This window comes from Capricornis sumatraensis, chromosome 23, assembly GCF_032405125.1.
Source record: "Capricornis sumatraensis isolate serow.1 chromosome 23, serow.2, whole genome shotgun sequence".
In the NCBI taxonomy this organism is placed as follows: domain Eukaryota; kingdom Metazoa; phylum Chordata; class Mammalia; order Artiodactyla; family Bovidae; genus Capricornis; species Capricornis sumatraensis.
The window spans coordinates 19,936,501-20,000,000 of record NC_091091.1 but is presented as its reverse complement, the minus strand read 5'-3'; the positions used below and the strand labels follow the sequence as shown (position 1 = coordinate 20,000,000).

At 51.6% G+C, this 63,500-nt stretch overlaps 2 protein-coding genes across 7 annotated transcripts; both read left to right on the top strand.

The window, feature by feature from the left end:
• Nucleotides 1-7,110: 7,110 nt before the first annotated feature.
• HPS1 (HPS1 biogenesis of lysosomal organelles complex 3 subunit 1) lies at nucleotides 7,111-34,340 on the top strand. 6 transcript variants are annotated; one of them, XM_068961234.1, is made up of 20 exons: nucleotides 7,111-7,233; nucleotides 8,751-8,857; nucleotides 12,598-12,714; nucleotides 16,063-16,200; nucleotides 16,410-16,552; nucleotides 19,706-19,814; nucleotides 20,844-21,004; nucleotides 21,480-21,582; nucleotides 22,261-22,356; nucleotides 22,497-22,566; nucleotides 24,016-24,071; nucleotides 25,360-25,527; nucleotides 25,621-25,800; nucleotides 26,877-26,938; nucleotides 27,422-27,556; nucleotides 27,638-27,703; nucleotides 28,752-28,896; nucleotides 31,127-31,240; nucleotides 32,475-32,557; nucleotides 33,022-34,340. In XM_068961234.1, the coding sequence occupies exons 3-20, from the start codon at nucleotides 12,598-12,600 to the stop codon at nucleotides 33,182-33,184; spliced, it is 2,109 nt and encodes a 702-aa protein (XP_068817335.1). In that variant the 5' UTR covers nucleotides 7,111-7,233; nucleotides 8,751-8,857; the 3' UTR covers nucleotides 33,185-34,340. The 6 variants fall into 6 exon arrangements, with proteins under 6 accessions (XP_068817335.1, XP_068817336.1, XP_068817339.1 ...); XM_068961235.1 differs by lacking the exons at nucleotides 7,111-7,233; nucleotides 31,127-31,240 and having other exon boundaries at nucleotides 8,731-8,857; XM_068961236.1 differs by lacking the exons at nucleotides 7,111-7,233; nucleotides 8,751-8,857; nucleotides 12,598-12,714; nucleotides 16,410-16,552 and having other exon boundaries at nucleotides 16,172-16,200.
• Nucleotides 34,341-35,643: 1,303 nt separating this feature from the next.
• PYROXD2 (pyridine nucleotide-disulphide oxidoreductase domain 2) lies at nucleotides 35,644-60,099 on the top strand. The gene is made up of 16 exons (XM_068961752.1): nucleotides 35,644-35,770; nucleotides 39,756-39,775; nucleotides 42,717-42,810; nucleotides 42,891-42,964; nucleotides 47,622-47,777; nucleotides 49,880-50,033; nucleotides 52,241-52,302; nucleotides 52,395-52,492; nucleotides 53,892-54,033; nucleotides 54,393-54,527; nucleotides 55,784-55,856; nucleotides 56,111-56,267; nucleotides 56,646-56,800; nucleotides 57,522-57,628; nucleotides 59,134-59,254; nucleotides 60,029-60,099. The coding sequence occupies exons 1-16, from the start codon at nucleotides 35,644-35,646 to the stop codon at nucleotides 60,097-60,099; spliced, it is 1,746 nt and encodes a 581-aa protein (XP_068817853.1).
• Nucleotides 60,100-63,500: the final 3,401 nt, after the last annotated feature.

Below are 63,500 nucleotides of genomic sequence, written 5' to 3'. Positions count from 1 at the left end.
CTCGTAGAACAAAACTCAACACTTCAGCGGAAGATAGAATTCAGAGTCTTTTCAATGCATCCCTTACAATGTCTAGCATACAATATAAAATTAACAGACAGAAAGAAGCAAGAATATGTGACTCACAGTCAGTAACAGTGTTGTGCTGAGCTATATTGGAGACTGAGGCTACAGGAAAACCCATACATAATGATCATGTTTATGTTTGAAATTTTAATATTTTATTCATCATGTATTTTATATTAATTTTGACTTTAAAAACATTAACTCATATAGTATGTATCTTGATTACCAATTATTTGACATCTCTTTAAATTTTGCATTCATGATGAGTATCATACTCTCACCTCAGTCCTAGTCCTGAAGCCAATAAAGCAGAAAATACAGAACCATGAAAATACCAATAGATTTCTTGAAAAAGGCATGAAAAGATGAAAGAAGAAACAAAGAACAGACAGGACAAGTAGAAAACAAATAACAAGATAACAGACTCATAGACTTAAACCATGTTAGTAATCACAGTAAATTGGCTTTACATACAATCTGACAATTTAGTCTGGCAGAGATTATCAGTCTGGATAAAAAATTAGATCTAACTATATGCTGGCTACCAAAATACACACTTTAGATATGAAAACAGAAGTATGTTAAATGTGAAGGGATGGAAAATTACATATATAGGAGAGGTAAAGGGGCTTCCCTGGTGGCTCAGCAGTAAAAAAAAATCTGCCTGCAAAGCAAGAGACCCAAGTTTGATCCCTGGGTGGGGAAGATCCCCTGGAGGAGGGCATGGCAGCTCACTCCAGTATTCTTGCCTGGACAATCCCACGGACAGAGCCTGATGGGCTACAGTCCACAGGGTCACACAGAGTCACAACTGACGCAGCTGAGCAGAGCACAGGGGAGGTGAAATGTCTCCTCAGCCCTCTGAAGATTTCTGGCTGGGCCTGACACAAGCAGCTTAACAGGAGAAAGGCATACCGCTTCTATTTAGCAATTTCTTCACATGCACATGGGCGCTCCCACAAGGAAAATGAAGACCCAGAGGAGCGGCAGGGTCGATGTGCTCATATACTAGGTTCAACAAAGGGTGGTAATTGTGGAAAAGGAACTAAGCTATTTGGGGGACTACAGAAAGCTAAGGATTTTTTTTTAACAAAGTCTGTTTTTACAGATTTCTCTCCACCTGGACTCCTCATTTCTGGAGACAAGGATGTTTCTTTTCTCCTGATATGAGGAGGGTATCTTTCACACAGGAATTTAGTTTCATGCCCTGCTTTCAGGAAGAAAAGCGAAGTGCATCTGCTGTTTTTTTCGAGTGACTTTAGTTCAAAATAATCAATATACCAAAGTGACATGTCCTGAACTTCTTCACGTGCCATGTTAATACTAATCAAAAGAAAGCTGTGACAGCTATACTATTCTCAGACAAAGTAGATTTAATGCAACAAATATTGCCAGAGATTAAAAGACAATTTCATAATAGTATAGGAGTTAGTACTAACTATAATAATGTACTAACATAATTATTATAATTATTATAACATAATTATAAAGTGAAAGTCGCTCAGTCGTGTCTGACTCTTTCTGACCCCATGGACTCCATGGAATTCTCTAGACCAAAATACTGGAGTGGGTAGCCTTTCCCTTGCAGGCAGATTCTTTACCAGCTGAGCCACAAGGGAAGCCCAAGAATACTGGAGTGGATAACCTATCCCTTCTCCAGTGGATCTTCCTGACCCAGGAATTGAACCAGGGTCTCCTGCATTGCAGGCAGATTGTTTACCAACCCTGGGATATCTTTGGAAGGAATGATGCTAAAGCTGAAGCTCCAGTACTTTGGCCACCTCATGCGAAGAGTTGACTCATTGGAAAAGACTCTGATGCTGGGAGGGATTGGGGGCAGGGGGAGAAGGGGACGACCGAGGATGAGATGGCTGGATGGCATCACGGACTCGATGGACGTGAATCTGAGTGAACTCCGGGAGATGGTGATGGACAGGGAGGCCCGGCGGGCTGCGATTCATGGGGTCACAAAGAGTTGGACACGACTGAGTGACTGAACTGAACTGAACTATCATAATGCTCTCATAAATATAATAATAATCATCATAAATGCTTATGCATCAAATAACAGAGCTTCAAAATAATATGAAACAAAAATGACATAACTACAGGGAGAAATAGACAAATCCACAATTATGACTAGAGTTCAAAACTCACTCAATATTTGATAGAGTAAGATCACATAACACCATTAAGGATATAGAATACTTGAATACTGCTATCAGTCAACTTAACCTGTTTAACATTTACAGATCCCTCATCCCAGCAAAACAAGAAACCATATTATTTTCAAGTATACATGGAACATTCGCCAAGACAGACCATACGCTAGACCATCAATAAACATCTTGATAAAAGTATTCAAATCACACAGAGCATATTATCTGACGAAAGGGAATTGAAATAGAAACCAATAACAGAAAGATACATGGAAAACCTCTCAATATTTGGAAATTAATAACACTTTTAAATAACTCATGGGTGAAAAAATCAAAACAAAAATTAGAAAGCATTTTGAACTAACGAGAAATGAAAAGAGAACATATCAAAAGTTGTGGATGCTGAGAAAGCAGTACATCCGGGGAAATTTATAGCAGTAAACTCTTTAGTTATAAAAATAAAACCTCTCAGATCAATGGGTCAGTTTCTACCTTAAGAAAATATTTTTTAAAATAGCAAATTAAATCCAAAGTAAACAGAAGAAAGAGTAAATATCAGCACAGAAATTGGTGAAATAAAAATCAGACAACCAACGAAAGCTGATGAAACCAATAGCTGTTTTCTTCGAGAAAAATCAGTCAAATCCTTAGTGTGACCTGAATCCTTCTAAATTTATTGAACAGAAGAGAGTCCAGATATATATCCACACATGTATGGTCATCTGATCTGAGACAAATGTGTCAAAGTTAATTCAGTGATGAAAAGATATTTTTCCAGCAAACGATGCTAGAAAAACTGCACATTTGCAGAAACAAAAAAACCCAAACCCTTCCTTTACACCACTTACAAAAATCAATTCAAAATGGATCACTGACCTAAATGCAAATCCTAAAACTAAAAAACTTCTGGAAGAAAACACAGGATAAAATCTCTGTGACCCTAACTTCAGTTCAGTCACTCAGTCATGTCCGACTCTTTGCGACCCCATGAACTGCAGCATGCCAGGCCTCCCTGTCCATCACCAGCTCCCAGAGTTTACTCAAAGTCACGTCCATTGAGTCAGTGGTGCCATTCAACCATCTCATCCTCTGTCATCCCCTTCTCCTTCTGCCTTCAATCTTTCCCAGCATCAGGGTCTTTTCAAATGAGTCACTTCTTCGTATTAGGTGGCCAAAATATTGGAGTTTCAGCTTCAATATCAGTCCTTCCAATGAATATTCAGACTTATTTCCTTTAGGATGGACTGGTTGGAGCTCCTTGCTATCAAAGGGACTTCTCCAATACCACAGTTCAAAAGCATCAATTCTTTGGCACTCAGCTTTCTTTATTGTCCAACTCTCACATCCATACATGACTACTGGAAAAACCATAGCTTTGACCAGATGGACCTTTGTTGGCAAAATAATGTCTCTGCTTTTTAAAAAGCTGTCTAGCTTGGTCATAACTTTTCTTCCAAGGATCTAGCGTCTTTTAATTTCATGGCTGAAGTTCACCACCTGCAGTGATTTTGGAGACCCCCAAAATAAAATCTGTCACTGTTTTCATTGTTTCCCCATCTATTTGCCATGAAGTGATGGAACCAGATGCCATGATCTTAGTTTTCTGAATGTTGAGTTTTAAACCAACTTTTTCCACTCTCCTCTTCCACTTTAATCAAGAGGCTCTTCAGTTCTTCTTCGCTTTCTGCTCTAAGGTTGGTGTCATCTGCATATCTGAGGTTATTGATATTTTTCCTGGCAATCTTGATTCCAGCTTGGGCTTCATCCAGTCCAGCATCTCTCATGATGTATTCTGCATATAAGCTGAATAAGTAGGGTGACAATATACAGCTTTGACGTACTCTTTTCCCAATTTGGAACCAGTCTGTTGTTCCATATCCAGTTCTAACTGTTGCTTCTTAACCTGAATACAGATTTCTCAGGAGGCAGGTCAGGTGGTCTGGTATGCCAATCTCTTTAAGAATTTTCCACAGTTTGTTGTGATCCACACAGTCAAAGGCTTTGGCAGAGTCAATAAAGCAGCAGATGCTTTACTGGACCCTAGCTTAGGTGAAGACTTTCTAAATAGGACTCAAAAAAGCACAAAGATTTCTGTTCTTCAAAAGTCACCATAAAGAGAACAAAAAGACAAAGTCACAGATTGGCTAAAACAAGTAAATAAATAATGATAATAATGCAAAACAGATACATGATAGTTTGTCTCTAAAAGAAATCATAACAAAAACAATCCAATTAAAAAATGAGAAAATGATTTGAATGCTTCACCAGAGAAGATATACAGATGGCATATAAGCACACAAAAAGGTCAATGTCATTAGTCCATTTTCCAGGAAAATGGAAATCAAAACTGTATACCTACTTGAATGACTAAGGTTAAAAAAGGGCAATATCAAGTGCTAAGGAGGCTACAGAGCAACTGAATTCTTAGTCTTGCTAGAGGGAATGCAAAATGGTACACGCACTTTTGGAAACAGTTCAGCAGGATGATATAAACATACACTTACTGTACAGCCTAGTCACCCCACTCCTAGGTATTTACCCATGTAAAATAGAAATTTATGTTGACACCAAAACCTGGACAAAACACAAATATTAGTAGATAAACTGAATTACAGCAAAATTGAAAATTTTTGTGCCACAAGTGATAACATTCAGTTCAGTTCAGTTCAGATCAGTTGCTCAGTCGTGTCCAACTCTTTGTGACCCCATGAATCGCAGCACGCCAGGCCTCCCTGTCCATCACCATCTCCCGGAGTTCACTCAGACTCACGTCCATCGAGTCCGTGATGCCATCCAGCCATCTCATCCTCTGTTGTCCCCTTCTCCTCCTGCCCCCAATCCCTCCCAGCATCAGAGTCTTTTCCAATGAGTCAGCTCTTCGCATGAGGTGGCCAAAGCACTGGAGTTACAGCTTTAGCATCATTTCTTCCAAAGAACACCCAGGACTGATCTCCTTTAGGATGGACTGGTTGGATCTCCTTGCAGTCCAAGGGACGCTCAAGAGTCTTCTCCAACACCACAATTCAAAAGCATCAATTCTTCAGCACTCAGTTTTCTTCACAGTCCAACTCTCACATCCATACATGACTACTGGAAAAACCATAGCCTTGACTAGATGGACCTTTGCTGACAAAGTAATGTCTCTGCTTTTTAATATGCTATCTAGGTTGGTCATAACTTTCCTTCCAAGGAGTAAGCATCTTTTAATTTCATGGCTGCAATCACCATCTGCAGTGATTTTGGACAATTAGGACTACATAATAAAAGAACAATATCAAAACAGGCAAAGAATTTGCATAAACATTTCCCCAAGAAAATAGCCAAAAATCACATGAAAATATACTAAACATCATTAGTCTCAGCATCAAATCTAAATCACAATGAGCTATCACTTCACACCCTACTGAAGAGTTAAAGTGAAAGTCATTCAGTCCTGTGTCTGACTCTTTGGGACCCCATGGACTGTAGCCTGCCAGGCTCCATGGAATTCTCCAGGGCAGAATACAGGGGCAGATAGCTGCTCCCTTCTCCAGGGGATCCAACCCAGGAATCAAACAGGGATCTCCTGCATTTCAGGCGGATTCTTTACCAGCTGAGCTACCAGGGATGGCTAAATTAAAATAGACAATAACAGGTGTTGGTGAAGATGTGGACAAACTAGGATGCTGATATGTGGCTGGCAGTAATGAAAACTAGTAGTAGCAGAAGTAACTAAACAGCAGCAAATTCATTTGATGGAATTTATTCAGCCATTGAAATTCACGCTCAGGAAACGTCTGACAGAGAAACATGAGAGGAAAAGAGCAGGATATAGAGGGCGCAGCCAGAATGACCCTGACTGTGGGCTGCAGAGAGAGTTGCCTGCAGCGGGGCTATGTGCTGTAAATGCAGAACTGGAAGGTCTGGGGCTTACATGGGCTGGGAGGGGCGGGCGCCGTGGAGTGGAGAGTGGTACTCCCTTTGCGTGCAGGTGCTTGAGGCATTCATCCTCGGCCCCGGCCTTGTCCCAAGCGGTGCTCAAGCTGCTATACCCCAGCCAGTCCTCACAACTCATTGCTTGCTGGGCTGTACTTAAAGCTCCCAGGGGGAACCGGGGCATTAACAGGTGATTTGGGTGGGAATTTCGACCCTGCAGTGATCTTCATCACTCTTCCCAACTTTCCACCATTAACAACATACACTATTGTAAGAGACTCTAGCAAACACACATTCAAAACAAAGACCCTAATGTGCACCCCATCCCCAAAATGAATTGAGAGCCCTTATAAAGAAAGTCTAGTGTTGGAACTCTGGGGATAACTGGGCTCTTCTGCAGATTGTGTCTCTTCCAAGGAACCCAGGCAAGCAGTCACAGAAGAGCAGCTCTCACCCTAGAACTGTGGTTCAGCAAAAAAAAAAAAAAAAAGTCAGAGGGTGAGGAAGAGGCCAGCGGGGAGCCAGGAGACCTGCGTTCTGATGCCAACTCTGCCCTCAACAAGTGATTTCTTCTCTCTGGGCCCCAGTTTTCGCTTCTGTAAAATAGGGACGTACCCAGAACCTAGGTGGTGAGTGGCTTGCGCTTAGGCAGGTGGCGGGGCCCAGCGCAGTGGCCGATGCCGGGGAAGCCTGCACATTGTGGGCCTCGGCGCCCTCCTCGTTGACCGGAGGGCCGTAGCCACTGTCCCGCAGGAAGTGAGGGTCGCCGCCAGGGCTCGACGGTCCCTGTTACCTAGCGGGAGCAAACTGCCCGGCTGCGGGCAGAAGCCTAAGCCAGCCAGAGGCGGAGCGAGCTTCCAACGCGTCCCCAGGCGGTCACGTGGGCGGTCACGTGCGCACACCCGGAAGCGCGGCGCGGACTCCTGGCAGGCTGGTAGGTGTTTGGCTACGACTCGGTGCGCACAGTCCGAGGGCCGCGGTAGGCGGCGGGGCCTCGCCGGGACCCCTGCACGGCCCTCCCGGAAGTAGAGGAGTCCCCACCGCCAGCCTCACCCACCCGGCGTGGGAACGTGGGCGCGTCGCTTCACTTCTGGTAGCCAGAGTTTCTGCAGCTACGAAGTGGGGCCGTGGCCACTCTGAAGTTCGGGGAATTGGGGGGTGAAACTGGTGCATAAACTGTAAAGTGCAGGGCAAACAAGAAGGCTGCCAGTGGGCAGGTCCTACTCCTGCGTCCTGCGGCCTTTCAAGGGCGGCGGTCATAGGGGCAGTTTACAGGGAGAAGGGTGAAGATGCCTGTTGGTGGGGGGGCGGCGGGGGAGGGAAGGGGCGGAGAGGTTCCCCAAGTTGCCCCGGCCCCATCTAAAGCTCCGCTGAGTCCTGTGTTCCCTCCTTACAGCAGAGAGCAGGGAAACCACGAAATAACACCAGTGAGGTTCTCTTTCCAACAGACTTTTTGAAATAAAAGTAGAACTTAATGTCCACTAAAGAGGATTTCCATGTTAATGAGAAGATGGCGTTAAGATCAGTCATGCCAGCGATGTGGTAGTTAAGTCTCATGTTGCACAAGATGCTGAGCCCTTAACAGCCCTTTCTTGCCTTTTGTTTGCTTACAATGCTTGGCTTCCTGATTAAGCTAAAGCTTTATATTGTTCCTGCTTTTTATCATCAAAATATGAGTGGTTCTGGAACTAGTTTAGTTCACCCTGTTTTTGAGGAGGGGAGCTGGGAAATAAGAATAGTGACACCCCCACCTCACCTCTGTGTAAGAAGAGCTTTCCAGGTGGCATAGTGGTAAAGACTCTGCCTGCCAGTACAGGAGACACAGGAGATGTGGATTCAATCCCTGGGTGAGAAAGATCCCTTGGAGAAGGAAATGGCAACCCATTCCCGTATTCCTGCATGGGAAATACCATGGACAGAGGAGCCTGATGGGCTACAATCTATAGGGTTGCAAAGAGTAGGACATGATTGAGCACACACCTCTGTAAGAAAGTAGTTTGCTAAGGATGTGACTGCCTGATTTCTCCCTGACTCGCTAGAACCCTGGAGGGAGATGGAGCCAGAGGTTGAGCCCAGAGAAATGTAAGTGCCTTGGCAAAGTGAGAACTAGAACCAGGTCTCCTCTGCCTGTTGTGTTGGTTTACTGCCATTCATTGCATATCCTTGGATATCTCCTGTCTTCCAGGACTGCATCTCTGTCTCCCTGGGATGTGCTGTGCTATTGCCCAATAGTCACTCATAGCAGGCTCCCTGGGGGTGCTCAGGGTAGGCTTGCTGACCACACCATGGTTCAGAGTGACCCACAGGGAAGTGAGAGTGCTCAGGGGGAAACAGTAGGTGAGAATTACTGTTTGTGGCCACCGGCTATGTCCAAAGGACTGTGCTTGCTGGGTCCATGTTCTCCATTGTGGGAAAGCAGGGGTGAGCAGTATGCGGAGCATTGGGACACCTCCTGGCAGTGGGGAGTGTGTTCTGAGCAGACTGCCCAAGAGCCAGAGAGAGACCTTTGACCACTCAGCCCTCCACCATCTTGTCCACTCCCCAGAATGGGCAGCAGTTGAAATGAGAGCCTCTGCTTACTCTTATACCCCCCCGCCCCGTTTTAACCAGGTCGTGGAATGCTGTGCTGCTCTCCATGAGCTGGTCACCGAGACTGTCTCCTGCAGCCCTTTCTGAGCCTTCGGCTGTTAGGAATCTCTGCTGCACTCCTTGCCACGGTAGGTGATCCTACCTGAGATGGAAGCAGGAGGCACCTGCCCTGGGGCTACTCGGACTATGGGAGGTGGGCAGGATGAGGCAGGCAGAGGACTGAGCTCTCTCAGGCTCTGCAGAGCTGTCTCAGCCCCATCCCTTGCCTGCCCTAGCCCTGCATCCTCATGTCACCTTTGCCTGTTCTGTTCTTCCTCCCTGGCATCTAGGTGATCATCACAGCCTGTTGTTGTTCAGTTGCCAAGTCATGTCCATCTCTTTTGCGACCTCATGAACTGTAGCCCACCAGGCTCCTCTGTCCATGGGATTTCCCAGGCAAGAATACTGGAGTGGGTTGCCTTTTCTATCTCCAGGGGATCTTCCTGACCCAGGGATCGAACCCACCTCTCCTCCATTGGCAGGTGGATTGTTTACCACTGAGCCACCTGGGAAACCCCATCACTGCCTACCAAACCTCTAAGCTACACCTCCTGAATCAGCCCCTTCCTCCTCTCAGTTCAGTTCAGTTCAGTCTCTCAGTCGTGTCCGACTCTTTGCAACCCCATGAAATGCAGCACGCCCGGCCTCCCTGTCCATCACCAACTCCCGGAGTTCACTCAGACTCATGTCCGTCAAGTCAGTGATGCCATCCAGCCGTCTCATCCTCTGTCGTCCCCTTCTCCTCCTGCCCCCAGTCCCTCCCAGCTTTCTCCTTTGGCCTTCAGCAAAGAGTGGACCCACATTACCTCACACTAGGACAACTGGCCTCCATAACCTTGACCCCACCCATCCACGACACATACCCTTACCAGCCTACAGGGACTCTCTGTTGTTCATGACTTCATCTACAGCCCACTGTTCTCCAATGCACGTACTCCCTTCCCATCAAGCCAGCCCCTCAAGTCCTGAACCTTGCCAGGCTCACCTGGGAGTCCCAGGGCAGCCTCTTCCAGGCCCACCTGCCCTCATGCAGCAATCTTCCCTTTCATGCTCCATTGCTCTCCTGGTCTCTGCTTTGTGTGTAGCGATTCCATGGGAGTAGGCTACATTTTCTTTTTTTCACTGTGCTAGAAACACAGTGAAGCTAGGTGCTCTGAATTAAAGTTGATAATCCAACTGGAGATTAGGGAGGTACCCAGTAAGAACCCGGAAAAGGCATTGGCAACCCACTCCAGTACTCTTGCCTGGAAAATCCCATGGGTGGAGGAGCCTGGTAGGCTGCAGTCCATGTGGTCACTAAGAGTCAGACACAACTGAGCGACTTCATCTTCACTTTTCACTTCCATGCATTGGAGAAGGAAATGGCAACCCACTCCAGTGTTCTTGCCTGGAGAATCCCAGGGACAGGGGAGCCTGGTGGACTGCCGTCTATGGGGTCGCACAGAGTCGGACACGACTGAAGCGACTTAGCAGCAGCAGTAAGTACCACCAAGCTGGTCACCTAGGGGATTGAAGAGTATAGCTGAGTCTGAGACCTCGAGATATAATGGTCCTTCTGAGGAAACTGGACGTCCAGCCATGGAAGAGTTAAGAGCAGGGCTTCCTCATCATCGTCATGCCGTACCACATGTGTAATGTGCTCGTGTCCGTGTGACATGCTGAGGTACAGGAGAAGGTCTGAAGCCCCTGCCTGGGGCAGGCAGCTGGCCTGAGAGCTCTAGCTTCCCCAGACGTGGTCAGGCTGCTCCAGGAGTTGAGAGTCAATGTCTTGCTGTACCTCAGGGGGCCAAGGCCCAAAGGAGGAAGCTGTGGATTAAAAGTCTACCATGGTGAATAAGAAAACACATTTTACATAATCGAGCATTGTGTGTTGCAGAGAGGGAACGTGTGTGGGTGATGGGGAAGGAGGTCTGAAAGGGCAGAGGATACTGGTGGAGGTGGCTGAGGAGGCAGCAGCTAAGCAGGGGTGAGAGGAACTGTGGCCAAGGTCACACAGTCTCTGTGTCCACCAGGGCAGGAGGAACTTGTGATTGAAACTCCCATAATGCTGAGCCCACTGCCTGTGGGCTTTGGAGCTGATACTCTGGAGCTGTTTTTGACTTGAGTAGAAGTACTGGACCGCCCAGGGGGAGGTGCACTAGCTGCCCAGTGTTCCAGACCAGGCCTTGACTGCCTGCCTCCCTTGTGCAGTCGACCCCATGTCCAGATCACGAGCTGGGTCCTTCTTTACACTTGATCCCAGGTAGGCTGGTAGTGTGTCTGATGCTGTGTTTAGAGAGCCTGGATAACACAGGAAGGAGCTCAGCCTTGGCATTCAGTTCAGTTCATTTCAGTCACTCACTCAGTTGTGTCCGACTCTTTGCGACCCCATGAACCTCAGCACGCCAGACCTCCCTGTCCATCACCAATTCCCGGAGTCTACCCAAACTCATGTCCATTGAGTCGGTGATGCCATCCAACCATCTCATCCTCTGTCGTCCCCTTCTCCTCCTGCCTTCAATCTTTACCAGCATCAGGGTCTTTTCAAATGAGTCAGCTCTTCACATCAGGTGGCCAAAATATTAGAGTTTCAGCTTCAACATAAGTCCTTCCAATGAACACCCAGGACTGATCTCCTTTAGGATGGACTGGTTGGATCTCCTTGCAGTCCAAGGGACTCTCAAGAATCTTCTCCAACACCACAGTTCAAAAGCATCAGTTCTTTGGTGCTCAGCTTTCTTTATAGTCCAATTCTCACATCCATACATGACCACTGGAAAAACCATAGCCTTGACTAGATGGACCTTTGCTGACAAAGTAATGTCTCTGGTTTTCAATATGCTATCTAGGTTGGTCATAACTTTCCTTCCAAGGAGTAAGTGTCTTAATTCATGGCTCCATTCACCATCTGCAGTGATTTTGGAGCCCCAAAAAATTAAGTCAGCCACTGTTTCCACTGTTTCCCTATCTATTTGCCATGAAGTGATGGGATCGGATGCCATAATCTTAAGTTTCTGAATGAATGTTGAGCTTTAAGCCCACCTTTTCACTCTCCTCTTCCACTTTCATCAAGAGGCTTTTTAGTTCCTCTTCACTTTCTGCCATAAGGGTGGTGTCATCTGCATATCTGAGGTTATTGATGTATTCTGCTTATAAGTTAAATAAGCAGGGTTACAATATACAGCCTTGACGTACTCCTTTTCCTATTTGGAACCAGTATGTTGTTCCATGTCCAGTTCTAACTGTTGCTTCCTGACCTGCATATAGCTTTCTCAAGAGGCAGATCAGGTGGTCTGGTATTCCCATCTCTTTCAGAATTTTCCACAGTTTATTGTGATCCACACAGTCAAAGGCTTTAGCATAGTCAATAAAGCAGAAATAGATGTTTTTCTGGAATTCTCTTGCTTTTTCAATGATCCAGCAGATGTTGGCAATTTGATCTCTGGTTCCTCTGCCTTTTCTAAAACCAGCTTGAACATCTGGAAGTTCATGGTTCACGTATTGCTAAAGCCCAGCTTGGAAAATTTTGAGCATTACTTTACTAGCATGTGAGATGAGTGCAGTTGTGCGGTAGTTTGAGCATTCTTTGGCATTGCCTTTCTTTGGGATTGGAATGAAAACTGACCTTTTCCAGTCCTGTGGCCACTGCTGAGTCAAAAATAGGAGTACCTGGAGATTCCTGCTTTGCTGTGAGGGTGCTGTGAAGTAACGCCAGGAAGGCCCTCGTGGTAGTGCCTGGCGCACAGTAAATCCAGTAGGTGTTTGCTGGGATTATAATTTTTTTCGTTCCTCAGGCTGAGTCTGTGGGTGTGGGGCTGGAGGTGACCTTGCCCTCGCTTCTCCTTGGCAGATGAAGTGCGTCTTGGTGGCCACAGAGGGCGCGGAGGTCCTCTTCTACTGGACAGATGCGGAGTTTGAAGAGAGTCTGCGCCTGAAGTTTGGACAGACGGAGAATGAGGGAGAAAAGGTGAGTGCAGGGCAGGCGAGTCAGACGGGGGGCTAGCACAGCACCGTCAGGAGGCGGGGAGCCTGCCCACCCGCCCTGGCCAGCCGGAGGGGCGGGCAAGGCTGCGTGTGTCTGCACCTCGCGCACCCACACATCCTCAGAGGTTAGCCCTTGGTGCTCTGGAGGGCTGTGCCCCACCCTCACCCCATGAGATTTTGAGCACCTCGGCATGTGCTTATCTTCCGTCTTCACTAATGAAGTGTCTCTTCAGGTCTGTGGCCTATTTTTATTGCGTTGATTGTTTCTTATTATTCTTGCCAACTTTTGAAAGTCCCCTAGGTATTATGGATATGTCCTTTAGTAGATACATGCTGTGCAGATATTTTCTTCCAGTCTGTGTCTTGTCTTCATATCTGCTGCACAATATCTTTCAAAACAGATATTTTTAATATGATAACTCCATGTTGTCCACTTGTTGCTTTTATGGGTCATACTTTTGGTGTCATATCTAAGAAACCTTTGTCCAACCCAAGATCACAAAGAATTTTCCCCATATTTTCTCCTGGAAGTTTTCTAGTTTTAGGTTTTATATTAGGTCTGATGCACTTTTACTTTTTGTATGGAGTGTATAGATCAAAGTGTATTTCTTTGCATATAGATGTCCAGTTTAACACTTTAATGTGACAGCTCGAAGATAGCTGTCCTTTTCACTTAAATAAGTTCTACTGTACATTCTAAAGTAATAACTTATTTTGAAATTTTTTTCCAGATTAATTTTGGATTGAACAATTTTTTATTGAGGATCCAGTAGAGAGTCCTTGCATGTCTGCAGCCACACAGGCTGGTTGCCTCTCAATGTCCCTCCTGGTCCAGTGGGCCTGGTCGTCAGCTGAACTAGCGCCATGTCCGCAAGTTAATTGACCTCAACATCACTGATGCTCTTTAGGAATAATGCAACGTATCAGAGATCATAGACATTTAAGTGATTTTATTTAAGCTAAAAACAGGTCTATCTGTTAGGCTCCTTTATTTTTTAGTAGTCAGTATACATAATTGTTAAATTAAGAATTTTTAAGTATTTTTAGTTCTTAAACCATTATATCACTATGGTCTAAAAATTTAAGAGGCAAACGATTTGATAGTGTTTCTCTTCCTCTTTATTAAAAGCCTCAGAAAGGAACAAATTCCTGATTTTTCAGTTCCTAAATGACTAGCATAAAGAAAAAAAGTCTTCAAAGTTTTATTTCTCTTGAATACAACACTTTTTTCCCCGGTCCCATAAATAACATGACTTAATTGTAGGAAATTTGGGAAGTAACAGAGAAATAGTTTTTAAATGACCCATAATTCTTCTACCTCGAGCTATTAGCTCTTCAATATATTTTCTTTGGGTCTCTATCTTTTACAAATAGTTGAGCTCATACCACACTTATAGTTTTAATTCCTGGGTTTTTTTCACTTGCCATTATAGCAAAAGCATTATTCCATTTTGTTAAATATTGTCAAAAGCATAAATCTTAATGGAAACATTATATTCAGTATATGAATAAATATAGCATCATTTATTTAGCCATTTCCCCAGTACTTGACATGTATATTGCTTCTAGTTTGCTATAGCTATTACTGCTGGGGACATTTGTGCTTGAATTTTATCCCACATCTCATTATTTCCTTAGGATAAATTCCTAAAAAAGAATCATTGATTCAGAAGCCATTCAAAGATATTGTACCACTTTATAACCACACCACATATCAATAATACAGGAGAATTCTCTTTACACCCTAGCTACACCAAAGATTATCATTCCCCCCTCCCAACCCCACCAAAACAAAAAAATTCTTGTCACACCTGTACACTTAGTGAAAGCTACTACTTTTAAAATGAGTTGCTGTACACCATCTAGGTTTTTAAGTCACATTTCTATTAATGTAATTGATTCATGACAGTTCCAGAAAATTATGGTACATGAATAATTCAACCAGCATTTGCCTATGTGAAGGGATATTTATTCAACAAATACTAATCAAGAATCCACTATTTGCCAGCCTCTCGGGGCCAAAGCAGTGACTATAGCAGCATGACCCTGCACTCGCAGAATTTAGAGGGTGAAGATGAACCAGATGGCAAATAAACACCGTGGGTTTTTTTTTTTTCTTAACCAGAGTGTGGGATGGGGCAGACGGGTGGGGTGGGCCTGGGGATGGTCAGGAGAGGAGCCACCTGAGCTGAGACCTGTTGAAGGTGACTGGCAGCGCCTGCAATAGTGGACACAGGCCTGGATTCCTGAATGTCGAGTCTGGGAGGAAATTACGCCCCACGTGCCATAGCCCCCTCATATTTCAAGTGCCGCACAGTGCCCCTGGCTGCTTGCCTGTTTTTCTTTTCAAGGCCAGGTCTTACTCAGCTCCTTGTATTCAAGTCAAAACTAGGACTCTGCTTCCTCCCTGTTTCAATTGAGGCTCCTGAGATCAGCATGGGGAAGGTCAGCTGTGCTCTTGTGCCTGTTCATTCTTGTGTCAAGAACTTGACTTATTACCATTCGCCCCGACCTTATCCCATTTTCATTCACAGATCTTCAGCACATCCGTCCAGTTTCTTTTTGGTTTTGTCTGTTTGTTCTGTTCTTTATTTGGAAGGCTGGGGGAATGGATGAGGGAAGAGATTATAAAAGTAAAGGCATGCTTGTCACCGAACTAGGAAAGTACAGAAAGATATAAAAACTAGGGGGAGAAATCATTCCTGATCATCCTCCTGTTCAGAGGCAATCACTTTAATGATGTTAAATTTTTAAATGTTTTTCAGTACTTTGTTTTTTCTGTGCACTTGAAAGTACAGAGCATTCACAACCTTTTTTAAAAAACGTTACGCTGTATCGTAGGAATTTTCCACGTCACTGAAGTGCTCTGATACTTGAAGTGCTTTGTATCTTCCCATCGTTCAGATGTACTGTTGTATATTTAACTCTTTCCCTGGTACTGGACATTGACATTCTCTCCAGTTTCTTCTGCTATACATGATGCTGCAGGGAGCATTTTTGCACCTGTATCTCTGCCCCGTTTCTGATTGTTTTCCTTAGGATACTTTCCCTAAAGGAGACTTACGGTGACGAGGGGCCTGGACTTAGGTGCACATGTCAGACTTTCTTAGAGCCGGCTTCCTCTATGGAAGGCCTTTCCTTCAAGAATTAAGGCCTGAACAAGTCTTCCTGACCCAAGATTTGGGGCAGGGTCTCCCTGTCAAGACAGTGACAGCCTCCTGGGTAGGTCTAGAACTGTGGAGCCCTTGACGTCAGGTTCCGGATCTTGTCCGTTCCTTTGGCCCCAGTGTCTGGCCCCCTGAGCAGCGTTGTTCTCTACCCCCGCTTGCAGCCTCCCGCCCTGGAGGACCAGCTTAGCACCCTCCTGGCCCCGGTCATCATCTCCTCTATGACCATGCTGGAGAAGCTCTCGGACACATACACCTGCTTCTCGACGGAAAATGGCAACTACTTGTATGTCCTTCACCTGGTGAGTGTGCCTCCCTGGGGCCCACGTTCCTCTGCCCCTTGGTTCCTCGGATGGTCCACACACCTCTTCCTCACCTTGAACCTCAGACTCCTTTAGAAGGCAGATGCTGCATCTTAGCAAAATCCCCTGGGATCTGACTGCCCCCCCCCCACCCCTCCCATCTCTGTCCCCGGGGGCTGGCTGATATCAGCTGATCTCTGTGCCTGCAGTTTGGAGAATGCCTATTCATCGCCATCAACGGAGACCGCACAGAGGGCGAAGGGGACCTGCGGCAGAAGCTGTGCGTGCTCAAGTACCTGTTCGAGGTGCACTTCGGACTGGTGACTGTGGATGGACAGCTCATCCGAAAGGAGTGAGTCCTGGGGTACTGGGCCGAGGCCCTCTCGAGGCCTCGGTGAAGCTGCTGCTCCCACTCTGCCCCTGCTGCTTCCTGGCACCTGCCTGGGTCTCTCTAGCTGGCATTTGTCATGCATGTGTGCGCAAGAGGCTGAGAAGTGAGGTGAGTTGCTCAGGCACCCGCCTCCCAGTTCCACCCCCATCCCACTCTGCTCCGTGGCAAGAGCGCGGCCAGATGTACCCCCACTGTGTGTGGGTGCCCCGGCGGTGCTGTGGCTCCCCCACCTGTGCTGTGGGGGTCCCCCAGGTATATGGTGTGACTCGCCTCCCCCAGGTGTGCTGTGGGGCTCCCGCAGGTGTGCTGTGGGGGTTCCCCCAGGTGTGTGTGGCCCCCCAGGTGTGCTGTGGGGCTGCCCCAGGTGTGCTGTGGGGGTTCCCCCAGATGTGTGTGTGGCCCCTCAGGTGTGCTGTGTGGCCCCCAAATGTGCTGTGTGGCCCCCAGGTGTGTGTGTGGCCCCCAGGTGTGCTGTGGGGGCTCCCCCAGGTGTGCTGTGGGGTTCCCACCAGGTGTGCTGTGGGGGCTCCCCCAGGTGTGCTGTGTGGCCCCCCAGGTGTGCTGTGGGGCTGCCCCAGGTATGCTGTGGGGGTTCCCCCAGATGTATGTGTGGCCCCCAAATGTGCTGTGTGGCCCCCAGGTGTGTGTGTGGCCCCCCAGGTGTGCTGTGGGGGCTCCCCCAGGTGTGCTGTGGGGTTCCCCCCAGGTGTGCTGTGGGGGCTCCCCCAGGTGTGTGTGTGGCCCCCCAGGTGTGCTGTGGGGCTGCCCCAGGTGTGCTGTGGGGGTTCCCCCAGATGTGTGTGTGGCCCCTCAGGTGTGCTGTGTGGCCCCCAAATGTGCCGTGTGGCCCCCAGGTGTGTGTGTGGCCCCCCAGGTGTGCTGTGGGGGCTCCCCCAGGTGTGCTGTGGGGGCTCCCCCAGGTGTGCTGTGTGGCCCCCCAGGTGTGCTGTGGGGCTCGCCCAGGTGTGCTGTGGGGTTCGCCCAGGTGTGCTGTGGGACTCCCCCAGGTATGCTGTGGGGTTGCGCCAGGTGTGCTGTGTGGCTTCCCCCAGGTGTGCTATGGGGGTCCCCCCAGGTGTGCTGTGGGGTTCCCCCAGGTGTGCTGTGTGGCCCCCCAGGTATGCTGTGGGGGTCCCCCCAGGTGTGTGTGTGGCTCCCCCAGGTGTGCTGTGTGGCCTCCCCAGGTGTGCTGTGTGGCCCCCCAGGTGTGTGTGTGGCTCCCCCAGGTATACTGTGTGGCCCCCCAGGTGTGTGTGTGGTTCCCCCAGGTATACTGTGTGGCGCCCCCAGGTGTGCTGTGTGGCTCCCCCAGGTGTGTGTGTGGCTGCCCCCAGGTGTGCTGTGTGGCTCCCCCAGGTGTGTGTGTGTGGCTCCCCCAGGTGTGTGTGTGGCTCCCCCCAGGTGTGCTGTGGGGCTCCCCCAGGTGTGCTGTGTGGCCCCCCAGATGTGCTGTGTAGTTCCCCCAGGTATGCTGTGGGGCTCCCGCAGGTGTGCTGTGTGGTTCCCCACTGGTGTGCTGTGTGGCCCCCCAGGTGTGTGTGTGGCTCCCCCAGGTATACTGTGTGGCCCCCCCAGGTGTGCTGTGTGGCCCCCCATGTGTGTGTGTGGCTCCCCCCAGGTGTGCTGTGTGGCCCCCCAGGTGTGTGTGTGGCCCCCCCAGGTGTGTGTGTGTGGCTCCCCCCAGGTGTGTGTGTGGCTCCCCCAGGTATACTGTGTGGCCCCTGAGGTGTGTGTGGCTCCCCCCAGGTGTGCTGTGTGGCTCCCCCAGGTGTGTGTGTGGCTCCCCCAGGTGTGCTGTGTGACCCCCCAGGTGTGCTGTGGGGCTCCCCCAGGTGTGCTGTATGGCCCCCCAGGTGTGCTGTGGGGCCCCACCAGGTGTGTGTGTGGCTCCCCCCAGGTGTGCTGTGTGGCCCCCCCAGGTGTGTGTGTGGCCCCCCCAGGAATGCTGTGTGACCCCCCCAGATGTGCTGTGGGGCTCCCCCAGGTGTGTGTGTGGCCCCCCAGGTGTGCTGTGGGGCTCCCCCAGGTATGCTGTGGGGTTGTGCCAGGTGTGCTGTGTGGCTCCCCCCAGGTGTGCTATGGGGGTCCCCCCAGGTGTGCTGTGTGGCCCCCCCAGGTGTGCTGTGGGGCTCTCCCAGGTGTGTGTGTGGCCCCCCAGGTGTGCTGTGGGGCTCCCCCAGGTATGCTGTGGGGTTGCGCCAGGTGTGCTGTGTGGCTCCCCCCAGGTGTGTGTGTGTGGCTCCCCCAGGTGTGTGTGTGGCTCCCCCCAGGTGTGCTGTGGGGCTCCCCCAGGTGTGCTGTGTGGCCCCCCAGATGTGCTGTGTAGCTCCCCCAGGTATGCTGTGGGGCTCCCGCAGGTGTGCTGTGTGGTTCCCCACTGGTGTGCTGTGGAGCCCCCCCAGGTGTGTGTGTGGCTCTCCCAGGTATACTGTGTGGCCCCCCAGGTGTGTGTGTGGCTGCCCCCAGGTGTGCTGTGTAGCTCCCCCAGGTATGCTGTGGGGCTCCTGCAGGTGTGCTGTGTGGCTCCCCACTGGTGTGCTGTATGGCCCCCCAGGTGTGCTGTGGGGTTCCCCCAGGTGTGTGTGGCCCCCCTAGTTGTGTGTGTGGCTCCCCCCAGGTGTGCTGTGTGGCTCCCCCAGGTGTGCTGTGGGGCTCCCCAGGTGTGTGTGTGGCTCCCCCCAGGTGTGTGTGTGGCTCCCCCAGGTGTGTGGGTGGCCCCCCCCAGGTGTGTGTGTGGCTCCCCCAGGTGTGCTGTGTAGCCCCCCAGGTGTGCTGTGGGGCCCCCAAGGTGTGCTGTGGGGGTTCCCCAGGTGTGCTGTGTGACCCCCCCAGGTGTGCTGTGGGGCTCCCCCAGGTGTGTGTGTGGCTCCCCCCAGGTGTGTGTGTGGCTCCCCCAGGTGTGCTGTGTGGCCCCCCAGGTGTGCTGTGTGGCTCCCCAAGGTGTGCTGTGGGGCTCCCCCCAAGGTGTGCTGTGGGGCTCCCCCAGGTGTGCTTTTGGGGTTCCCCCAGGTGTTTGTCACAGGAGCTTGCCCAGCTCTGACAGTGAGCTCAGACTGCTCCTTTGGTTGAAGCTGGGGACGCCACTTTTCTGTGGGTCCCCCTTCTCTGCCCCAGGCTTCGGCCCCCGGACCTGGAGCAGCGTGTGCAGGTGTGGGAGCGCTTCCAGAGCCTGCTGTGGACCTACAGCCGCCTGCGGGACCAGGAGCAGTGCTTTGCCGTAGAGGTGACGCTGGGTGCGGGGGTTCTCAGGCCACGGAAGTGTCAGGCCGCGGGGCCTGGGCAGCGTTGAGACCCTGCTTTGACATCTGTCCCCCACCCCAGTGAGTGAGGGCACCGGCAGCCCCCAAGCTCATACATTTCAGAGGGTTGCTCTTTGTGGCTTCATGGTACATTAGGCACTCTGATGGGCCTCCCTATAATAACACGACTAGACTTTGGGTAAAACAGACTTCTTAGTGCAGTTTTTGGGTGCTCAGTAAATTATGGAAATTTCTGGTTAGCTCCCTCACCTCTGATCCCTTCCCCCAAATTATGCTGAGCTGAAACTAGAGCAGAAAATAGTGAACGGTAAGCAGCACTGAAGTCAAGATTGCCTGAGTGCAGATGATGGTATCACTACAGCCAGCGAACTACGCCTCGGGCCAGCAGCGACAGGGGAGCTGAGCCTCCACTCCTACTTAGGCGCAGGTCTGAGGAGTAGGCTGGTGTCAGTAGCACCCGCCTTGCTCCCTGTTGTAGACAAACAGATTCTCTGTAGATCAGTGGTTCTCCTCTTTGTATGCATCAGAATCATCTAGAGGACTTGTAAGATAGCCTTCTGGGCTTCACTTTTCTCAGTCACTGTAGGCATTGAGGGTGGGAGGCTCTATAACTTGCATTTCGAACAAGTTCTCAGGTGACGCTGGTTATGCTGGTTTGGGAACTACAAGTTGAAAGCCATTGATTTAGAGGACAGGTGAAGAGCAAACAAGTATCAGCTCACCATTAACAGTCAGGTGCACAGGAGAATGAGCCGTGAGTGAGTGTCAGGGGAACCAGCCCCCAGCAGATGTAGACCCCGCAGGAGCTTGATCCACCGGTATAGACAGAGCCCCTCAAGAGCACAGCCTGTGTTAGTCTGAGCCTCCCTGCTCCCAAGCGTCTGGCGCTGGGTGTGCTCTCACCGTGCCCAGAGTGAATGTATCACTAGACTTCGGTTGGGACGAGAGGAATCGGGGTGACTTGGCTTCCATCCCCCTGCCCGCATCCCCAGGCTGTGGAGCGGCTGATCCACCCTCAGCTCTGTGAGCTGTGCATCGAGGCACTGGAGCGGCACGTCATCCACGCCATCAACTCCAGCCCCAGGCGGGCTGGCGAGGAGGCCCTGCACGCCTTCCTGCTCGTGCACTCCAAGTTGCTGGCTTTCTACTCCAGGTGAGCCCCGGGACCCCTCACATTCACCCTTTCTTGCGACCCCTTCCTGAAAAGCACCACCTCCTGGGCCTGGGAAACCTTCCAGACCCATCACTTCCAGGAAGCACTGATTCTTAGCTTCTTAGTTCTTCATCCCCTTTGGTTCACTCCCCTCCCTGAATTATTCCTTCCTGGAATACTGTCTCAGAGTCTGAATTTAGGGTTTCCTGATATGCCGTTCCTGGTCCCTGGTGGTTTTCCACTGGTCATTGTTTTTTTTCAACACAACCAAGTTTTATTTTTAATAATGAATGAGTTCATTAATTTTGTATATTCCATGTCTTTCTCAGAAGAGGATAAAGTCAGCTGGCACGTTTATAAACTGTGGAGGGCAGGGACCCTGCCCCAGACCCCCTTACCTGCCTGCTCCCATCCACTGCCTCCTGCGGGCAGGGGCAGTGGGCATGTGCTGACTGGCTTCCTGTCCTCTCCACAGCCACAGCGCCAGCTCCCTGCGCCCAGCCGACCTCCTGGCCCTCATCCTCCTGGTGCAGGATCTCTACCCCAGCGAGAGCACGGCTGAGGACAGCGACCCCCAGGTCTCTCTTGGGGCAGCTCTGTGGGCAGCGGGAGGCCACCAGAAAGGCGACTCAGATGGCCATTCTGGAGAGCGCTAGACAGGCAGCTGGGGAGACTGGTCTCTGAGTCTCAGTCCTGAACATGTGGTTGGGCATGACTTTCCTAGCTGCTTTCAGGTGTAAGGGGAATTCTAGAAGGCAGGTGGATTAGTGGGTTAAAAGTGCAGGTTTTTGGAGTCACGTAGTCCCAGCTCTACCACTTAGCTGTTTGCTGTGCAAGTGCTCACCCCGTGGGAGCCTCAGTTCCCTCGTCTGTACAATGGGACAACCATGGCATCTACTTCTCAGGGTTGTCATGAGGAATAAAGGTGGCAGTTTACTAGGAAGCCCAGTGGTGCCTGGGGCATAGTGAAATGCTCAGAAAGGGCTGGCCAGCCCGGTTGCCACACCATCCTCCTCATCAGTGGCAGTGTGGCAGTGATTCGGATGCCAGTTTGTTGGACTTTGTAGAATTTCTGTGGTTCTGGAGAAAGACTAGAACTGAAACATCCCTGGGAAGCAACGGCACACACTCAGAGCTGTGCAGTGGAGTGGGCGCAGGGGCTGGCGAGCCCCCTGAGGGCTGTGCCATGAAGCGCTGGGAGGAAGAGAAGCCAGTCAGCAGCTTTAACCAGCTTCCGCGGGCCTGTCCTGTCACAGCTTTCCCCACGGAGGCCCCACCGCAGCCAGAGCATCCCCGTGCAGCAGGTCTGGAGCTCTTGTTCTGCAGACCCAACCAGGAATTCTGCGGGGACCGTATGTGCTTTGTACCATGGGGAGGGGCCAGGAGGGGAGAGGAGGGGAAGGTCTGCCTCTCCTCGGAGAGCAGGGTCCAGGGCTGAGCCCCCGGGAGAACCCCCTAAGCCCTCAGCCCAGGTGCCCCTTCTCCCTCCCAGGAGACAGACAGCTTCTCCCCTACTGACGAGTACTTCACACCAGCTCCTTCCCCTGGGGAGCAGAGTTCAGGTGAGACCTAGTGTGGAGGAGGGACCCTGGACGGTGAGGGGGAGGAGCTGGGTGCCCGCTGGTAGCCCTGGGAATCTGTCTTAGGGGTCAGTGGATCCCAACGCCCTGTAAGAGCCGGGCACAGACACCCACATTCCTAGAGCCCAGGACGCTGTCTGCTGCAGCCCCTCTGTCTTGCCAGCTCCAGCTTGAATTCAAGGACTTATTGAGGCCACTTCAGTGATCCGTAAAAATTCTTATGACAAGTTGATTTCATTTAAAAGTCCAGCTCACATATGTGTACTCTCACTGCCTTCTGTTTCCTTTTTTGTAGTTAATAAGTAATCAGCTAATTAAGTTTATTTCCAGCACAGTGGTTTAAAATATCAATATTCAATCTGTATAGTTTATACTTTACTTCCAAAGTAAGTGGATAAACAATAAAAAAAAAATGTTTGAAATATAATTAACAAAACAAAAAAGGAGCCTGGGACCTCTGAGACCACGTGGCAGCTCGTCTCTGCTTGTCCACTTCTCCAGGGCCAAGGTCCCAGCTCTCCTGGACTCTGTAAGCTTGCCACGAGCCCAAGCACATCAGAAAGCGCTATTTTGGGGTGACGGCTGAAGTTCCGTTTTCTTCTCACTGCTTCCTTCCCTTGTTCCTCCTCCCGACCCCTTTCTCTCAATGGTTAGTTTTTTCATGCCTCAAAGCTGTAAATAATTCCTGTTCCACACCACACAGAACTCACAGCTTACAAACGGCTTGAGTTGCTTTCATCCATTTTAAGACAGGTTTTGAAACATAGATACAGGCTTTTCCCAAGAAACGTGATTATAAATGATGGTTATTTGCAGTGAAATATACGAGAGGACATAGTACAAAGCTATAATATTTCAAATGTTATATCAAATGTTGATTCAGTAGTTTGTGTGAGCTGTCCTAGGAAAGGAAATCTAGTTCGGTTCCCAGCACACAGTAGGTGCTGCAGTAAAAGTTTGCTGAACGGGGAACTGTAGACGGTTTGTGCTGCCTCCCAGCGAAGAGTGAAAAGACACTGTTATAGCCAGAGAGGGGCTCGAAGGGGTAGAGCAGACAGAAGCAAGGAGGGGGTTGGGGGGCTGAGGAGGGGCTGAGGGACCTGCCCCCGCTCTGCGAGGTACCGGGAGAGGAACTCGTGCCCAGCAGCCAGCCTGGGGGAGGGGGCGGGCAGGGGTGCCTCTCTTCCCCTGCCAGGCTGCCCTAGCTGTGGTACCATGGAGGGAGCTTGCCCTGCACTCGCCAGCTTGGGGTAGAATGAGAAGGGGAAGGCTCTCCAGTTCACACCGAGGTGCCCTGCCCAGCGAGGTGCTGTGAGCTGCTAGTGGGGAAGGGCCTCTTTTCCATCGTCCCCTGCTGACAGGCTGTTGGGCCAGTATTTACATTTTCCCACTGTTTCTGTCGTTCAGTTGTTACCCACGGTCTGTCTGCAGGTAGCACCATCTGGCTGGATGGGGGCACCCCACCTACTGACTCTCCCCACATCCAGGTGAGTTTTTCCTGGGGGCCTAGGGCGCTTGGCCAGGGTACCAGCTGATCTGAGATGCTGCAGTGGGCTCTGGGGACTCTGAGGGCTTCTCCTGGGGTGACGCTCCAGCCATGCCTGTCTTCGGTGCTGTCTCACAGCTGTCCGGCCAGTGCAGGAACAGCTCAGCCCAGAGGTGGGGGCCAGGGCTAGGGTGAGGCATGGTGGGTGAGGGTGGCCTTCTCCCTCCTTCCTCCCCCTCCCCCAGACACGCAGCCTCCACTCCTAAGAAATTCCCACTCTCACTGTTCTTGGGAGTGAAAGTCTAACTTAACTTTTAATGTTTTTTTCTAATAAGAGAGTAAATGTGTTCACTGTAGAAAAATTGGGGAAAACAGAATTAAAATATGGAAAAGGAATAAGAATCACTCAGTCCCAACCCCAGATGTTAGCTACTGTTAAACACTTTTGGAGTGTTTCCTTCTAGGCTTTCCTATGACTTTATAAATGTATTTATACATACACACACACAACATATATATTTTTTCTTTTACCCGATTTGAATCCTAACGCTCTTCACTATTTTTTGAGCATTTTCCCATGGACGAGGCACTCCTTGGCAATGTGGTTTTTAACGAGACTGTTCAGAGTGCATCCATCGCCTGCATTATGTTATTATTTATTTAGCAAATTCTTGGAACAACCAGTGTGTTGCATCTGGTCCTTTGCTGTTGTCGTAAGACTACCGTGACTTCCTTACAGAGCAGCTTTTATGGCATCCCTAATGATTCCCTTAATTTTCCACTTTTGCCTACTGAAGACTCTTACTCAGAGCCCTCATGAGGCTGGAGTCTTCTCATTTAGTCCTGGAAGCCCTCACTTGCACCCTTAGAATGACTTTCAGAGGTCCAGAAGGCTGTCAAATGATTAATTGTTAATAGGCTTTAAACCCTTTGTGTACATGACGTTGGGGAGGAGCCCCCCCCAGCTCATGCCACCCTGTCTGCTTTCCCCACTTTCCTTTCTTCCTTTTCCCCTTTCTTACTGCCCACCACCCTTGTGTAGCATCCAGTCCTGACGCTGTGCAGAAGGGCCCCGAAGATGCTGAGAGAGAGACAGACAGCCGGATGGGAGCTGCCAGGGGAGCCCCAGCAGAGGGCCAGCATTTAGGAACTGGGACTTTGGGGGCTAGAAGAGTTTGTCCCTCAAGGTTCCGAGGGACATAGCAAGTGGGCAGCGGGGGGACCCAGCCTGGGGAGGACTCCCGACGACTGCCCCTTCCCTCCCCCTGACAGCTCCTCTTCCTCCTCAGATGGCTGAAGACACCCTCCAGATGCTGATCCCTCACTCCCCAGGACCCTCTGGCCCCAGAAGGATTTTCCTGGATGCCAGCGTGAAAGACAGCTACTGCCCCCTGGTGCCCCACACCATGTACTGCCTGCCCCTGTGGCCGGGCATCAGCATGGTGCTCCTGACCAAGGTATCAGCGCCCCCGCCTGCCCTGGGGCCATCCCGGCCTGGACACCCGCCCCCGGCCGCCCCTGTCCACCCCGCCCTGCTCTTCTCCCCTCAGTGCCCCAGCACGGCCCTGGCCCTGGCCCTGTACCAGCTGCTGGATGGGTTTTCTCAACTGGAGAAGAAGCTGAAGGAGGGGCAAGAGGCTGGGAGCTCCTTGCGGTCCCACCCCATCGTGGCGGACCTCCGCCAGAGGATGGACAAGTTTGTCAAGAATCGAGGTGGGCAAGAACTTCAGGTGAGACGCAGGCCCCGACGCCCCACCTTGGGGAGGGGAGACAGGGCCTGTTCTCATCACACCTGAGGGGCCAAGGCTCAAGAGGAGGGGGCCGGCCTCTGCTCCCCCCCACCAGAGGACTGTGCTCCTGATCCCCCGCAACTCAGCAGTGCACTTGATATTTCCTAAACGTTCTTGTGTGACTTTGGCAGAACACAGGTTCCAGCTCCCATGTTTCAGATAAGGAAACCAGGGCGGTTCTCAGATAGATGGTGATTTGGCCAAAGTTACTGGACGGGTGAGCAGTGGAGGCAGAGCCCAGCTCGAGGGCTCAGTAATGGCCAGTGGTCTGCCCACTGTGCCCCTCACCATGTGGCTGGTCTCACAGGCTGCAGGACACAGGGAGGCCGTTCCACCCATGGGGGGCTGAGAGCCCAGATGGGGTCGTGAGGCCCAGACACACAAGGACAGCACGTGAACAGAGGAGGAGACCAGTTCCCTCCAGGCAGGGACGCGCCAGACGAGAACCCTGGGCCGAGATCTGAGGCCGTTCATGTAGCTGGCAGGGCTGGGGTCTGTTTGAGGAACTGAGATTCACGGTGGCTGAAGTTTGCACTGGTTTGGAAATAAGCAGGGGACTAGATGAGGCAGAGCAGGCGACGGAAGCCCAATCGGTCCACAGCGCCCCTTGTCTCTCGGCGCCCGGCATGCCCCAGTGAGGTGTCAGGAGGCAGAGAGCCCTGAAGGGGATCAGCACCCCCGCCCTTGCCTGCATCCACCCCGCCCTCGAGGCACTGACCTGCCGCTCGGACAGCACTGGTTTACCTGTCTGCCAGCGAGGCCGAGAGTCTGGGGCTCAAACCCAGAAGCTGCTTTTTAAGTAAAAGCCTGCTGAGTGACTAGACCGTGGTGTACAGTGGGCTGAAGGGTGGTGGGGCCCCTGCCAGAGACCCAGCTTGTCTGTGGACAGCATTTGTGTGCTGGGCCTAAATAAGCCGTGGAGATGGGGAGCCTTCTAGAGCCCGACATCAGAGACCCCCCTGGACCTCACTGTGGGAACATTGTCAGGAAGCTGCCTGTCACTCGTCTGCTTACAGAGAACCTGGCAGGAGTTCAAGACCAAGGCCTTCTCCAAAAGTGAGCCCGGCTCATCCTGGGAGTGAGTGGTGGGCCCTGAGGTCAAGGAGGGCATTGTTTGGATGAGGGGGCAGGTTTCCTCCAGGCCCAGGAGAAGATGCTCGGGGAGGCGCCTCTGAGCACAGGGCGGGTCCTGGGAGGGCGGGTCCAACCCCTGCGATGCTGAGGGGAGGCTGGGGGCAGAGAAAACATGTTGAGGAGCAGGGCCTGAGGACCGACACCACTAGCAGAGACCCAGCTTCCGCACGGACCCAGTGTGACCTTGGGCAAGTCACTGTGCCTTGTATTTCCATAAAATAAACCAGGAGGTTGGAGGAGAGTTGAGTTTCTCAGAGCCCCATGCTGGGGGAACATGGAAGCTGACTCCCAGCTCAGTGAGGGCCAGGGTGTAGTTCGTCAGCCGCGTCCACCAGTCCAGGAGGAGGGTGACCACAGGGATGGGGTGCCATCCTGGGTGTGCCCTCCAGGATCCTTCCCTCTGTGACAGTTCATCCCTGGCCCCCAGGCTGCTCCAGGCGTGCAGGAAGGTGAAGCGGCAGCTATGCGCCGTCTATCGGTTCAGCTTCCTGACCGTGGCCCCAGGCCGGGGGGCCCCCCACCTGCCCCAGCAGCTGCAGGACCAAGTCCAGACACTCATGCAGTAAGTGGCAGTGCGACCCCTTGGCGGCCGGGGCGGGAGCCGGGCACGCCTCACCCTCCTGCTCCCTTGTTCCCTCGACAGAGAAAAGCTGGCGGACTGGAAGGACTTCCTGCTGGTGAAGAGCAGGAGGAATGTCACCATGGTGTCATATCCTGATGCCCGGCCCTGGGCCGGCCGTGAAGGCCCCTCGGGCTGCTGCCCCGCTCTGCCCACTCCTCTGCCCGCTGTCTGGAAGGACAGCAGCTTTAGGGAAAGAGCAGGTAGTTCGCACCTCAGCTTCCTTTTGCTGAAGAAAGTGAGGAGACTTTAGCGTCCTGTTAGTGTCCTATCTGTAGGAATGCTCCGAGGCTGGAATTTCAGAAATCCCTAGTGTCCCGAGATTGCTTCATAGAGGTCATCTGTGTAGGTGTTGTCCAGCCAGCAAAGTGGCAGTGGGTCTCCCAGGAGGGGCAGGGGCCTGGGGTCAGGTAGGTTTGAGGGGCCGTGCCCCGCCTCCTTAGATGTTACAGTACAGTGGAGTGTGAAGTCTCTGAGAAGGCCTGCGGTAAGTATGTTTGTTGGTCCCTGTTTAAAAAGCCATCTCTAAGACTTACCCTTTTATTAGAGAACTAGTTTCATCAATTACTAATCTTCCCTGAAACTTTATATGAAGCAGTTTTTCCAGTATTAAAATTTCCTGAGACTTCAGTCCTTAGCGTGCAGGTGGAAGGGATGACAGATGGCCTTGCCAGCCACCAGCTGCTGCCCGTCCTCTCAGATGGAACCTTCCAGCCCAAGACGAGGCATAGAGATGAAGAGGATTGTGGCGAGGCATGTGGGTGGCGGCCAGTGAGGCTCACTCCTCAGCTCCGTAGCTCCGCTCCCACCCTGGCCTCACCACGTGTGCCATTTAAACTCATCCTGCATGAAGATGGTAAAACATAAACGTGCTGTGTTCCTTGGGAGCAGGACGCCCGGCGTAAAATATGCCAGAGCCAGAGATCCATTGTCCTTGCATCTTAGACCTTCTCAGGATTGGGAGTTCAAAGGGAAAGTGAGACCTGGGAAAGAGGGTGTCCTGGGAGGGTAGGGTGGCTGAAAAGGAGACCTATGGGGCGGGTGGGGTGGGGGTGAAGGCGCCTAAAGGAAGCCTCGGTGAATGGAGGAGCTCCTTCCCTGGTTCTGGCCTCAAAAGCACCTTAACTCAGTCCCTCACCTTCCTGGAAGACTTCCCAGGCCTGGTGCATTTCATCTACGTGGACCGCACCACTGGTCAGATGGTGGCCCCTTCCCTCAGCAGCAGTGAAAGGACTTCATCGGAGCTGGGCCGGGGGCCCCTGGCCACCTTCGTCAAAACCAAGGTAACCTGGCCCAGCCCAGGCACGCTCCCTGCGTGTCAGACAAGGCCTACCTGGACCCCTGCCTGGGAGGGCTAGTCCCCATGCTTGGGCCCCTGGGAAACTCCGAGCACCCCCATGGGAACTCTTACTGCTTTCTTCCTACCTCCGCACCCAGCTTGGTGGGCTCCTAAGAGAACGGTCCTGTCTTTGTCACCCTAGGGCCCCGGCCAGCATGTGGGGCCACCTCCCCAGATGTGTTAAAGTTCCTGGAGCAACATTGGGTCGTGAGGCCAGGGAGGGAATGGCTGGGGCCCAGTAAGCGTTTGTTGAGTTCACTAAGACAGAAAGGGGACACACAGGTTAATGGATTTGAGTATCAGAATGTAAAAGTAGGAGGCTTCTACAGAGGAAACAGTCTCCAGGGCTCCTTTTATTTCCTTTGATTCATTTTCATGGCGAACTAGTATTTTTGGTGGGGCGGCGTCTGCCACTTTATAAAAAGCTATATTTTATACATATGTTATACATACTATGTTACTATACATTATACATGTTACATATATTTTACATTATTATATATGTATATTTTATATATCCAAGTAAAGTGTATTGTAATGGTGAAAACAGGGTCACTGACAGCCCGCTGGAGACCCAGCTCTGCCCTCACTAGTCGTGTGGCCTGGGGCGGTAGGGAGTCTTAAGTTTCAGCTTCCTCTTCTATTAAAGAGAGCAATAGCACCAGTAACGTCGTGGAGTTACGGCGTAGATCACAGATGCACGCACACGGTGACGCACAGCACGTGGCACCGAGTCTAGCTGGGGCTGGTCGAGCATTTCCTGGGGCCGTCCACACCAGCGTCTTCGTCTCCTTCCGGGGTAGCTGGGCTGGCCTTGGCGCGTTTCTCTCCATTGCTCTCCTGTGCAGTTTGTGCGTCTCCGTCTCCTTCCGGGGTAGCTGGGCTGGTCTTGGTGCGTTTCTCTCCATTGCTCTCCTGTGCAGTTTGTGCGTCTCCGTCTCCTTCCGGGGTAGCTGGGCTGGTCTTGGTGCGTTTCTCTCCATTGTTTTCCTGTGCAGTTTGTTGTAGTTGAGGTCATCCTGCATATGCATGTGTTTCCCGAATTTTTGCTTCGCTTTGTATCTGGTGCATTTCCTCATGTCATTAATTCTTTATCAACACGATTCTCATCGGCTCCACAGCAGTCCATCATGGGAACACAGCATCATGTACTTAGCCATCTCCCCAGTGTTGAATACTGAGATTGTTCTCAGACTCTATCATAAATAATGCTGTTGCACACCCCTCTAGGCATTTATCCTTGTCCTCATCTCAGATTATTTTCTCAGTATGGATTCCCAGAAATGGAATTATGAAGTCAAGTGGGAGGAATTGTTTTTAAGGTTACTGATAAACGTTGTCAAATTGCTTTCCTGAAAAATAGAGCAAGTCCATGTTATTTGTTTGCATTTAATTAGACGCTGTGTGTGATCAGGTTGGGAGTGGCTCATGTATACCTGTCACTAAGCATCTTGGTCGGGGTGCAGAAGGCCTTTGCCAGCCCTGGGAGGTGGGGGGTGGGGGCAGAGGTGCCCTCCTGCTGCCAGCTCCCTTCCGGCAGCTCACAGGCAGCGGCGGAAGTCCTTGAATCAGGGAGGAGAGCCTCGCAGAGAGGACCTGAGGCACGTTGACCCTCGGTCACTGTGTTCCCATCAGTGCCCTTGGTGAGCCCTTGTTCAGACTTCACCTCAGAGCAGAAGATGTGCCAGGGCCAGGGCACTGTGCATTCAAACACTTTTCTAGCACCTTCCTGGCATAGAGCCATGCCAGAGATCCTCAGCCCTGAGGGGTCCGTGTGTGCCCTCGACATCAGGAGAGTGCCAGGTGGCCACTTTCTCATCTCTGCTTGCGTCCCTGGCTCTGTTCTGGCCTGAAAGATGAATTTGCTACTTTATAGCTTGCATATATAGTGAAGATTCATAAAGTGTTGATACGTATATTTTGTCCTGCAGTAATGAGAGGGATAGGTAGTCCATCCATCCCTCCATCATCTGTTTATTACTAAGCTCCTGCCCTGAGCCAAAGCTGGGCCCAGGCGCCAAGAAGGAAGATGAGCAGGAGAGGCCCCTGGCCTTCCAGGAGCTCCTCGTCCGAGTGCTTTTCATCACTCGGATTTGAGAGCCCGAGCCCAGCCCCCGCCCGTGGGGTAAGGGCCGCCCTCAGGCCGCAGAGACAAGCACTGTCCCCTCCCCCAGGTCTGGTCTCTCATCCGGCTGGCGCGCAGATACCTGCAGAAGGGCTACACCACACTGCTCTTCCGCGAGGGGGACTTCTGCTGCTCCTACTTCCTGTGGTTCGAGAACGACGTGGTGGGTGTGGCTGGCCCGGGCAGGGCAGTCCTGAAGCTCTCCCTTTCTCCCGGCTTCTGTTCAGTCTGTCTCTCCGGCTCTTCTTGTCACCAGTGGGACTGAGCAAAGCCCAGCTGGCTGGGACCCAGAGCTCAGGTCCGCCTTTGCGCTCGGGCTCTGTGACCCCTGCCCCCAGCTCTCTGAAAAACTCATGCTGTTCAAGAAGCATCCGGGTGACACATGAACAGACCGCCATGCCCTGCGTGAGCAAGGATGCTCAGCCCGCACTTTCTGTGATACCAGGCCTCGCTTCCTTCTCCCATTGCCGAGATAAACGGAGGCAGAGAGCAGTTAACCAGCCTGCCCAGGGCAAGGCTGCCCACACCTCGCATGCCCTGTCTCTGCTCCTGGCAGCATGCCCTTCTTCCCCTCAGCCTGAGGTTGCGGCATCCCTTTCCATGGTGCAGTGTGGCTGTTGGGGTCTCACTGTTCTCAGCCTCACACACCTGTACAGCCCATGTGTTGGTTGGGACAAGTGTCTCCGATCCTATTTTGCAGGTGGTGGAACTGATGCCCTGAGATCAGACACCACAGCCAGGGCACCAAGGTCCTAAGTGATGACATCAGACCCCAGGCTTGGCTTCCAGAAGCCAGGCAGGCTCCCATCTTTGGCCTGTGCCCTCCTCAGAGGTGCCCAGGACGTGGGGCTGAGCATCACCTCAGCCTCTAGGGAGAGACAGGCTGTGTGTGTGTGTGGTTGACTCCATGGGGTAATGGGCGGGCCTCACCATCCCGGTGGGCACAGGACTGCAGGAACCCCATGAAGACACCTGGCGGATGGTGGAAGCCCAACAGAGCCTGAGTCGCTTCCCCGGCGTGTCCTTCCCTGGGATTCCCAGTCCTTTCAGAGAGAGACTTGGCCTTTGGTCACACTTTGTCCTTACTGACACTTCCCCAGTCGCCATCCTTCACGCTGAGCCAGGTCCACTGGTTGGTGGAGAGCTACCACCATGATGCGCGGCATGACCCCAGGAACTTTATGTTCATCACGTCTAATGTTCTTGGGAGTTTATTCTTATCCCCAGTTCCCAGATGAGAAGACAGGGTAGAAAGAGGTCAGTGCATTTTCCCAGCACCAAGCACTTGCTAAACAGGGCTGAGCCTGGCCTCGGACCCGTTGTGTCTGACTCAGGCCCATGGTCTTCCCACCGTGCCCACCGCCTCCCCACTCAAGAAGTTCCTCCTCCTCCCCCAGGGCCACAAACTCCAGATCATGGAGGTGCCTGTGCTGTCTGATGACTCAGCTCCCATCGGCATGCTGGGAGGAGACTACTACAGGTGACGCCAACCCGGAGGGCTGCTGGGAACCGAGGGGGACAGATGACAGATGATAAGTGCCCGTCTCAGCGGAGGGAGCAGCCCTTCCTTCAGGAGTGTTTCCTTGCCCCCCCGCCCCAAGCCCAGCCCCCCTTGTTAGAAGCTCCTCACAGCCGGGCACTCAGAGGAAGAGAGTGGGGTGCTCTTGGGGCTCCTCCCCTTCTGTTGCACGCTGAGACGGCATTTGCAGCTGTCTCTGCTGGGCTCCTGGGACCTTCCCTAGCTGGCACTGGCCCCATAGCTGGGGCCCTGCCATCCAGGGTTAGGATTCCAGAGGGTGGGCCCTGGCAGCCTGGGGCTGAGCCTCAAAACTGGGGAGTCAGCAAGGAGCAAGGAAGTCCTTTCCAGCCTGGTGCTAGAGTCCAGTGTGGTGACCTCATGCCCATGTCTCCTTCCTGAATCCTGTCCTCCTTCCCCCTCTCCAGGAAGCTCCTGCGGTATTACAGCAAGGGCCACCCGGCCGAGGCTGTCAGGTGCCACGAGCTGCTGGCCCTCCACCTGTCGGTCGTGCCCACGGACGTGCTGGTGCAGCAGGCAGGCGAGCTGGCCCGGCGCCTGGGCGAGGCCTCCCGCCTCCCCCTGCTCTAGGACTAGGAGGGCGGCCCCGTGCATCGGCCTCTGCCCCCAGTTCTCCAGGCCTGCCTGGCTCACAGACATCACCACGGCAAGAGCCTCCTGCTGTCCACAGCGGCCCTGGGGATGGCACTGTCTCCAGGGCAGCCCCAGAATTTCTTAAAGAAACTCACTTAGAGCCACCTCCGTTGTGGGTAACAAGCAAACCCCAAACCCTTCCTTCTGGAAAAAGAAGAAGGCCAGTTTCCTTAGCTAGAGCAGCTGTGGATGTGAGCTTAGACCCAGGGCCACCCCACTTTGGGAACCGCCTCTCCGTTTACCCCAGGAGACCGACAGGAAGTGCCCATCTCTTCTTGGAGTGGGGAGAGCGCCTCAGGAAGCCCGTCTCCTCCCGCGTGAAAGGTGCTCCCCTAGCTGGGTTGAGCCCTGGTTCTGCCGTGTCCTCGCCGTGGCTCTGGACACTGTGGCTCTGGACGGTGGCCCTCTCCCCCACCTCTGAGCCTATCTCCCCGCAGTCAGTGTGACTGCGCCCCCGTCAGGACAGTCGTGGGGCTGCAGGACGGCGGCAGGCACGCAATATATTCTGGTCACAGTGATTGTGGTTCCGTCCCCTGGCCCTTCTTGGTGGCCTCTTTGTTCCCTTCTTGGTTCTAGCTCCTGCCGCAGCCCCAGAGGTTCCTGTCACTCAGTCCCACGGATCCCAGGCTGTGAGGTTTCTCAGAGCTTCCCGGGGAGGGGGCGGGCGGGGCGGAGGTGGTCCTGGTGTGCCCTGGATTGAGAGCACTGCCCTGGGTGCAGCCCCTCCTCTAAAGTCTCCCCGCCCCCCACCTGAAAACAGGCCCAAGGACAAGAGGCCGGCAGAGCCTGGGACCTGGGCGCGTCCACTACTCTCGGGCTGCGAGGCCACAGCTGGGATGGAGGGAAGTGAGGCAAAAGCGAGCATGGCGCAGTGGAGCCGAGGGCTCACGTGTGACAGCGGAGAGCTGAAATTCATGCAAGGACTGTTCTTTCCCTTTAAGTGAGCCGCTTGCAGGGTCGTGGGTACTGAAAAAGCTAGAGCCACAGCTCGGGCTAAAGGCCTGGGAAGTGCCAGTGAGGGACAGTCAGGAGGTGCCGGGGACTGCCTTCCTCCCTAATGTCCTGACCACCGACGGGAATTACCACGTGATTGTGGAAGACACGGCAGAGCGAAAGGCTAGATGCCGCCGCTGTTTAGGGTCCTCTCGCTCGTCCCCTGCTGCTTTCCCTTACCTTCTAACCGCTGTGGGACGAGGCATGTCCAGTTTAACCAGTCTTCTTAGTTCTTCAACTTTATAAATAACACTGAGGAGAAGGCCCTGACTTGTATTTTAGCAGAGACACACAGAGTGTAAATTTTCCGTGGCGTGTGGAGGGGTGTCTGAGTTGAGAGTAAAAATGTCCCCAGAAGTCCCTCTTACCCAGAGGCAACTTTCCACATTTTCTCCTAATTGTGAAGTGCACTTCTAATAGTGGGTTTCTAGAAGGCTGGCAGATATCAGAGGTGTACAGAGACTCCCAGCCCCTAGGGTGCTTTTATCCTACTTGGGGAATGGCCTAACCAGTGGGCAGGGAGCAGAGGGGCCCCTAATTCAGGACAGGCCACAGGAGAATGAGCACTTAGCTGAACCTTTTTACAGATGTGGTCTTGAAATCCTTGAGGATTCTTGGGAAATGAGAAAGGTACTAAAACACACAAGAGAAATGTTCAGACCTTCAAAAGAAAAAGGCAAACCCCAGAATCACAGAGAACTGAACTAGCCCCCCAAACCTTTCCAGTTTTGCGAAAGCCTGTGAAGCGGATGGCATTAAAGCATTTGGGCAAGGACGCGGGGCTCTGGATGTCCCAGGGGCAGATTGCCCCCTCCCCCTGCAGTGTTGCAGAGGCCCTGGTCCTTCAGGCAGCGGATTCCTGAGCCTGCTGCAGGCGTAGAGCAGCTACCCTGTTACAAGCCGCAAGGACGGGAGGACCTGAGTCTCTCTCTTTACTTGGATTCCCACCCCCAGCTCATGCTGGACAGTGAATTCCTTAATGAGAAGCAGGACAGCACAGGGTAGGGGACGGCCCTTTGGGACACACATGCACACGCACGTGGACGCACACACACTCGTCTGAGCCTCAGTGCTCCCCGTCTGGGGCCCACATGAGGGGTTGCACGACTGGTTGGCACAGCGCCTGGCGCAGCGGAGCCCCAGCGAATGAGCAGCACAGTGATCACTCTGGAGGTCTGAAGGCGCAGGACCTCTGCCGGGTTAACAGGTGACCGCCCACGACTCTGCCCCGGGTGGACAGGCTGGGCCGCGGGCAACTCAGTGTCCCCATTTAGTCGTGGCCCAGGGCCAAGTACGGCAGCTGGGCTGCAGCCCCTCCTCTTCCTCCTCCCTGCTCCTCCCCCTGCCTGGAGAGGCACAAAAGGCTGCTTGCAAGCAAATTCCCGGCCTAGTCCTGGGCAGAAATGACCACATGTGGCCGAGGGCTCAGGAGGGCCTTGGGCGCCTCTCCCCACCCCACATGGAGACGAGCTCTCTCGGACACCAGGAGACGCCTGAAACCTGAGTACGATGCAGTCGTGGTAGGCGCAGGTAAATGGCCTGGGCTGGAGTTGAGGGGCCAGAGGACAGCCTGCTCAGAATCCTGGGGGGGGTGGGGAGCCCATCCACGCCCCTGCCCTCTCACTGCTTTGGCACAGGCTGGCCAGGATTTGGGGTGAGAGCAAGTGCTAGGGTGAAAACTCCACCCATCTGAGAGCAGGTGCCAGGATTCTGGAGCTGGCTCTGCCGTCGACTTGCTGTGTGGCCTGGAGCAGATTTTTGCGCTCTCTGGGCTTGAGTCTTCCCATCTAAAATGGCCAGGGAGGACTAAGTAAGTTCAGGAGTTTCCATGAATCTCCTGTGAAATTAGTTGGTGCCACATTCTTGGAAAGCATATGGTAGATAAGGGTTGCAAGGAAGGAGCCCTGGTACAACAGACCTGTGAAATCCTGCCGCCCCAAGTGTTCTGGGGCTTCCCTGGTGGCTCAGATGGTAAAGAATCTGCCTGCAGTGCAGACCTGGACTTTATCCCTGGATTGGGAAGATCCCCTGGAAAAGGAAATGGCAACCCACTCCAATGTTCTTACCTGGAGAATCCCATGGATAGAGGAACCTGGCAGGCTACAGTCCACGGGGTCACAAAGAGTCAGATATGACTGACTAGTGTGAGCAATGAATACAAGTGACCTGAGTTCTGGTCACCAGGACCTGACCACTGAGACCATCCTGAGGACACCACAGTCATTCCGTCAAGGGGAGTCAGGGAAAAATAGACACGAGTCCCAGAGGTCCTCCCACCTATCTGCAGAAGTGACAGCCCCCACTGCCTTGCCCGCCTGGGCTGTATACGACCTGCTGCGGTGACCCTGCTGCGCTTTGCTGAGCCCCAGGGTGCAGGGCACTGATTCCACCTTGAGCCTGTGAGGTACCAGGCCAGGACCAGGCTCCTTTTCTTGGGGCCTTCCACTCACAGCCTCAAATTCTACTTCTGACATTATTTCCAACTGGGATTATACAGAAAGGGGATGACAGGCCTGGAAAGACCTGCTCATCACACAGCTTTAAAGCTGCATCCCTATTTGGGCCTTTCTTCATTTTTATCCCTACGGGGAGCTGTCCTGTGTTGGTAAGTCCTTACCAGTAACCTCTCCAGGGGAGAATGTGTGCATATATATCCATACATAAGTTTATTGTAAAAACTGAAGTCAAAGAAGTGTAGTACAGTTTTGCAGATAAAATATACAATACTCTAAATTCCAGGTAGCCAGTCCACTCTTAGCAAATGCTTGTGACTTTTGCCGAACTCAGTAACCAACCTACGGCTGCAATTTGACAAATGAAAATATCCGAAGGCAACATTGTTTGATATTTTTATTTTCTTTAAAGAGCAGAAAGAAAGTGAAACAAAGATTTATGTCAGAACTTCTCTGCTCCTTCAACAATTGGAATGATCTTGCTCAGTCAAATAATTTTGCGAACAGGAGAACAATTCCTCAATTGTTTGCTCTGTTTCACAATGTAACTGCTGTGGGCACAACTGCCAGTTAAGTTTAATTTGCATTGTTAGCATTTTCTCCATCACTTTCTTAAGTCTAACAACCAAAAAAAATAACAACCCAGGCCTTGGTGTGTAGTGTTCGTGGATTTCCATGGTGTGAATACTCCCACTGTAGCCTTTTTCTAAGTTACCAATGTTATGTCTCTGAATGCGAATTTGGGAGAGAGATGCCGCCAGGCACCATCAGGCAGTGTGGCCCCTGTATGTGTCCATGGATGTAAATAACTGTGAAGACATAGACAATAGGAAAATATAGTAAAACAATTAGGAAGTGACAAGCTTTGAGTATTTATTACCTTTGTTTTTAATATCATTGTTTCATTGTTAGTTTATATAATTTTTATCAGGGGCTGTTTGAAAACTGTGTCACCAACTTCCAGGGCTGGGGGACTCCAGCTCCAGTGCCCACTGGCTGGGCTCAGTAAACGGAAGTTCCTCTCACCTTTTCTGCCCTTGGAGACAATCCACCCCTGCTGTCTCTTGGCAGAGAGGGTTGATCCTAGGTCCCCAGGTACCTGGGTGAATGGCTCACAAGTGTGCATCTCAGGTGTGAATTTTTCTTCAACGTTGCTTCTCTGATTGCCAACCAAGGCAGGAAACCTGGTTTGAAGACTTAGCCAACCTGAGTGAGGAGCACGGCGGCATCTACTGAGATATAGATCATCTCTGCTCCCTGAAGTCACACCAGTAACCGGGGCATCATCCTGATTCAGTTATTTGACCAAATTTGCCTAAAGAACGACCCAAGGAGCTTGTTAAAGCGCAGTTGAAGGGCTCCCTACCTGGTGATCAGGGCTCTGAGGGGATCGTCACACCTAACCAGCTCTGGGAGTGGGCCTGATATGACACTTGCAGCCCACACATTCGGGAGCCCACATTCAGCACACCCCTCCCCCGCATGCCTCTGTGCCTGCTGCCTAAGGAACCCTGCAGTCAGGCCTGGAGATTAGCTGAGCCCGCAGCTCAGACTTCTTCCAGGGGAAGGGAGAGGTCACCAGAAGCCGCAGGACAAAGTTTCAGCCACAGCTAGAGTGGGGGAGTGGTGGAGGGAGGAGGAACTTGGGCTATTGGATCCCTGCCCTTTGCCATTTGAGGTCTGTTTGTGCATTTGTGGGCTTACATGTGACGACTGAACTGGGCCCTGTTGCCTGGAAGCCTTTATTAGTTTTCCAGGATTTATGATCAGCACTAATTATGGGTCTGCTAAGGCACAAGTGCTTTAGGTATATTACTGCTCATCCTGCCTGCGACACTGCAAGCCCACCAGGCCCTCTGTTTACATGTGAAAAAGACAGCAAACACCAGGGTGAGCCCAGGACAGTCTGCCTTTAATCTGCTGTATGTGTTTGAGAGCATGGCTTTTCAGACTTCAGGTTGAAATTCATTCATAATTCCCATCCGTCACACTTTTTAAACTTTCTTAAGAAAATTATCAAAAGCAGGTAAAAACAGTACTCTTATCAACTAGCATTTTTAAATGAAATATAGTCAAATAGATCATGACATGCTTATCACATGAAGATTCCATATTAGTTCATGAAACACGTGCTAGGCCTGTGGGTCTGAGACCGCCTGCATCTGAATGACCAGGGAGCTTCTGTGAAGTCCATCCTAGTCCCTGCCCCCAGCCTGCCCAGTAGATTCCAGGGAGGGCTCCGGGAATCAGTGATGACGCACATTCTCAAGTGATCCTGAAGCTTCTCAGAGCAGAGGCACTTGCTAGCCATGGACTTGGTGTGGGATATGGGAACCCAAACCAAGTTCAGGGCTTGCACCCCAGGGGCTGCCTGCCTAAAATTTTTGGAAAGAAACTTTATACCAGACAAATCTGCCCCATCGTCTAGCACCCTGAAGCACACTCAGCAGTTCTAGCAAACGTTGAAGCTGTATGTGTTGAGTTCATTTTGAGCTGTTCTATCTCAGGAACACTGGAAACTGATAAAGATTCCCCTTCTGGAGTACTGTTGTGTGGCGTGCTTGGGCAAAGCAAGCCCTGCTTGGCAGCAACTGTCCACATGACCAGCACTCACCTGGATGACCAGGGGCACTGGCCTCAGAGCACAATCATGCCTCCCTCTCTTTCTCTAGGTCAACATTGACACTCCCTCCAACAGTCATCTGCTCAACTTCCTTTGCTGGAAGCCCAGCAAGGCTTTGTGGGTCACTTTCATCTGATGCCTGCGGGTTCCCCTTGTCCCCACTCCAGCATGAGCCATTGGCCAAGCCAAGTTGACAGAACTTTTTTCAATTCGGGGCAAGAACCAGGGTTTTGTGGTTCCCCAAAGACCAGGCGTCTTGCAGTATCAAGCTAGATGCTGTTCCAACATCCAGGTTCAGGTGAGGGGGTCCCCCAGGTTCTGCTACCTCGCCAGGACCTTCATGGGCATGGGGACAGGGGAGGGTGGCCACACTCCTCAAGGAATGTATCTGCCCACTGACCACAGTCACTTTCCTCGCCTCTCCTCTGTCTCGTTGCAGGACACAACGGGCTGGTGGCTGTGAGTCCCTCCCCTTCGCCCCCCTTCACTGGCCCCTGGGTGTGTGGCTCCCGGCAGGAGTGTAAGGAAGCCAGCAGGATGAGGGTCGCTGAAGGGAAGCAAAGGCCAGCCGGTCCCCTCACCCCGGTGCTGGCCAGTGACTGGCTCAAGAGGACATCCACAGTCCTTAAAGACGATATAGGATTGCTTGCCTCTCCTTCATGCTCATAGGTTTCCCCCTTGACCTTTCATAAGCAAGGTGATAAACGGCTGGGAAAGTGTGTAATGGACATAACACGGGAGGCAGGTTAGAACCTTAGGGAGCAGGTAACTGGGGCTGGGGGCCCTTTGACTCCAGATGGTGAGCTGTCCTTGTATGCAGAGCGAGTGCTCCCCAGCTAGGTCTAGGCCAGGCACCACCCTGGGGAACATGCAGCTACGCACTGTCCAAGGTGCACTCGGGAGACAGTGAGGGAGCCGGTCCAGCAGAGAAGGCAGGGCCCTGCCCCGGCACAGTTGGCGTCTGGGTCCCAGGCTGACCATAGGCCAGGGTGACCCTGAGGCTGTGCTTCTCAAACCAGAGTCCGTGTACCCCTAGGAGGCCATAGTGTGTGATCAAGGTTCAGGCCTCCAGATTCACACAGAGCATTCTTCTGAGCAGCGTCTGCTCTAGAATATCGGCGCAGGGGATTCAGCAATGTGGGGAGCCAGGGGACCTGTGTTACGCCTTAATACTTTGCCCAGTATAGCAGTTTGATTCGAACATGTTACAGGGGACATTATTTAACTCAAGTGAAAGTGAAAGTCGCCCAGTCGTGTCCAATTCTTTGCGACCCCATGGACTATACAGTCCATGGAATTCTCCAGGCCAGAATACTGGAGTTGGTAGCCTTTCCTTTCTCCAGGGGATCGTCCCAACCCCAGGATCAAACCCAGATCTCCCACGTTGCAGGTGGATTCTTTACCAGCTGAGCCACAAGGGAAGCCTAAGAATACTGGAGTGGGTAGCCTATCCCTTCACCAGCTTATCTTCCCGACCCTGGAATCAAACCAGGGTATCCTGCATTGCAGGCAGATTCTTTACTAACTGAGCTATCAGGGAAGCTCCCTGTTTAACTCAACTGATCAGTAATTTAAAACACTGATTTTTATATTAATATGAACATGGGTTTGTCTCCCAGCTCAGCCACTTTCCACCTGTGAAGGTTAAGGCCAGTCAGCTAACCTCTCTGACCCATGATAAAATGAGAATTAAAATGCCCACCCTCACTGAATTGAGGGGAAGGGAAATAGATGGTGTGCCCTGAGGGCCCGGCTCAAGAAGCCTTGCTCAAATGAGAGGATAGTCATGCGCTTCGCTGGATGATTTGGGGCCAGCCTGAGAAAGTAGGGAGTTGGCCCTAGATTGGTTACTGTTGGAGAGCAGAGGCATCTCTAAACCGTGTCTGCAGGGAGGGGAGGCTAGCATGCAGAGTGGTCGCCCCACACACACAGCATCACGCATCTTGGCCACGAGAGCCAGTGACTGGGATCTTGAGGTGACCCACAGACCTCGTCTCGTCTTTGCTAAGGCACAGCTGTGAAGTGGCCCTGCTCTGTCCCCTGTATCGTGGTCTCAGACCACCTCTGTCTGCGGTCATCACTGTGGGACTGTTGACGTCTAATGGGAGAAACACGGCTCACCTCTGAGGCCAGTTTCCAGATGTGACACCGAGGCTCCTCTTTCTCCTTTCTCGTTAGGACATGTCAGGAGTGTAGATTCTGTGTACAGACCAGGTTCAGTTTCCACACCTCTACTCATTAGTCCTGTGAACTTGAGCTGTTAGCCTCACTGAGCCTCACTTCCTCCTCTGTGAAATGGGGAGAATCACGGTGCCTACCTCTAAGATGGATCGTATGAGACGACAGCATCTAGCACAGCAGTCACCAAAAGTCTGCCTTCTGAGCTACACCATCCGAGTTGTCAGCTTGGTTGTGGTGATGGTGGAAGGGCCAGCATTTTAGGTCAGTAGATGGAGGACTAGTTTGGTTCAACAAATATTTATTGATTTTCCACCAAGTGCTAGAGAAAGATTAATACTCTCCCCTGAAACACTTGTTCCCCAAAATGACACCATATTATAATCATAGCTTCATTGACCGAACACATTCCCATGTGCCAGGGACCCACATTTAAGTTCCTTCTAGGGACCAGCTCTGGAGAAGGCAATGGCACCCCAATCCAGTACTCTTGCCTGGAAAATCCCATGGATGGAGGAGCCTGAAAGGCTGCAGTCCATGGGGTTGCTAAGAGTCGGACATGACTGAGCAACTTCACTTTCACTTTTCACTTTCATGCATTGGAGAAGGAAATGGCAACCCACTCCAGTGTTCTTGCCTGGAGAATCCCAGGAACGGGGAGGCCTGGTGGGCTGCCATCTATGGGGTTGCACAAAGTCGGACATGACTGAAGCAACTTAGCAGCAGCAGCAGCAGCAGCAAGGACCAGCTCAGAGAATTCTCACAGCAGCCCTGTGAAGCAGGAAAAGTGGGTGTTGCTATCATCAGCCCCATTTTTGCACAGGAGGAAATTGAGGCCAGATGGATCAGGTACTGAGGTTGCCCCAGCAGGAAAAGAGGGGAGTGGAATGGTGTCCTCAGTGCTCCCACGACACGCCCCCAGTGCTGCCTGCTGCAGGCTAGGGAGGAGGGCGAGGCTTGCCGCCACTCCGCCCAGAAGATGGGCACAAGCTCACAGGGGCTCCAGACCGTGCAGGAGGGAGGGTCACCTGGGGCTGGGAAGTGAAGGGGCATGAGCAGTCATGCCAGGTCTCAGAGGACATCTGAGGAGGTGGGCATTTATGGAAGAGCAGGGGAAGGGCATCTCAGAGGCAGGGACAGCTTGAGCCAGCCCTGTGGTGAGGTCCCTGAGACTGCGGGTCGACCCCAGGAATAAAGGGAAGGCCTGTGTGCCTCATCCCAGGCGGCATACCTGCAGAGATTTGGAGTGAACACAGCGGTCTTTGAGAGACGCCACGTGATCGGGGGTGCAGCTGTCACAGAGGAGATAATCCCAGGTGAGCCAAAGAGGTGGGTGAGGGGCATGGGGGTGACCACTGGTGATCCCTGTGACTGTCTTCATCCAATTCATCTTCAGGGTTTAAGTTCTCCCGAGCATCCTACCTCCTCAGCCTGCTACGACCTCAGATTTACTCCGAATTGGAGCTGAAGGTAGAGTGTGTGTGTGTGTACATGTGCGTGTCCATCCACATGCTCCATGGCCTGGGGGCTGGGGAAGTGGGCAGCTGCTACTCTTCCCTTCGAGGGTGTGTCTATCTCCCATGCTCTCCTTCATGCCTGCCCACAGATGGTGTCTGGCCATCTGGTGTCTTAAAGATCGAGAAATTTCATACACAAATCAAATGTCTCCAAACCCATGTTCCTAGATGCTGCACCAGCTGACCCCTTACATGAATGCCATCCTGGCTGTGCTTTGTCCATCACTCGCCGGGGCCCTATCCAGCCCCCATAGGAACCCTTGGGCAACTGGGCACCTGGGCACCTGAGTTTGCAAAGCTGCCTTAGGTCCTGGGCCCACCTGCTGCCCTCCTTACACTTGAGAGCCAGTCACCATCCTTGGCAACTTGAGCAATCAGAGTTTCAGCTCTTCGGGCTCCCAAGCCATTGTAGGGCATCCTGGGAACTCCCAGTCTGCCCCTGTAGATTCCTCTTAGCCTTGCCTTAGTCCACAGTCTTGCCCCTGCCCTTTCAGATTCCTTTTACCCCTAGCTGCCTCTTTGACAAACACGGCCATGCATTCCTGGAGCCACTTAGCTGCTTGGTGCCTCTGCCACCCACCACTCAGAAAGGGTCCTGGGCACCATCTGCATATGAGGCTGACAGCACCTCAGCACCAGCTCTGTGCTGAGTTTGAAATTAATAAGACATTAAGTCATGGTCACCATGAGAGAAATTATTATTTGAGTCTCTGAGACCGCGAGCACATCTGTCGCCAGCCAGGATCAGGTGGAATCCTGCTGAGGCCTGGGGACGGGTCTCTGTCCCCAGACAAACCAGCCTATCACTGAAGGCAATTTTCAGACACGCTAGTTACGCATGGTGGCAAGTGCATGGGTAGGAGCCCCCATTTTATGAAGGAATGCAGGGGCTTAAGCTCACACATAAGGAAATGACTGAGGAGCCAAGTCTAACCAACTCTTCCCCCTTGTTCTGAGCTCTGATGTGCCACCACCAAGGACGTCTTGATAGCCACCCTGCTCAGCCTCGTGCACTTTGCCGGTGGCCATGGGCCAGGTCTCAGATGTGAGCTCTCAGGACCGACCTCTGTCCTGGGTAGAGCACAAGGCTGCGATTTCAGCCTCTGAAACCTGTTCAGTTTTTAATTTCTGCTCTGCCGTTAGCAGCTGTGTGACTTAGCCTTGCGGTGCCTCATCTTCCTTATCTGTAAGATGGGGATGTAATCTTACCAGCCTCAGAAGGCTCTTGTAGTTGGTGTTCACTCATCATTAGCACAGTGCCTGTGGCAGCCGGCTGGGGCTCCAGTACTTTGGCCACTTGATGTGAAAAGCCGACTTGTTGGAAAAGACCCTAATGCTGGGAAAGAGTGAGGGCAGGAGGAGAAGAGGGTGACAGAGGATGAGATGGTTGGATGGTATCATCGACTCAATGGACATGAGTTTGAGCAGGAGATAGTGAAGGACAGGAAAGCCTGGCATGCTGCAGTCCATGGGGTCACAAGGAGTCAGACAGGACAGTCACTCTTTTTATGGGAGAAAGTCCTGAAATCAGACAAATAAATGAATCATGTTCAATTACTTAGACCTGAAGCAAACTCTGGGTTCTTCTTGGATCCCTTTTTGGGGGCTTATTGATTCATTCATTCAGCACATGTTGCTGAGCAGCTGTCCTGTGCCAGGCCCTGGGAGAGACATGTGGACCGAAGGTGGTGAGGGAGGGCGGCGAGGCTGAGCGCTTAGTGAGAGAACTTCAGGTGGAGGTGAGCACACCTATAGCAAGGAAACTGAGGCAACACAACAGTGAGGGCCTGGAGGCCCAGCCTGGACTGGTGACCAGGAAATCCTCCTTTGGAGCCGGGGGGAACATCTGAGCTGACATTCAAATGCCAAGAAGTCACCAGCACTGTGGACATCTGAGGGGAGACTATTCCAGGCAGAAGGAAGTGGAAGTGGACAGGCCTAAGGGAAAGGAAGGTCAAGTGGCCAGAGCAGAAGTACCAGGCAGAGGGGCAGCAGACAGGAAGGGAGATGGGCAGGGCCAGAGGAGACTGGGCCTTGTGGGCTGGGAGGAAGGGCCTGCATTTTATTTGAGCACAGCAGGGAGACAGTAGAGTCAGGAAGTGAGGTGATGGGATTTATGACTTTATGAAAGATCAGTCCTCTTGCTGGATGGCGTGGATTGTGGTGGAAGTGGGTGCAGGGCAGCTCAGAAGGTGGCAGCTGGGCTGAGGCAGGGCTAGGGGTATGGGGAGATGTGGATGAGGTCTGGAGGCCGAGCTCTGAGACTTGGTGATGGATAGGAGGCCAAGGGTGAGAGACTCAGAGCAACTGAGGGTGCCTCCTGCATGGGAGAGAGTTCACTGTATCAAGAGGAACCAAGCTGGAAATTCCTCCAGTTTGTAATCAAAGAAATTTCCCATCTCAGCTTTAGGAAGGATCCTGTGGGTCTCCCAGCCCCACCCCTTCCAACACTTGGATGCACCTCCACAATGCTCAGTCATGGAGATCCTGCCATCTGGAGTGCCCGTGGTCGGGGGGAGACTTCTGCTGTAATATTGGAAAGGTCTCTTTGGGTCTCTATGTGTTTTCCTAAAACTTCTGCTCACAGATCTCGTTTCTGTCCTCTGGGGTGGTGCCCTGTCTGCAGCAGTGCGTTTAGTCAATAGACTATGTATTGATCACACGGTGTCTAGATGCTGCAGATACATCACTGAGAAAAAGAGACTCAGCCCCTGAGTTCAGAGAGCTCACATCCTACCTGTGTAGACAGAGGAAAACTAAGTATGTCATTGACCAGGTGGTGATAAGTGCTTTGGAGAAAAATAAAGCAGAGCCAAAGAGTCGGGGGGAGCTGAGTATGCTACTCAGGTAACATCTGAGCAAAGACCTCAAAGAGGTGGGAGCAGACCAAAGTGTATCTGGGGGAAGAAGTCTCTAGAGGCCAAATCTATCAAGTTGCATACTTTAAATACGTACAGCTCCTTGTATGTCAATCACGCATCAAAAAAGTGGTTTAGGAAAAAAGTCTCTAGAAGGAACAGGACGTCTTATTTGTAAGGGTAGCACAGGCTCTTTTTGTTTTATCTCCACCTTCTTTGAAGAAGTAAATGTGCTCTTGGAAAGTTCTGTGTGCTCATCAAATATGTGTAAATCAAATATTTTAAATGCAACAAGGGAACTTCCATTTAAAGTGACCATGGAGTAAATGAGTCTGCAAAGTAAATAAAAGGGTTTTTTTATGTGAATAATTTATCTACCTTGTAAGTATGGATTTTCACATAACTGTGGCTTTATTGTGTCTTTCTCAGTCTTAATTATTTCTGAAATGGGAGCATTTAAAGGCTACTGCTGAGAGCCAGGGTTTTGGAGTCACAGGGATGTGGTTTGAAACCTGGATCCGCCTCCCTGTGTGACCTTGAACATGTTATTTCGCTTCTCTGAGCCTCTGCTATTGCATTTTACAATGAGGATGATATACTTACAGAACCATTGTGATGTAACCATTGTAAGCCCTAGTACAGTCCCTGGCACTGGGTAGCGTGGCATGGTGTGATGGGGCATAGCATGGTGTGGCATATATGTGTGGCGTCGCATGGTGTGGTATGGTCTGCCACAGTGTGCCTGGGCAAGAGGGATTTTTATACACTTATATCAAAGATAGGAACCAGGACCACATGCCTTGGGAAACTACACATATATGTTCATGCTAAGTCACTTCAGTCATGTCCAACTCTCTGTTACCCCATGGACTGTGTAGCCTGCCAGGCTCCTTGGTACAAGGGATTCTCCAGGCAAGAATACTGGAATAGGTTGCCATGCCCTTCTCCAGGGGATCTTCCTGACCCAGGGATTGAACCCACGTCTCATGTCTCCTACATTGGCAGGCAGGTTCTTTACCACTAGCGCCACCTGGGAATCCCCTGGGAACCTGCATGCAGGTACCTAAATACATAGAGGTCAGTGCAGTTCATTTCAGTCGCTCAGTCCGGCTCTTCGTGACCCCATGGATCACAGCATGCCAGGTCTCCCTGTCCATCACCAACTCCCAGAGTTTACTCAAACTCATCTCTATCGAGTTGGTAATACCATCCAACCATCTCATCCCTTGTTGTCCTCTTCTCCTCCTGCCCTCAATCTTTCCCAGCATCAGGGTCTTTTCCAATGAGTCAGCTCTTTGCATCAGGTGGCCAAAGTACTGGAGCTTCAGCGTCAGCATCAGTCCTTCCAATGAACACTCAGGACTGATCTCCTTTAGGATGGACTGGTTGGATCTCCTTGCAGTCCAAGGGACTCTCAAGAGTCTTCTCCAACAACATAGTTCAAACGCATCAATTCTTCAGCGCTCAGCTTTCTTTATAGTCCAACTTTCACATCCATACATGACTACTGGAAAAACCATAGCCTTGAAGAGACGGATTTTTGTTGGCAAAGTAATGTCTCTGCTTTTCAATATGCTGTCTAGTTTGGTCATAACTTTCCTTCCAACGAGTAAGCGTCTTTTAATTTCATGGCTGCAGTCACCATCTGCAGTGATTTTGGAGCCCAAAAAAATACAGCTCACCCAAGCAAAATCAGAGAAGGGTCATGGGCAGATCCCTTCAAATGTTACCTGTTCTGTCTGTGTTCTGCAGAAACATGGGCTGAGGCTTCATCTTCGAAACCCCTACTCCTTCACTCCCATGCTGGAAGAGAGGGCAGGGGGTAAGGTGCCCCGGTCTCTTCTGCTGGGCACAGACATGGCGGAAAATCAGAAGCAGATCGCCCAGTTCTCAAGGAAGGATGCCCAGGTAGGGAAAGTGACCAGCCATGGATCTTCTCCTCCATCTCAGCCTGGAGGCTGCTCTTTTTTCTTTTTAAACATTATTTTCTGAGAGATGGGCTCTTAAAAAAAAAATTATTTGACTGCCCCAGGTCTTACAGTTGCAGTATGTGGGATATTTAGTTGCAGCATGTGAAAACTAGATCCCTGACCAGGGATTGAGCCTGGGCCCCCTGCATTGGAAGTGCAGACACTTAGCCACTGGGCCCCCAGGGCCTTTGGAGGCCGCTGTTGAAAGGAAATGGGCCTGGTTGGAATTCTCCCAGAGCAATTGTCCAAGGCCACAGGGGTGTGGACAGGCCACCCCATCTGCCCTACGAGGGCTCCAGTCTGCGCCAGCCTTTGATCTTGGGCACTGCAAAGAGAAGGGATGGAGAACAGTGGCTAAGACCAGTGGACATGGGAGACCCTCAAACCCGTGTGTGTTCAGCATGAAGCCACTGTTCAAGTGGGAATCCACTGATATGTCCTTATATTGTATGTGCTTTCTATCTCTCCTTTCTGACAGAATTCCAAGTGGTTTTCCATATTAAAGCACATGAAGGTCAAAAAGAAAAAGGGGGGAATCAGAGACAATTAAAGATAGAACAAACTGGATCAGGAATTTAGGAGAAGAGTTATAATAAATATTCATCTATTTTGGCATCATTCCCTGGCAGCCCAAGGCAAGAATGTGCCCATGATGATGAGTAGGTCTGATGGAGAAGGCACAGTTTTCCCCTGGGAATGAACTGCGAGGAGTTTGTTGGGTAGATTTGTCTAGATGAGTCATTGAATGTAATGGGCCTGGTGTGATTGGTTTTACAGACAGAAAAAGATTCTCTGAGTGGTCATTTGTTGTACCAACCTAGATACAAGCTGACGGCATAGCATTAACTCATATCTTGGTGGAGACATTCTTCTAAGAAGAACCTGGGTTAAGCAATCCATGGGGGATGATTTTTGTTCTGTTAATCTACTATGGGGTAAAACCAAGAAAACCATAGATCCAGCCTCTCTCTTTAACCAGTGGTTTCCTAACCTGGTGGACAATCAGGTCACTTAGGGAGCTTTGCTTTTTTTTTAAAGTGCTTTGCACATGATTCTTTTGTCAGTTGCACTCTGTAGGTTGCACTCCCTCCACTCTCCTTCAAGTCCTACCCATCTCAGATACACTGGAGAGGATTCAGGACAAGACTGGGTCCCTGAGCTAGAGGACAGTGGCCGTGGCCATGGCTGGTGACCACAGGAACAGGAGGCAGAGGCCACATCTCAGTGTGGAAAGTCAGGAACAGAATTGGTTTTGTCTTTGCACATTGTCACATTGAAGACCTGTTGCAGAGAAAGCTGTTTACCTTCATTTTAATCAAGAGTCTCCAGTGCAATTCAACACAGAGCTTTTCTTAATGTAACAGGTGTTAAAATTCCATGGGTATATCTAAGAGTTCTAGAACAAAAAATTAAAAGCTCTGGGCTAAGAAGTAAGATAGGGCCTCGGGTGGCATAGAGTCCATCCCTGCTCCTATCACCCATCCAGGGAAGGGGGGTCATAACCAGGTTGTCATATGCAGTAGGAGATTGTGGGGTGAAGGGAGGCAGGGTTCTGTTCCTGCTGATGATGAAAGGATGTGGGCGGTGGGGTTTGCAGACCAGGAAGGAAGAGTCAGCATGCTGGGGTACAGAGCAAGAGATCTTACTTCTACCAGTAAGATATAGAAAGACAGGACAGGGAGAAGAAACTTTCAAGTGGTCTTTGGTTTATCACAGAGACCATGTCCTAGGGTTCTTGAGTTTTCCATGGCTGACAATGGGTCAGCTTTAGACTCTTGTCCCTGCCACCCCCTGGTGGCCTCCTACTATTACTATGCAGGCCCTCTCTCACCTGCCCTAGTGCTGATGCCAGTGCACAGACCTAGAACTAGGAGTAACTCTGCACAGCCAAGTGGAGTCATGCTTGCCAGGGCGTGGGGCCTGAGGATCATCAAGGCTTTCTTGGGAGGCAGCAGGCCAGGTGGTCTGGAGGGCAGATCATGGGGACAGGGTCCTATGGAATTCTAGGCAGTGGGACCTTGACTCGGAGCTTTGTTCCAGGCCTTTCCTAAATATGAGGCATTCATGGATCGCTTGGCATTAGCCATTGACCCTCTGCTGGACTCCGCCCCGGTGGACCTGGAGGCCTTCCAGCAGGGTTCCCTGCTACAAAAACTCAAGATGCTGTCCACCCTCAAGCCCCTGTGGCAGGCAGGTAAGTCCAAGGGCAGGTATCAGGGCATAATGAATGCCTTCATGTGGCTGAGCCCAATTTCTCCATGATTGGACATACGCCTGAACCTCCAAGGCAGCCTGCCAACTGCTGTCAATTAATAGGGGCCGCCTGGAGCACTGTAAGTGAGACGGTCTTATCTTAAGCTGGCATGCTCTAAAAATGGAGCCTGAACCAAGGGCTTATGTTCAAGTAGTTCATTTTGAAGGGGGATCTTAGGGAAAAGAGGAGGAACGGGAAAGAGGGAGAGTCAGCACCAGGGTGCGTTACTGAACTGGCCACCACTGTGCGCGATAACGGCCTGCCTGGACCTTCTGAGGAGCCTTAGGGAATGCACGTGACAACGTGCCCAGGGGAAGAGAGAGGAAACATTTACCCACTGGGTTCTCTTCCCCAGCGTGCAGAGGTTGCCCCCGTGGGTAGTGACTCCCATGTGAGGCACTAACTTCTGGGTTGTGCGTCCAGGGGTGCCAAGTGCGTCCCGTGGGCATCCTGTCACGGTGTCAGAGAGGCCCCAGGGAAGAAATGAAGAAGAAGCACATCTTACAGGCCTGAGGTGAGATGGGGCCAGGTTGCACTGCGTGCAGCTGGCTGGAGCCTGCATGGAGCTCATCACCATAGCCATGGCTGGGGGAGGCTGAGAGAGATGGGGCCAAGAGAGTTTGAAGAGATGCCCCCACACAAGAAGGATGCTAGATGATTGGAGTCAGCAAGAAAAATATCTGTGGCGAATTAGTGATGTCTGCCATGGGTATGAGAAGGGAAGTTTCACCAAGCCTGCTATTATTTTCTACTGCTCCTCTGGGGTACAAAGTGTACCCAAACTGTGGTGCTGGAGAAGGCTCTTGAGAGTCCCTTGGACAGCAAGGAGATCAAAGCAGTCAATCCTAAAGGAAATCAACCCTGAATATTCATTGGAAGGACTGATGCTGAAACTAAAGCTCCAATACTTTGGCCACCTGATGTGAAAAAACTCACTGGAAAAGACCCTGATGCTGGGAAAGGTTGAAGGCAGGAGGAGAAGGGGATGACAGAAGATGAGATGGTTGGATAACATCACTGACTCAATGGACATGAGTTTGATCAGACTCTAGGAGACAGTGAAGGACAGGAAGGCCTGGTGTGCTGCAGCTCATGGGCTCACAAAGGGTTGGATACAACTGAGCAACTGAACAACTAACAACAAGGTTACAAAGACCAGTTTAGCGTCTGTATTCTACAAAAATACTGAACCAGTTAGCTGTGCTCACAAAGTTGCCACATAACAAACTACAACATTCCAGTGGCGTGTAAAAATAAACATTTATTTCTCATGTGTCTGCATGGTTCAGCTGGTCCCAACTGGGCTGAGCTGGTCTGATCTGGTCTCATCTGTGCATCTGTGGCTGGGGCAGCCCTGCTCCAGGTGCCTCTCCGCCTCTTCTTGGAAAATGCAGGCTCGTCCAGGTGAGACCTTCTTATACCAGTGACAAAAGTGCAGAGGACAAGCCCCGATGTGCACGCCAGTTCCAAGCCCCTGATTGCATCATGTTGGCAAACACTCCAGTGGCCAGGCAAATCGTGTGAGCCCAGAATCAAGAAGTAAAGCAGGACCTCTCAGCTAGGGTGGGAGGCAATGCAGTTAACAGGGCAAAGTGTGTGGACCCAGGGAGGGTGAAGGAGCTGAGCTGGTAGACTCTGTCACAGATGTCAAGAGCAGACATTGCCTCCCACATCGCCAGTCCAAGGAACCTCATGCAATAAACATGCATTAAGCATTCACGTAGTAAACATTTATTGAGCAACTGCTGTGTGCCAGACAGCAAGCTCAGCACTGGGGCAAAATGCCTAGAGTTCATGACCTCCACCTTCAAGGTTCTAGTGCCCGGTTACTCTCTGAGCTAGTTTAAATCAGTGTCAGAGAAATGGGTTAGCCAAACCACTGCCTCCCAGGGTACAGCCTTAGAGAATTCGAAGAGAGTAAGACACAAATTAAAAATAGCCCCTGAATAATTCTAGCAGTTAAAATGTAGTAAGTGCCTATAGATTTAGAAATGCTTCACCTATCTCATTTAATCCTCACAATCGCTTTTAAGGGTAGAAAATATGACTCCCATTTTATAGATAAAGAAACAGGTGCAGAGCCATTAGGATCCAAGTGTTCCCTTCTTGCCTGTCTCGGTTTGCGTTTTATGAATCTCGTCTTTCAGGTTGCATCCTGGGAGCCCAGCTGCCCCAGTATCACCAGGTCCTCACAGCTCCAGCCGCCAAGGTGAGCGGTGCCCCAGCCTCAGGCTGGACCTCGCCATGATGGGGCCTCTGCTCCCCAGGTAAGCCCTTCTCCATGATGCTCTGCTTTCCCAGGTGCTGGATCAGTGGTTTGAGTCTGAGCCTCTAAAAGCCACTCTGGCAACAGATGCCGTGATTGGAGCCATGACAGATCCCTACATTCCAGGAAGTGGGTGAGTGTGGCAGGTGAGGTGGGGCAGCAGGAGGGGCGCAGACACCCCCGCAAGAGCGAAAACTGTCACTCATTGAACTCACCCGATGAACCAGGCAGGCGCCAAATATTTCACACAGGATTCATTTAACCCTCAAGGCAACACTGGGGAGCTGTGGTTCAGAGAAGGGAGATAACCTTCCCAAAGTCACCCAGCTGGTAAGGGCAGAGCTGGTTCCCAGCCTGACTTGCCCGAACCCCGCATCCCTGCCCAGTCTTCCTTCTTAGCCACTGCCCCCCACTGCTGCAGTAGAAGAGCCTTGGTCCTGCCTCCCGCTGTGATGTCTCAGTATGAGTATCTTCTTCTCTATCTATCTGTGCATCGTCTATCCATCTACGTATCTATCTATCCTCTCTTCCCTTCCCATGAAGCCCCGTTGCCTGCCCTTCTCCCGCAGGCCCTTTCCCTGGGTTCCAGGATGCGCACACACACAGACGCCTTCACATGGATGGGAAGCTGCCTTTCCCTTTGTGAGTGGGAGGTGTGCTGACAGCCTCATCCGAGAGGGGGCAGTCAGACACAATGAAGTGTGCAGTTGTGGTATGACTTAATGAGCCCTGTAGGAGCAGGAATGGAGGGTGTGTGTGTGTGTGTGTGTGTGTGTGTGTGTGTGTGTGTGTAGGGATAGAGGATGCTGCCAAGTCTTGGGCCATTTCCAGGCACCAGAAGATGCAGCTAGAAGCTGTCAATGTGGCTTATCTCTCAAGGGATAAGAGCACCCTTCAGAAGTGATTTTTCAACACACACTAAGCCAGCCCCAAATTTCCCAGGACCATGGAAAAGGGGGGTGTGCATTGGCAAGTGCTCGCAACACCTTGACCAAGATCAACCAGCCAATTAGGATTTTCCAGCTGGGGCCTGCGGGTCCTTTTCTCTATGGGTGTCCAGGAGGCTTCGCCACTGCCCAGTTTGTGAAATGGGCCTTTAAGACATTTTTTTTCCCCATTAATTCTTCCAATAAATACGGATGGAGCAGTTGCCTGCACTAGGTGCTGAGGACACCATAGTGAATGGAGCTGAAATCCCCATGGGAGAGGCAGGTACAGACTGTCGGGTGGAGGACTATTTACTGTGGATGTTGTGATGGGAAAACGAGGCAGCGGGCAACGTGGTCCAGGCTCAGAGGAGCCCCCATGAGGAAGAGATATTTCATCTGAAACTCTAGGGACAGGAGGAATTAGCCAAACAAAAGAAGAGGGAGGAAGAAGGTTCTAGATTCCAGAACAGCACATGCAGATGCAGAACTGCACGCGGATTATGTGTCCATTCAAGGCACTTAGAGAGAAAGAATATTTGCACCTAGAATTCTGGGGAGATTATACCCCCTCTCCAGCCCCTGATTCTGATTATCTGTCCTCAGGTATGTGCTACTCCATCACGTGATGGGGAATCTGGAGGGGATTCGGGGGGCCTGGGGCTACGTCCAGGGTGGCATGGGTGCCCTCTCTGATGCCATCGCAAGCTCAGCCACCGCTCACGGAGTCAGCATCTTCACCGAAAAGGTGAACAGCCCCTTGACGCCCACCCCGATTTTTGGCAAGTATCTTAGAGTAGAACACAGTGTCAGATTCGGAGGGTCCTTAGTTTACTGAGGGACAAGGCTGGGTTTGGGCTCTGCAGACTGTCACTGGCTGAGCAGCTGTGACCCAGGCCTGTCCCCTTTTGAATTTGCACTACCATCGCACATTTGGGGTGAGCCTTTGCATTGGGGAGTGGGCTGACGCCTCGCCAGGATCTGCAGGAAATCGGCAGGAGATGAGAAAGCTGTGAGTGCCTAGCAGCAGCATAAACAGCGGAAATCGCCCGAGACAACCCTTGTTTCTCCTCCCGGGGGTCCTGGGGCTCCTGCCTGTGGCCGTAGACGGTGGCCAAGGTGCAGGTGAGCAGTGGAGGGCGCGTTCAAGGGGTCGTCCTGCAAGATGGCTCGGAGGTGAGGAGCAAAGTGGTGCTGTCCAACGCATCACCACAGATCACCTTCCTGAAGTTAACGCCACAGGTGAGGCTGGGGAGGAGTGAGGCATCTCCCAGCACGGGGCTGGGGGTTGGAACCTGGGGGCTTCAGGGGGCTGCATCAGGGTGGGAGACGTGAATGCTAAGTCTCCCCACACTTGGGGAAGCCCATCCTTCTCTGCTTACCTATCAGGCAGGTAGCAACAAGCCTCACAGGTGAGGGAAAGGTCCAGGGAGGTGAGGTGACTGACAACAGGCAGTTGGCGCTTGGCAGAGCCACAGCTCGAACTCAAGTCTGACTTTCAACCCAGAGTTGTTTCTACAGCTTTCCCGCTGTCCTGATTTTCCCCTCTAACCAGCTCTGATTCCACTGTTTATGTCAATAACCCATCATCACGTGAACGTGGCATAACAACCACACAACTGCTGGGCATATCACAAGAGTTACGGATTAGTACACGGAGCAGGAGGAATCAGTTGATACTGACTGAGTTCAGCTGATCTGGGTTCACCCACACATCTTCCAGCAGCTGAGGGGCACTCGTGCTCCCTGCCTGATGGCTGTGGCGAGTCCAGGGGTCTCAGTCAGAATGTCCGGGATGACTCAGCTCTGCTCCATGTGTTTCTTATCCCCAGCGCAATAGTCCAGACATGTCCTCAGGGTCTGGCACAAGGCAAAATGGAGCAAACTCAATCACGCAAGTGCTTCTGTTTGCTTCCTATTTGCTAAGATTAGCCTTGTCTCAGGACCAAGCTCAGAGTCGCAGTGGGAGGCCAATAGAAAGGGGTGTCCGTATACAGAGGGGTGGGGACTTGGAACAGCTTTTGCAATTGACCACATGTGCCCTGTCCCCCAAAGATGTGCTAATATGTGTATGAGCCTGGAGCTCCCAATGATGTGGGGTTTATTCTTGGGGACAAGACATCATTTTTCTGAGGGATTCCACTAATACAATTCAGCAAACACCAGTTTCAAAAGCATCTTAAGACAATTTTGAGATTATCAAGACTTCCAAGAGCTTAGAGGCCAGAGGAGAAAGAGGCTGCAGCTCTCGGGCCACATCCATAGCAGGAGCTGGTCTGGGCCACTGACCGCCAGGATGCTGGCAAAGTACACAGGAAAAAGTAGTTAACACTGAGTGGGAGGAGTCCAGGAGGGCTTCACAGAGGAGGTATTTTGGCTAACTCTGAGGGAGGGAGAGGATCTCCTGTAGTAGAGGTTGAGGGACCAGTCTGAGTAAAGGAGGAAGACAGCCCCCTTGGGGCCTCAGCCACCCCTAGGGTGGAACCTTCTCTTTTCAGGAGTGGCTTCCTGAGGAGTTCGTGGCGAGAATCGCCCAGCTGGACACCAAGTCGCCTGTTACCAAGATCAATGGTAAGAGGCACAGTGGACTGCGGAGCTGTCTTTTCTGAGATTTTCCGAGTGAGAAATCTCCATGTCTGGGAGAGACTGACCTGTCTCTATTCCCTGGCCCCCAGCTTGCCCCCTGTTTGAAGGTGAAACACTTTTTCTAGCTTCTTGTTTCCAGCCCACCATGTTGGGGGGCAGGTGATGGGTAGAGAAGGAGGGGCCTGGAGGGGCTGAGGACCCAGGCCCCTGGGCCCTGACCCTCCCCTTTGGTGTCTCAGTGGCTGTCAACAGGCTGCCTGACTTCCTGGCAGCCCCCAACACTCCCAGGGCCCAGCCATTGCCCCATCACCAGTGCTCCGTCCACCTGAACTGTGAGGACACCCTCCTTGTCCACCAGGCCTTTGAAGACGCCCTGGATGGCCTGCCTTCCAAGAGGTGGGGGACCTGGAGACGCTTGAGCCCCTGGTTAGAGCACAGGGTGTGCGTGCGGAGGTGGGGGGTGGAGGGCAGGGCTCACTGCACATTTACCTTCCTGGGCCGGCTGGGACCTGAGAGCCTGGAGCCTGGAGGTCTGTCTGAGTCAGGGACCTGGGGATGAGAGAGCTCCCCGTGGGTGGTCTGGACTGTCCTGCGGGTCACCAAGCCCATGCAGGCAAACACCACCATAACCTTATGGAGCTGATCCATCCGGCCCCAGCATCCCAGCTCAGGTCTTCATTTTGTCCCGTCATCTCAGGATGGCTCCACGGCCCCCTCCCTCAGGCAGGCATTGCTCTTCAGACCCTGCCCTCTCCCCTCCCCTGTCGCACACAGACCTCTGATCGAACTCTGCATCCCTTCCTCACTGGACCCCACCCTGGCTCCCCCCGGCTGCCACGTGGTCTCCATCTTCACTCAGTACACGCCCTACACGCTGGCTGGAGGCAAGGCCTGGGATGAGCAGCAGAGAAATGCTTACGCAGACAGAGGTAAGGAGAGCTAGACCGTCAGGTCTCCGTCGTGACAGCTGGCTGAGTGGCCCAAATAGACCCCTCTCCTCCTGATGGCCCCACTCTGATTAACACCCGCAAGGCCTGTGCCAAGGAAAGAGGAATACCCAGGGAAACCAAAATCAACACAGTGAGTGCCTGCTGGGGTCAGGCTGTGGGCTAAGAAAGGCAAAAAGACATAGTTCTTGCCCTCAGGTTGCTTGCAGTCCAATGGAGGAGAATAATAAACCAATCTTACAGTCAACGGACTGTGTGAACCAAAGGAGGAGCCACGAGCCAGAGTGACAGGAAAGCTTTCCAGAGAAAGGGACATTTGAGCTGGATTTTAAAGGGTGAATAGGAGTTGACCAGGCAGCAAAGGGCATCCCAAGCAAAAGAAATAACTTGAGTGGAGCCATGAGGTGAAGAAATCTTTGCATATTCAAGGGGAGACAGAGTTTAGGGTCGGAGTGTAAAGGTGGGAAAGAGCGGGAGGCTGGGATGATCTGAGACCCAAGGCCTTCAGAAAGAATTGTTTATTTGCTGGTGGACTATGTTGTTCATTTGTTGTTGTTGTTTTGCTTATTGAGGTATAATTTGCGTATGAAAATATTCATTTTAAGTGTAGCGTTTAACGAATTTAGTAAGTTTGCCAAATTGTATAATCATTAGATTCTTCTTTTCCATAACGCTGTCTCATTTCCCTGTGTTTGGCACCCAGTGTTTGATTGCATCGAGGCCTACGCACCCGGCTTCAAGGGCTCCGTGGTGGGCAGAGACATCCTCACACCCCCTGACTTGGAGAGAGTCTTTGGGCTTCCTGGGGGGGTGAGTTCCTATCGGACGGGAGGCTCTTGTCACAGTCTCCCTTCACGCTCTTTGCACCTCCACTCCCTGACATGCCCGCTTGGCTTTATCTTGGCCCTCCACACCCAGCCTTAGGCAGGAAGGGAGGACAGGGGCAGAGACCACAGCAGAGAGAGGACAGAGACAGGGTCAGCTGCAGGCAGTGAGGGAGGAGAGAGGAGATGTAGATGGGAGATCACCAGAACTGTGGGATTTCTGCCCAGACGTCCATGTCAGCGTCTCCCATCTGCCTTTCTTCAGAGGGACCTCCCCTCCCCCGGGCAGCGTGATCTCACACTTCTCTTCAATTTATCAACAACGCACTGAGCCGGGAGGCAGGGAGTGGGTAGGCCACCAGGGCCAGTACGGCAGCGACTAGCCCCGATTGGCTATTGTGTACGTAGACGTGGCCAGGTCAACGTGAGATGTGTTTCAATATAAAATGCACCCCAGATGGCAAAGACCAAAAAAATGCAGCAAGTCTCATCAATAATTTTAATATCAACCATGTGTTGAAATGATATTTTGGATCTGTGAGGTTAAATTAAACATATTATTTAATTGAGTTAAATTAAATGTATTATTAACATTAATTTCACCAGTTTCTTTTTAAGTGTTCATGTGGCTAATGGAAAATCTAAAAGTACATGTGTAGCTCCAATTATATTTTTATCGGACAGCATAGGCTGGCTAGAGAGTGAAGGAGGCCAGGCAGTGGAGAGGGAAGGGAAGGGTTGAGGTGGAAGGCTTGGGGCAGGTGGGTTGAGACATCTTGATAAACGCATGTGTAGAGAGGGCGGTGGAGGGGACGTAAAGGGTCCACCTGGAGGCCGAGGAGTGGGAGGTGATGCTGTCTGTCCATCCGTCGAGGAGGAAACTACAGAGAAGAGAACAAGCTCAGCTGGGGACACACTGAAGGGGCAGCTGATGGTCACCCCCACCATGATGCCCAACAGATGTTGGTCTCGTCAGACCTACCCCTCGGGTGTGACCTTCGCCTGCCCCCACACCCCCCTCCCCGGCTGGTCTGACCCAGGCCATTGGAGTAGAACCACACTCGGGTCCCAGCACCCTTGTCTGCCACTCACTGTGACCTTAGACCCTGGGGCCCAGGCTCAGAGGGGTGTCTTGGCCAAAGAAACACTCATCAGCAGTCAAAATAAATCAAATTCCTCTACTTTTCAAAAAGAGTGAGGGGGATTCATAGTCCACAACACAATCTTTCAAGCCTCCCTTTTCTCTCCCATTCAGTTTCCTCACCCTCTGAAGATGCACCCAACCATTCCTCCTTCTTGAAAAGTGCCTCTAGGAAAATTCACCCCAGCCCTGGGACACGTGCCTGTTCCCTCTCTTCCTCTTCTCATTCTGCATCACGAGAGCCCAAAAACACCCTGGAAGGAGAAGAGCCTTCCTTGGAGAACAGGGGCGGGGAAGGCGGTGGAGACTGTAACCCTCCTATGTTAATGACTATGGCCCTGCCTCTGCAGAACATATTCCACTGTGCCATGAGCCTGGACCAGCTGTACTTCGCGCGTCCTGTGCCCCTCCACTCCGGCTACCGCAGCCCCCTCCGGGGCCTGTATCTCTGTGGAAGTGGGGCCCATCCTGGTGAGTGAGCCTCGGTCCCACTTCTCCGGGTGGGTGGTGAGGGCTGGCCAGACATCAGAAGCTTGCAGACAGGGGGACAGGGTGAATAAGGCAGGAGATGAGAGGGAGGGGAGCAGGGAACTCCCAGGAGAACAAGCCCTCCCCTGCATTGAAAATTCTCCAGCCAGAACCCTCAGGTTCGCTCACCCCTTCTTCATGAGGCCTGGGGAACACACCCTAGTTGGAGGCATCTCTCCAGTTCTCGCTGGGGGTTGTGAGGGACCCATGTCTCTATATTTTGCATCCGTATTTGAGACCAGTAAGGACCGGCACAGTCCAGTTTCTCAGGTTTAAAATTCTTCCCTGCTCCCATCCCAGGCCTAACTGACCCCATGGAGGCTCGTCTCATGTGGGTGCTTCCTCTGAGCCATGTGGGCCTCAGCCTCCCAGATGGGCCTGTACCGCCAGGTCTTCCCCTCAACCCCTAGCCCCACGTTCTAGTTTCCTGCCCTGGGAGTCTTGCTATCTGGCCCTTCAGCTCTCAGGCTGGGAAGGGCAAGGGGGACACTCACTTGGACCAGACACTGGCCCTTCCTGCATGGATTCGGGAAGCCTGGAGGGGAGTCTAGGATCTTCTTGATAATCGTCCCAGGTGGTTCTGTTACCCATACCCCAATACCACCCTTCAGTCTTCCCCGTTCTGCTTTGTGGCTGGTGCCTTGGCAATCCCACGGGGGGATAGACGGGTGGGAGAGGGGTGAGCACAGCTTTGGCTCATGGGAGGCTCCCTTCCAGGAGGAGGTGTCATGGGAGCCGCTGGACGCAATGCAGCCCACGTGGTCTTCAGGGACCTCAGGAGCATGTGACCTCAAACTAACTCTGACCCAGGAAGATGAATTCACCCTTGAGATGTCAGTTTCCCAGGATATGGCCTGAGGCAAGCAAGTCCTCAAGGCCCAAGCCACTGTTCTGGAAGAAACGTACAAGTCACATGGGGTCCTGGTTAACCTCTCATCCAAGGCTTCATGAATAAACTGGTTTTGCTCTATACAGACACCTTGCATTTTTTCTGTGTATTAGTGGAACAGATAATATGTAATAACCACATGGGGTAGACTTGTCTGGGATACTCAGTAATCTCACAGCATCAGCTTCAAACAATCCATTTGACCAACGAGCATCCTCTTCTCACTGCCAGGCCCCCACTACCAGCTGATCAGAGGCCTGCCCTGGGGAGGCCCAGTCTACTGCTGTCGCACTTCTAGCAAACTGTATAAGAAAGGACCCAATTCCCCAGTGTCCCATAAAGTTACCCACAGGGGCCACTGCCTGGAGCAATGTGTGGCCTCTCCAGCCATCAAAACCTCTAGAATCGGGCAAACAGCAGGTGGGGCGAGTGCAAAGTGGGAGCAACTGAGGGTGATCTGGGGACCCACACTCCCAGTCTAGAGACTCAGCCTCTCACTTTCCATGAGCAAACCATGCCTGTCACATTACTGAGATCTTTCCTTACAAACTTGCGTTATTCTAAAGTGAGTTGGGTTGTCACTCTTGGTCTGAAAGAGTCCCACAGATGTCCCCATAGACACGCACCTCTCCTAGCCAGCCCCTTCCATCCTAACTGCCAAGGCCGTGATGCAGAGGCCCCAGAGCAAAGCAGGTGGAAGATTCCCCAGGGCATCTCCTCCCACCATGAAATTTATACAGAGTAACATAGACCTGCCTTTTATTACCAGGAGAAATATCAACAACCTCAGATATGCAGATGATACCACTCAAATGGCAGAAAGGGAAGAGGAACTAGAGAGCCTCTTGATGAGAATGAAACAAGAGAGTGAAAAAGCTGACTTGAAACTCAACATTCAAAAAAAAATAAGATCATGGTATCTGGTCCCATCACTTCATGGCAAATATAAGAGGAAAAGTGGAAGCAAGGACAGACTTTATTTTCTTGGGCTCCAAAATCACTACAGATGGTGATTGCAACCATGAAATTCAAAAAATGCCTGATCCTTTGAAGGAAAGCTATGACAAACCTAGACAATGTATTAAAAAACATAGACATCACTTTGCTGGCAAAAGTTCGTATAATCAAAGCTATGATTTTTCCAGTAGCCATATATGTACACAAGAGTCGGACCATAAAGAAGTCTGAACACCAAAGAATTGATGGTTTTGAATCATGGTGCTGGAGAAGACTCTTGAGAGTCCCCTGGACTGCAAGGAGATCAAACCAGTCAATCCTAAAGGAAATCAACCCTGAATATTCATCGAAAGGACTGATCCTGAAGCTGAAGCTCCAGTATTTCGACCGTGTGATGTGAAGAGCCAACTCATTGGAAAAGACCATGATGCTGGGAAAGACTGAAGGCAAACGAAGAAGAGCAGGGCAGAGGATGAGATGGTTAGATAGCATCACCAACTAGTGAACATGAATTTAAGCAAACTCCAGGAGATAGTGGAGGACAGGGAAGCCTGTCATGCTGCAGTCCATGGGGTGGCAAATTGTCAGACACAACTTAGCAACTGAACAACAAGCCTTATTACATAACTTCAGTAAACAGATTTCTCACCTGTAAAGAGTTATTTTAAAGATCAAATAAAGCAATAGATCACTATCTGTCATAGGATAAGTATTTGGTTCACGGCGGTGCTCTTGCTGCTAATATTGTGGCTGGAGATATTATTGTCATTTCTAGATTCTGCCGAAGGCAGTCTTTTCGACATCTTTTTTAAACCTGGCACCAGATTGAAACCAGCCTGCTAGAAGCAGTGTGACCAGAGAAAAGCAGAGCAATCTTTGGGTACACCAAGCTTTTCCCACAAGAAGGGCTGTCAACCCTGTCCTGTCCCCTTGCTCCATGCAGTATTGGAATAGCTAAAAATTTGGTTTTAGCCTGGGTTCCAAGATTTGCTTTCCTCAAAAGACTTACCAGGGCACAAGGGGGAGGGAGAAGGAAGAAAGAAAGAAGGAAGGGAGGGAGGGAGGCCTCGGGGCAAGGGCAAGCACTTCCTCTTAACACTTAGGTAAAGAGCAGAACTGAGTAACAAGTAGGAACTCGTGAGATCCCAGGGGCCTGGGGCAGATCACATCAGACATGGTCTTTCAAAACACTATTTTCTTGTAAATAAAAGTTACAGATGCTTATTGTAGGAAAAATTTTAAATATAATAAGAAAGAACATAAAACTCAAACCTAATCTTACCTGCAGAAATCATCACAGTCATCATTTTACAATGGTAATTTCCAGCAATTTTACATAATTGGGATCATATTTTATATTCTATAGGTGGGTTTTGCACCTTTCTTTCCTTCATTTTACTTCATGTCATTATGAGACTGCATTTTTCAGTCTCATAAAAGTTTTTGGAAAACATTATTTTTAATGGCTGCTTGATATTCTCTTGTAAGAATTATGCAGGACTTATTTTAGGACACTGAGGGTAGCCTTGGCCTTGACTGCTAATTAACCTCCCTTTTATCATGTCCACTCTGACTTACATGACTCGCTCTCACCCCTAAGAGGGTGCTGCTGCTGTCCTGGCAAACATTTCATCTGAAGGAGGAAGAATTCAGAGGAGGGGCCAGGGTAAGCGAAAGAGCAGTGTTAGCAGTGAGAGGAAGAATTTCCCACTGTTCGGTGACTTCCTGTCTCTGTCTCACATCTCTGGAAGATAACATTTGGTTTCCACTGAGGTATGTGATCAGGGCCTGGCCCTGTGGGGTGCCTGGATTCCTGCAGGCCCCAGCATGCCACCAGCTGAGCAAAGGGGATCGCGCTTTCCCAAGATAATGACTGCAAATCGGCCGTGGATCGGCCGATGGGTCCCTTGCTGACTCCAGAATATAAAACTCTTATAAGGATAAATAAGTCAGTGCCACTCTGTTCCCTGATTTACGGTTGCCTGTTTCCCCAGAGCAGCAGGAAACACTTCCTCTGAGGCACAGCCGAGCACCTGTGAGCCTCACCTGGTTAAGTCATCAGGTGCCGTGGCCCGCCCTCCTGCTCTGACAGTCCCTGGGTGACGTTCCAGAGTCTAAGTGAGATGGAAGGTTTGCATCTCTGGGAGGGATTCGGGCATCCTAGCTGGAGGAATGACAGATGTGGCTGGCCAAGCCACCTGCGGCCCTTGTGAGTGTGCATTTTTCTGACGCACGTTCTGTTTGCACAGTGCTTGACTGTGCTGAGTTCTGTGGGACACTGAGAAGACTCCCGTGGTCACTGCAGGAGCACAGCAGGGAAGAGGCTGCCCGAGCACACAGTGA

Coding starts and splice junctions, on each gene's coding strand:
- HPS1 (XM_068961234.1), top strand. CDS start 12,598: ATGAAGTGCGTCTTGGTGGCCACAGAGGGCGCGGAGGTCCTCTTCTAC. Junction 27,704..28,751: donor AGGAATGTCACCATGGTGTC/ATATCCTGATGC, acceptor TCAGTCCCTCAC/CTTCCTGGAAGACTTCCCAG. Junction 31,241..32,474: donor TGTGGTTCGAGAACGACGTG/GTGGGTGTGGCT, acceptor CTCCTCCCCCAG/GGCCACAAACTCCAGATCAT.
- PYROXD2 (XM_068961752.1), top strand. CDS start 35,644: ATGACCACATGTGGCCGAGGGCTCAGGAGGGCCTTGGGCGCCTCTCCC. Junction 35,771..39,755: donor TGCAGTCGTGGTAGGCGCAG/GTAAATGGCCTG, acceptor GTCTCGTTGCAG/GACACAACGGGCTGGTGGCT. Junction 54,034..54,392: donor TCAGCATCTTCACCGAAAAG/GTGAACAGCCCC, acceptor CTGTGGCCGTAG/ACGGTGGCCAAGGTGCAGGT.